Source organism: Leuciscus leuciscus (assembly GCF_965113295.1).
Source record: "Leuciscus leuciscus genome assembly, chromosome: 3".
NCBI lineage: Eukaryota > Metazoa > Chordata > Actinopteri > Cypriniformes > Leuciscidae > Leuciscus > Leuciscus leuciscus.
Window position 1 is genome coordinate 35,101,793 of NC_138727.1, and position 72,089 is coordinate 35,173,881.

The window sequence follows — 72,089 nt, forward strand, 5'->3', positions numbered from 1 at the left end:
AAAAATCTGAGACCACTAGTGAAAGTCTATTAGTTTTGCTTTCATTAGTGTTTTAATACATATTTTAAATGTTAATATCAGTTGAATATTTTAGGCTTTTTTTTCAGGCTTAAATCACAATAAATCACAGATATTCAATGCAGTCTCAAACTCTGTATAGGGAGTACATATTTTAGCGTTGTTCAGAATAGAAACCTGTAATTAGCCATAGAGAGAAAATATAAAAATAGCAGCAAAAGGACAGAAAATGCATTAAGAAACAAACAAAACAAAACATTAAAATGTATAAAGAAAATAATGGAAGTGGAGGAGTTTATGAGAATTAAATATCACAGCCAGAATTAGTAAAATAATAATAATAATAATAATATAAAAACTAAATAATGTATATGTATATATGAAGAGTTCAGATGCAAAAGCCTCTAAGTGCCATCTGAAATTTTCTTATAAAATGATCATTTTTATCAAGCTTGTATGTTAATGTTCAGTTATTTCACTTTAATGGCAATGAAAATTACCTATTATTTGTCATTAAAGTGAAATTACTGAACCTAAATATACAAGCTTGATAAAGATGCTAATTTTAGAATAAAATTTCAGATGGCACTTAGAGGCTTTTGCATCTGAACTCTTCATATATACATATATATATATATATAAACAGTGCTGTTATAGTAACTGATTACATGTAATCGGGATTATGTAATCAGATTCTAAAAATTAAGAACTTGTAATTAGTTTAGATGCCATTTTAAAATACATAATCATCCATAATAATCATACAGTCACTTTTTTTTAATGATTACATATTATTCACACAACGGCAGTAAATTATTTATTGATTCTCCCTAAATCTTCTTTTCCATGTTTAAAATTTTTCTTTCTTTCTTTCTTTCAAAAAAAAAAAACAGTCTTCTAGTTTTGTGAAATAGCACACAGAAACCAGCCACTAGTCAGGTGGCTATACATGTAAAATTGAGAGGCCACAAAGCATTAGACCACCTGAATTTACATGAATAATATCACTTTTGAGGAGTGTTTTATCAACTTTCAAATTAACTCAACACATTGATTATTATTTGATTTATCACTCAGTGAGTCATTTAACCATGTATTGCTTTCTTTGTAAAGCTTTTTTCGGTTACACTTTATTTGATAACACTTTATTTTAATGTGTCCCCGTTACAGTGTAATTATACATTAAGTATTAATAATTAACTACATGCACTTACTATTGTGTTAGGGTAGGATTAGGGCTTTGTTTAGGGTTAGTTGCATGTAATTCTGCCTAATTTATAGTTATTATAATAAATGCATGTAACAAGGACACATTAAAATAAAGTGTTACCCTTTTTTCTTTCAATCACATTTTTATTATAGTTTTTATTATTTTAAAATAATTTATTTCAATTTTAAATCATGATTTAATATTTAGCTTTTATCTAATATTTAATGCACTTCATGGTGTTGATAACAAAGAATGGAATATATTTTCTTTGTATTTTTATATCAATATCGTACAATATTATTCTATTCAAAGAAATGTGTCATGTAATTTGGAATCAGTAACGGACTGTATATACATATATATTCAAGATATATTTAATTCAAGACATATGAATTAAAGACATTACTAAAAAGGTGCATGTGATAGTATTTAGTATGAAAGTTTTTTCTTAAATATTTTTGGCAACAAAGAACAATGTTGGTCAGTTTTAACCTGTGTATTTATTTAAAAAAAAAAATTGCACACAAAAAGCTCCATTGTCTGCTCCGTACAATAGTTAGGGGAGGGGTCAAATGTGCGGTTTTGGAGTTTAATGAAATCACCCTTGTTTTCCGTCCCGATTGCTCCTGTTTTTCCGGAATCCATAAATGAACAATTCCCTCTCATTCACCTCTCAGGTTTAATTCATGTGTTTATTTTTGTTTCGGGACCTGAGGATGAAAGCCTGGCTGGGGGAGGGTGGGCCTGCTTCAATTTCCACTGATTCATTTACGCATCCGCCTTCATTCACAGACTTAAAGAGTGTTGCACAATACCAGCCAACTGTATTGTTGATGAAAACCATAAAGGAGGTATTTAATTGGGCTATTTATCCTCTACTTAAATCCTGCACTGTACCCAGTCTGTTTGGGATTGTTCACACATACACACACACTCATACACACGGCCTTCTCCTGTTGCACCGGCTGTCTCCTGCGGAAAGTGCGGGGCCAAATAATTACAGCTGCTCATGATCAAAGCTAGAACAATGTCCAAGACAAATACAATCGCGGCATCGAATAGCACCACAGCAGATGATATATGGGAAATAAAGATTGCCAACCAGGTGCTCAGCCAACAAGCCCTGGCTGAAACAGAGCCACTATGTGTTACTAATAAAAACACATGGCTAAATGCCAAGCAGATGTAACTACACACTCCTTTATCAGTTATTAATTATGCGAACAAAGCTCAAATAATCTGCAATGCCCTAGATGTGAGAGTCTGTTCACGCAGTGCTTTGGGACATCATACAAACAAACACAATGTGTTGTCAAGATGAGCACATTGCTGACGGATGTGTTTATGACCTCATAAAGCTCCCGGTCTATTTGCATGCTGTCAGGATAGTATCTTCAATTTGAATGCAAATGCCAGTTTGGTCGTATATCATCAGATTGTGTTTATTTATGGCCCAATACCGTGAGAGAGCACATAAAGCAGCAAAAATGACCTCACAACCTCTATTTTAGACAGGCTAAACCTCACAGGGCAACTGACAACACACTGTATTACAAAGTAGCATGTATATTTAGGTGTTTATTTATAGTAAGCCATATAGCTGATGCTTATTGATTTCTTAAGCGATTTTTCAATGGCAAATTATTTTTTATGTTTTTTTTCTTATTATTTGTGTCAAAATACCTCAGTTGCAGAGACGACTAACAAGTCAGTCATTCAAAGATTGATTTCTCTAAAAAGAAAACATTGTGACTCTGTGATGCAATCAAAACATTGCCCTGTCTCAACCAGCACGACTCGCAAACATTGGTTCAACCAATGGCGCACATTTGGGGCAGGACTAGGACGTTTGTTTCTCCGACAATGGGTCACATTCCCTAATAACTGCATGGATTATTCATTTTTATATGCACAGGAAACCGTCCACAATAATTTTCTGCTTAATTCACAACACATATTCATGCACATAAATAATATACATTATAAGTATACAGTATAAAAATGACAGATATGATATATGTGATACTTTTGACACAGCCACCAGATCCTTCTGTCAACCCTCATGGCGAAGGGCATCTCAGGAACCGAACTCCAATGGTTCAAGTCTTACCTCTCAGGTAGGTCCTTCAGGGTGTCAGATTTTCAGATTCCTTTATTTGTCATTTTTATGCTCCTCATAAACTCCACCGTTTATGTGGAGGAGTGGGAAGTCGCAACATCTAGCTACTGGGGTGCCTCAGGGCTCAGTGCTTGGACCACTTCTCTTCTTCATCTACATGTTATCACTAGGATCGGTCATTCAGAAACATGGTTTTTCCTATTACTGCTACGCTGATGACACACAACTCTACCTCTCATTCCAGCCTGATGATCTGACGGTAACTGCTTGCATCTCAGCCTGCCTGACAGACATTTCTGGCTGGATGAAGGACCACCAGCTTCAACTCAACCTTGCGAAGACAGAACTGCTTCTGGTTTCAGCCAACCCTCCACTTTATCACAACTTCTCCATTCAACTAGGTATATAACTCCATCCAGGAACCTTGGAGTTGTGATTAATGATCAGTTAAACTTTACAGAGCACATTACTAGAACTGCCTGGTCCTGCAGATTTGCCTTATACAACATTTGGAGAATCAGGCCCTTCCTATCAGAGCATGAACAACTCCTTGTCCAAGCTCTCGTTCTATCCAAACTGGACTATTGTAAAGCTCTCTTGGCAGGTCTTCCAGCTTGCACTGTCAAACCTCTGCAACTGATCCAGATGCTGCAGCAAGAGTCTTTAACGCAAGCGCCTGCCACACCTCTCTTCATAAACTCGCAATGGTTGCCAATTGCATCAAATTCAAGGGACTGATGTTTGGCTACAGAACAAATCACTGGCTCTGCACCCCTATACCTAAACTCAGTACTCCAGACCTATGTGCCCTCCAGAAGCTTGCGTTCTGCAAGTGAACAGCACCTTGTGGTGCCATCCCAAAGAGACACAAAATCTTTCATAGGCCTTTACCTGGACTGTTCCCTGCTGGTGAAATGACCTGCGTAACTCAACCCGAGCTGCTGAGTCTTTAGCCAGTTTTCAAGAAATGGTTGAAGATACATATTTTTTGTCAACACTTCACCCATTCATTCATTAATATAAACACATACTATTCTATCAATTTTTCAAAAAACTTGCTATGTGTACTGTGCTAGACTGGGACTAGTCATAGCACTTGCATATTTGTTGCTCTATTGTTGGTTTAACTGCTTCTATTGCTCTCCTCATTTGTAAGTCGCTTTGGATAAAAGCGTCTGCTAAGTGATTAAATGCAAATGTGATTTTTGCATAAGTTTCAGTTTTTTATACATTTTTTATTTATTTAGAATATACACACTTTGAAATTGCACACTTCAAAATGTAAACATCATTGACATGTAAACAGAAAAAAACAGATGAAGTCCATACTTATCTAACCAGAAAACTAGCCAATCAGAAATATTTTTTCTTGTGGTGAGATGGTGCTTTTAAGTCTTTCTGGGAAGTTTGTATTTATGAGTTGGGAATTCGTAATTTCAACTTCACGTGCAAATAACTTTTGCCGATGTATCATTTCTACAAAAAATAAATAAATACAGCAACATTTTGGTGCTGTAAACTGAATCGTTATACACTATATAATTTAATACTATTATATTTTGTGCATACGTGTAAATGTGTTGGGTTTATTGGGTCCACTTTTCTCAGTGACACGTCCTCATCTCGTAAACTTGGGGCTAAAAGAAAATCCTGAGTTTCACCACACTTTGTGGTGTGGTTCATGTGGGTTCAAATCTTTACTACAATCTTGATTTGAAATGACTTAAAAGCACAAAAAGGGCATGTGCTTGAAATAAGCAAAATGGCTTTAATACACTTACAGTTTAAAATTCTTATCGTTAATTTTCCAAGGTCTTTAATTTTATTCCTAAGAACTAAATTAAACATTTTGAGGAGTATAACATTCCTCGATATAAATGACCCAAGCTACCTAATGACCCTTTAGCTAAGATAAAATACATTTTAAGGCAAAACATGCTAAATCATAAGAGTGACTTAAATCTACTCAATTTATATCACTAAACTCTTAAACTGTTGCCATTTTTGCTTGCAACAATCACTAGAAAATTAGCCTGTGATTACTGGCGCTAGATACGCTTACTTTGAGAGGTAGCCCCTCAAGGGTGGTCTGTAACTAGTGACGAACAAATAAACTGAAGGATTAACGCTTGTTTCTCTTCTCGCAGATAATCTCATTCTCCTGATTGAGGAAGAAAAGATAAATAGAGCACAGTGTAGCATCAGGACTCATTCAGATGGCGCTGACGCAAGAGGCACCTCCATACAAGCCATTACATTTGAATACAGTGGCGTGTCAGTGAATGGCAATGGCTTATTAATACACCATTATGACCTGCAAAACATACAGCAGATGATAGCATCAACATTACCTTCGTCATCATCTCATTGTGGCCAAAAGGCATTAAGAAGCGCTGACAGCTTTCAATCTTCCGGACAGATTCACAGCAATTTCCCTGTCGCAAATAACGTTACTGGGTGCAGTGCATTACCTGAGAAAAACACATGCACACACACAAACACACAAAACTCAACTATCACAAGTCTGGTGGCATATTGTTGCTATTTCTGGTCATGAAACCACTTAGAAAGGCCATTTGTGTGACTTGTTATTTGACCTGACATGGGTAAAGCTGAAGTCAGTGCTATAAAAGATGCATTCACACAGTGATTTGAAGCAGAAAACCATCTGGGAAGTCAATTTCAATGAGATTTGGCAATTTGAAATGATGTGACTGAAAGTTTAAGCAAATAAATAGGTAACTCTCAATATGCATGAAGGCCTCCTGATAGAGTTGGATACTGTTGCGTAGGGGTGCTAATATAGTGGCCAATATTATAAGATAATGTGAAGCAAATTAATAACTCACTGGAAAATTAGGCAACAAGAAATTAATACTTTTCTTCAGCAAGGACAAATTAACAGTAAAGACATTTAAAATGTTACAAAATATTTATATTTCATTTAAGATTTATATAAATGCTGTTCTTTTGAACTTTTTATTCATCACAATTAGTATTGGGTGTAATGCATAACTAAATAATTAAATACTATAATTTAATTACTTTTCCCTTGAAAAAGTAAAGTAAGGGATTACTCTTAAAAAAATAAAATAAAATAAAATAAACACTACACACAACTATGCAACTCACCAGAGTCTGTGTGGCCTTGTTGAATTTGTAGCAGGTGAAATATGAAAAAAAGGACCTTCAAGATTTCAGTTTGCCAGCTTTTTAAATATATGACAGTATTGAGGTAGGGACACAGATGTGTGAAACCTTAAAAAAAGAGAGAGAAATTTAAAATAAACAACCTCTTCCTTCAGTCAGGACGTAGCTGCAATGTTTATTTAACTTAGATTAAAAAAAAAGCTTGAGTAATATATTTGACCATTTCCCAGCTCACTCCTGACTCCTGGAAACGGCAGATTTCAGAGGTTCCTGTCATTTAAACACAATATGCATCATACGGTTTGTGAACAGCCTTTAGGCGTGCCGTCTGATACTGAGACGACAGAGTTTGAATCTTTTGGAAATGACTAAGATCACTTTCGCTTACCCAGGTAGATGGCATGAGGCTGGAGCGTTGCCATAGTTTGAAGAGTTTGAGGAGTGTGAGAGGGTTGACTCAAGTCTCACGGGACCCGAATCTTCATCATGTCATGAAACAGATGCGTCTCTTTGATGTGAACATGCCAGGCTGTAGTATTTGATGTATGATACCCCTATATCCATGTGATCTCTATATCAAACCCCACACATCTGAGGTAATGCCCTATATATCAGATTTTAATATCTGTAGATACTCCAAACCGGATGAAGAAAGATTAAAAAGTAAAAGAATGTAGTCACTGAAAATCATAATGTTTGTGACTGACGTCTCAAGTATCAGACGTCGCAGGAAAAGACATGTGGAAGAAGGCAAATATTTATATAAGCCATGAAAATCACACGGGAACATCAGCATTCTCATTTAATCACACATTTAAAGAGAAGACTTAACTAACAGCTAGTTGTTATAGAATGTGTAAAGCTGCGGGAACAGAGTTTGGGTCTCCATTGTCCTTCTTTGAATGCAAGTAAAAGCAGATGCAGGGGAAATGGCAGGGAAAATGTGGCTGGGCTTCATGTAACCGTTTAATCTACCGATACAGCCGATGATGTCACATGATGGAGTGGTGACACTAATTAGTCATGGAGGACTGAAGTAATGCATGCGAGTTTTCGGGCACTTTCCACAAATGGATACAAAATAGGACTTGGAAAGGGGGGCATAATCTTCAGAAAATGTTTAACCACATCAAGAGGTCAAGGTAGATATGAGTTTTATGAGCGGTCGCCAAACATTTAAATTTTGTTTCCAAAATCTTTTACAAATAAAAATGCAGGTGTAAAAAATAAATTTAAATTAAATTTAATTTAATTTAATTAAATAATAAATACAATTAAATAAAAAATAAATAAATTGAATAAAATTAAATACTTTTGAAGCAACTCACATTACACTGAAAGTATAAAAAAAAATAAAAAAAAAATAAAAAATAAGTTCATGCATTCCCTGGGAATCGAACCCATGACCATTGCATTGCTAAAGCACCAAACAATACTATATTGTATCAAATGAAATTAAATGAAATATGAAATGAATAATAAAAATAAAAAATAAAATAAATGACAGTTGTATGGTTGAGCTTGACAACTGCAGTCAACACTAAAATTTGTGTAAAAATTGAGATTTAATGATTGTCTTTTTTAAGGGGGGAAAGTCATGTGGTTGCATGCCTTTAAAAAAAAAAAAATTTGTCATAATTATTATTTTTGTTCTCTAATGAACTTGATATCAATTCAATAGATAATGTAAAATTCATGACGTTTTAAATGGTCAGATACAGTAACGAAGGTCAAGACATATGAGCTGAAAAAAAGCCAAAAATAAACATTTTACAGTAAAGTACCCTATTTGTGGAAAGGTATCAGGTATTTAAGCTGGTCATACCTTTTCAAAGACATGAACTGTCTCAGCAAAACGGTCCAAGAGTCTAGAGTCTGTATACTTGGAAATAAACTATAATATATGTTATTTGTCAGGAGAACACATGGATTTCCTGACAAAGACGCCTGTCAAGAACAACAACAAACATTTGTACCACAATAATTCTTTCCCCATCACCTTTCAAAAACAACTGCACTAACTCATCTGTCTCTATGAGTTAAGGATATTGCAATGATTTCCACATGACTTGATGCGTTTACCTTTATGGTGGTTTGCATTTTCAGCACTGGAGGGGAGGTCAAACGGGCCGAGAGCGGCAAAGACAAGAACCATGTGCTACCGAGAGCTGCTTCCCTGTCTGTCAGTATCAATAAAGCCTGAGTTAAAAGACACAGCTGAAAGAAAAAAGCAGTTGGCACTTACAAACATCATTTATGTTACGAGACTGAATGAACGGTATAGGACAGAGATAAATTGGGTGTATATAATACTGAATTATTTCTGGCTTATTTATTCAAGGCTCATCTTGTATCTCAACTGAAATTCAATCAAGTGAGCTTATTAGAATATAGGTAAACTGATAAAGAGGGAAAAAGTAACTATGACACATTCACTTCATGTTCATGTTGAAGTGCTATTCAGTCATGTTGAAAGCCCCGCTCGACGCAGTTGAGAGATCGAACAAGATCTGGCAGAGGGAAACATGACGGCTGGCACATTTGGACATTTCATCTCTGAGCTGGAATCAAAGGACTTGCTGGATATTCCTGAAAGAGTCTGGATTAACCCTAGGTGTCCCACTTTCACAGGAGCACGACTGCATCTGGAGGCCAGCTGGGCTTGTGTGTATTTTCTGGTATATTTCATTGACCTTGTACAGCAGCTGCACACGGCACTGTTTAACTGCGGGAACTGGGGGAAAAGTACATTATGATCAGAGATGTTTTCATGTCTTTGTCTATGAATCCAGATACATTTGAAAGAGCATCTTTTTCTCTAAGGTTTGGCCTTGTGTCCACACTGAGATGGCATTTTTGTCCAGCTTTTTGAAGACGCTTTTGGTTTCATACCAAAACTTGGAGTGGCAATTGAGTGCGACACCGAACGCACCAACCAGTAAGTGGTGGGATAATTTGCTAATATAGTGATCGTGTCTGAAGAACAGCGGGAGAACTTTATTATGTCTGGTCTCTCGATCTCTGTATCAACTCAGCGAGCTTTTATTACGTTTTCCGCATGCGCAGTAAAGTTGATTTAAGCGTCTTCCGACATTTCAGTATGGATGAGAAACTTTTGGAAAACGCTTGAAATGCCAGTGTGGACGGAGAGTGTTTTTAAACGAAAACAACATTTTCAAATGTATTCGGATTATTGTAACCTTTAATGAGCATTTTGTGTGAGAGTGCAGATTTTTAATTAATAAAAACTTCAATCGCAATTACGTTTTTTTTTGTTGTTTTTTTGGTGGAATGCTTTATTAAAAACACTGAGTAAAGGACAATATTGTTAAAAAATAAACAGGACAACTATGAATTGCAAACTGAAGAATATGATCTTTTCTATTCTAATACAATAAACACACACAAAAAAAGTTTCAAAATAAATACTACAAAGAAAATGCAACTATACTAAAGAGTGCTATACCTATACTATTTTGTTTAACAAAACACTACATTCAAACAAAGAAATATCGAAACACCATGGTTAGAAATGTTGCCGACTAAACAAATTCTATTAAAGTTATGCTAGTAACTTTCAAAAGGACAGATCTCACAGATTTAAATATGTGAAATTTATGTTTGGCTGCTTTACAAACAAGAAACAATTGTCCAGATTTCAGAACAAAATGTTGCCTAAATGTACACGAAGAACATACTGTTGTCACCACAAATATTTGCAGACCATTAATTAAAAGACAGTTTTTTCTCCAAATGATATCAACTAAAAACAACGCCTAAAAGAAGACCGGGCACAACTGCATACGTCACATCCAGGCACACATTCTGGCTTAAAGGATTGTTCACTGTTCAATACTTTAAACTCTTTTGACAGAATCTGTAGCATAATGTTGATTAACACGAAATAATTTCAATTAGTTTCCTCTTTGTTTTGATATTTGTCTTTTTTTAACCGAGAACATGTGTAAAACTTATTAGCTTTACTGACTTTTCAACCTCTATTTTTGCCGTTTAAAAAAACCCATGAGGAAATGATTTTCTGCTGTACTTGACAGTATGCCATAAATGCTGTTGATAGAGTTTAATGTGCATTAAAGCCAGAATAATACTGTAAATGTAACCGTTTCAATAAAAGCTTATGATCTTTAAGGCAAGTAGGGCAATTTTCTAATTACACGTCTTTCATCCAATTGTAACAGCGATTATGAATTCTAGGGAGAGTACAAGAATATAGATGGAATAATTTACTAATAAAACATTTTAGTTTTTTTATGTTTACAGTGTTGTATACTTAAAATGTACCTTTCACAAGCTGATTCACATTCTTTCTTTTTTTTTCAAACTGAACATATAAAAATGCTGCCATAAGACTCAGAACCATGAAACCGACAGTGATTTAATGAGGAACAACATCCAAAACAGTTCAAGAAGTCCTTTGGGTGGTCCCAACGTTTGTGTTTTTTGTTGTTGTTTTTTACAAACCATGATCCAAACCTCCTCTTCCTCCTTTTCATGTAACAGAATTGCTTCCACTTCACCCGGCATGCCTGGAAAACTGCTTAGGCCTTCTCCAAAGACTGGTAGTATTCCTTGAGAACATTCCAGGCTTTGGATGCCATGAAGCCTTCCGGAGGGTTCTGGCCCTCGCGAGCCATCCTCCTCATGCGGGTTCCTGAGATGAAGTCATAGTCCTGGTGTCTGGGTAAAACGAGACGGCGGAGGGAATTTTAAGATGTGCACAGAAAAGGGACAGTGTGGTACCCAATGTGATAAGAAAATGAAAAAGAAACATAATCTCAGGGCTTGCGTCAGAGATAATAACTAGGTGTTGTACACTGCTCCTTTGTTTGGGACGTTTCGCTCTGGAGGGAACGATGTGATGTACACTGAAAAGAGCTCTATGATAAAATATGTTCTCTCAAGTGGCTCTTTAAGCCATGTAATTCCTTTCAACGGTGCAAAGACGACGAGGTAAACAAGCCGGCTTTACTTCTAGACAAAAATAAATTTGCAAGAAACAGAAATCTAAACTTCAGACCAATGTCATTAAATCCAAACTCTCTGCTACACGTTTTCATTTAAACAAATGCTTTGAAAATAAACAGTGTGCAAAATGTCTGATAAATAGAGCTAATTAGTCTCCAACAGCACGAATGCAACTCGAACGCTAGTCTAAATACAATCCTCGATGGCTCCTACGGATAGGGTTTATTTGTTACGGATTAGTTGTTCTTCAATTAAGACGCAGACCTTATGAAAACAAATTCACACAGCACGATGAATTTATAAATGTACACTGTTGCGCTGCCCATTCCCTGTCGTAATCACGTTCGCTGTCATTCAGAAAGGCTTTTTAGTCTAGACAAGTGAAGCATTTTATACGGGTTTATAACACTGAATAGTGCATTTGAACAAACCCCTGACCCTAATATTAGGTCTAACTTTCCATTCATCAAAGAATCCTGAAAAAAAGTATCACGGTTTCCAAAAAAAATATTAAGCAGCATGAACGAGAGAGAGAGAGAGAGAGAGAGAGAGAGAGAGAGAGAGATATGAGTTTAACAAGTCATGAGTGACACAATATATTCAAATAGTAAAGTTAGTTAAATTAAGTAAGGGATAAATGTACATTATCCCGCTTATTATACGGCTACTTGCCACATAAGTTAATAATTAGACACAAAATTTGACTTGAGTTGAAATATTTTATTAGCTCTTAAAGTCTGCGTGAACCGGAAGTTGCAAATGACTTTTCTCCAGTGTTGTGACGTATTTCCAAGTGAAACGGAATATTGAACAGAGGGCAGGGTTTTACTTTAGCGCTCCTCCTCTCCATCTCTGCTCATAGCAGACTAACGGTTTGAGGGGAGTGGTTAAGCGTTTTTCAACCCAAGCCGTCAAGCCTACGTCCTCAGAAAAGGAACGCCATTTCAGACCGGAAGTAACTTTTCAGACTTTGATTAAAGATTACCACGGCAAACCATTTTTTTCTGTGTATTAACTTGCACGGATTAATTGTTCACCACAAGACTAGTAATATGCGCTAACAAAGTAAATAGGGTCAATTTTGATTTCATGTCGACTTTAAACGTGGCAAGTTCAAACTAGACAGACATTTAAGGGATACGGTACAGTCATACCACATATTACACGGCATTTCACCTCATAAATAATAATGGGGATTAGAGATATTGATCTGAGATGAAATCGTTTAAAAATCTTACCTGTTTGTTATCTTATTATCCATTACAGTGTACAACAATCGTTGCAAAATCAACAATCGTCGAGTTTTGTTATTTTATTAGCTCACCGGACGCAAAACTTCCACGAGGAAAACCCGTTTCTATTAAGCGTAAAGCACTGACTTCAGTTACTCAGATGAGCCTGTGTTATCTGTTTTTAACGGTTGTTATCGTTATCGTGGATGGTGCGATTTACCAATCAGAATCAAGTATTCCACAGAATCTTGTAATATGTTAAAAATTTTACTGTGTTTTTTGGTAAAGACATCTTTGTATTTTTCTTTTTTTTTAGGGTAATGTTCTCATAGCAACATACCAGAACACCAGTAACCAACATCCTAGCAAACATCCAGAACACCCTGGCAACCTCTTAGGAACATCCTAGTAACCACCTAAAAACACCCTAGAAACTAGCTAGCAAAAACTTAGGGCCCTTTCACACCTATTTTGTTTGGTCCGCATTTTCGGATTTTTTTGTTTAATCCGAATCAAAATTACAGGTGTGAAACCTACCCTGGACCACGGTCCGGACCAAACAGACGAAATTTGGTCCGACGAAAAGAGGTAGTCTAGGTCCGGATCAAACTGAACAAAGGTTTGGTTCGTTTCTAGTGTGAAAGCATTTTCTGTATGTTTCGGACTTTCAGACCATTTACAGGAAGTTCCGGTGGTTCCCGCATAGCCTAAACAACTGAAGAATATTTATGTGCAGATCTGTCAGCTGATTCACTCGCCTGCACACACACACACACACACACACACACACATTTGTCCTGCGTCCTGCCGGCGACGATAAAATGTTCGCACACACGAGGACGTTCATTTGGCGAATTTGAACTAGCCTCAAGAATAGTTGGTGCTGCAGGGAGTAATTCCATAATAATAAAAGTATAGTGCCAATGATATGCGTCTGTTCATTCATTCTTGTCAAAGTTACTCGCCGAATTGACAACACGCTGAAGTCAGACGCACGTCCGTTTACAAACCAATCAATGTCAAGATGCAGCCCATATAGATGATGACGACAGGACGCAGGTACGTCATGTAAAGTTCTTTAGTGCGCTCACATAATTGCAATGTGAAACCAAACCAAAACTAACCGAATGTATACAATGCATCAAAACATGAACTTTGGTTCGGACCTTGGTGCGGACTTTCAGGTGTGAAAATGCCCTTAGCAAGTATTCAGAATACAAAACCACATACCAAATGCACTAATAACCACATAAAACACCCTAGCAATGCCCTAACAAGCATCCAGAACATCCTAGTGACTGGCTAGCAACACCCTAGTAACCACCCAAATTCCTGCCAAGCAATGCCCTAGCAAGCAGCCAGAACACCTAAGCAATCACCCAATAGTAAGATGCAAATATGATGCATCCTACTACTGGATGGACCCACAACTGATGGTTTATGGAATATTATCACCATTCCACCTGGTAGTCACTTCAATGGGGTGAAGGGGTGGAACACATAAACCCTGACTCCATAGAGAACCGTTAATATGCATTTAAATGAGAAACAGCTTGGACTGATTTGAGCCGTTTTAGAGGAGGACTTTAAGGGGGATGGCTGGCAATTAGGCTCAGCATCCATATTCGTCTCAAATTTGGCCAGGCCCAACACCCTGCTCAAGGAGCAGACGGAACGCCATAAATTTACTAAGGCGCCAAGCGGGGCTCTTTGAAACTCAGACGAAGTGCGAGTCTGCCACCCCAACCCCCTCCAAACGATTGCTGGGATGGAGGAGGGAAGTGATGCCAGCAACCTCCAGCCCCACTGTCACCATGACACTTGACTTTACATATCAAGGTAAGCAACAATCTCAATACTTAATCATAATGAAGGTAGTTATAATTATGGAACGTGACATAGAGGAACAGTCCAAAAAAAATTTGTCATTCCAAACACGCGTAAAACACAAAAGATGATGTTTCACAGAATATCCAATATATATATTGAATATCTCTTACGAATGTTATTCGGTATTAATGTACCCTCCGGTATTTCAATTGAATATTCAGCAACATTTGTATGGAATATTTCCTTTTTTTATTGCCCTTTATGGAGCTTGACAGATGAAAGATCAATTTAAAGCTCTATCTTTTTTGTTGCTGTTGTTTTTCCATGGAAAAAATAGCCACATATGTTTTGGAATGACCTGAGGGTGAGTAATTGATACAATTTAAAAAGAAATTTTTGGTAAGCTACTCCTTTAAACTCTGTGTGTGATGTGCATTTGCATAAAGATCATTCAACATTAAAAGTCTTCAGTTCTTCCAGTCAGTTTTGCTGCATGTTGACATGTTGCATGGTCTTCATCAGGGACGACTGAAATGCCTGTTAACTCGATAGCGGCGGGCGCAACAATTGCAAGACGAGACGCCGCGAAAATGCATGATTTTCGTTAGTCATCTTCCGCAGCATTTGCACAGCGCCAGAGGAATAATGGCAGATCTCCACTTCTAAATGACTTCAAAGAATGGAGCAAAGCCATAGAATTTGGTAAAAGCACACAACAACAAAACATTTCCTGTTATTCTTGGCAACACGGTTAGGAATCGAGGAAGCCTGACATGAAGGGAAGTTCAACTCAAGATGATAGACTGTTTGAACATGTATATAAAGTAAATTCATGTTTTCAGTTTAACGCCACGTCAATATGTCCAAGTCTCGAACTTGATAAGATTTGATCCTTAAAGACAATCGACTTACTAATTTTGTGTAGTTACTTTGTGTTTACAAAAAGGAAGACAAATTAAATGGGGAAAAATACATAAACTTACTTTTTGGGGTCATAAAAATCCATGGCCTTCTTGACTTTATTGTAGGCTGCCACTTTGAAAGGCACAATTTCCAGCGATATGAGTCCAGGGGCCATGGTGAGAACTTTAGCTCCGTGGGAGGGCTCGTAGAGGTCTTTACCTGTGTCTGGATGAGGCATTCCTGCGGGGTCACGGCCCACTATGTAAAAGTTGGCCCCGGCCACCATTCGGGCCCTGCAGTGCCACTGGACCTGTTGGAAACAGTTCAGATTTATTATATTTTCACTTTAAAGCTAATCAATTAGATTGTTAGTTCAAACAGTTCACGTTCTTTATTCTGTGGAACACAAATTAAGTGAGAATGTTTGGAAAAAAGCAGTGTGAACAATGAAAGTGAATGAGGACTAGGCTTGCTGATATCCAAAAAGACAAAACAAGCACCATAAAATATCATTAAAAGAACTCCATACAATGTGTAGTGTACACCATATTCTAAGTCTTCTGAAACCATAAAATATTTTTGTTAGGCCGAAATTTTAATTATAATTCACTTGAAATCTTCCCCTCTGCTATTAGCTCTCAAATTTCATTCACATTTGTGTCCATTTGAATATGAATAAAACGGGTTTGACGTCAATTGGTTCCCGCATGTCTTGTAACCAAATGCATGCGAATGAGATTTGAGAGTGCCCATGACAGAAAGACTTTCAGCATCCAATTTCAATTTTGGTCTTTTACTCGGACAAAACTGCTGTATGTTTTAAAAAAAAATCGAAAATTTAGAAAAGTCAAACAGATAACAACAGAAAAAAAAATTCTGTGCTAAGCTTCTTTTGTGTTGTTAATGAAAGAAAAAAGGTTTGGAACAACATGAGTAAATGATGACAGATTAAAAAAATTTTGATGAACAATCCTACACTTAAATTTGGGGGTACAATAATGATGTAAAACAAATGGAAATTTTGTTCAGTGAAACAGAGATAGGTCAATATGTCAAAACGTATCATTTTGAAATAAGTGAAAACATATTAGGATGGACACATGATTACAATTGGCCAACACTACCTAAGCTAATTCTTTTTTGTGGAGTCAGCATGTCCCTTACTTCCTTCTCATAACTCAATGAGGCGAACGACTGCTTCCTGTGGGCTGCTTTAGTCTTACAGACTCTGTCTGCTACCAATAAAATGTTTAATGTCCCTGGCCACATGATTAAAGAACAACAGACTTCAAAATAGCCATGGAACACTACACCAGAAACAATTTTTGTCAGAAGAAAGCTCCCTGTTTGTCCTTGCTATGTGTGTGTGTGTGTGTGTGTGTGTGTGTGTGTGTGTGTGTGTGTACAAATGGATCATAGAGGGACACCACTGTCCTCTAAACACTTCAGGAGAAACAAATCAATTCTTAATGGAAAGTCCAGAGATGCGTGATGCCTGCAAGAAGAGACTGTCCCTGTTGTCTTCACCCTCCAGCACAGGTTAGGTGGAACGGATCACCAATCCAGTGTACCCTCGACGATTTAAGAAGGAATGTGCCCTGCGCAAGTTTCCTCAACACTAACTTTCCATACAACAGTTCATTGACTGCAAACGCTATTTTAATAATCGTTCTTCGCAAAAAGCACATTTGATAGAGCTTCTTTCTCTAAAACACTGCATATGTCAAGCAATTCCTAAAGTATCCAAGGATGGGATACTTAAGGATTTACATATTGAGGAAGATCTCAAAGGCTACAAGGCTAAATTGAATCCGGCGTCTCAAAACGAGTAGCTACCAACTGCAGATTTTTTTTTTTTGTATATAGTAATATATATGGTGAGCATAAAATCTTCGATAGATGACTAGATGATCAAGAGTCTCCATTCAAAACAAGAAAACTGAAAAAATTATAATGACCAGCTGACCGTACATTATTATTATTTTAATGGTAAGCCTCAGGGGTCTGTTCTTAGTCCCTTTTCATGCCACACTAACCTCTGTGGGGCCGGCGTACATCATCGGTGAGGGAAAAATGGCCACTATGGTGGAGTCGGGATCAAGCAGCCCTTCCTCCAGGACAGCTGCATGCTGTTTCATGCGCCAGGCCAGTGGTACGTCATCATCTTTGGTCCAGCCTCCCAGCGGGTGCAGCAGAAGCACGGGTCGGCGGTAGCCACGTTCAATTAGACGTCGCTGTGTGTCCTGCATGAGCAGCGCGTGGCCATTATGCACTGGGTTTCGCAGTTGGAAGGCAAAGACAGCATCTAACAATGAGAGAAGAGTGTTTAATATCTCTTAACCATAAATATCATTTTATTGCAGCAAAGTTAATATACAGATCAATGCAAGTCTATGGCAATACAATTAAAATCCATAAAGACTTGTTTATTCATAATAGTGGTTTGCATTAAAACTAATGTAATATTTTTTTGAAAATGTATGTGTTTGCAGTTTGAGGGCAAGACAACTTGCAACACCCAACAGTCAAAATTGGCTCAAAAGGAGCAACTACTGAGTATTGTTCCATACCTGCGTTCATCTCTTTAAACTTCTGCTTGAGTTCGGTTGGTGTGAGCCTGTAACTATCCAGCCCGTCGTTCCAGTAGATCCGATCCAGCACCTGGACATCACCTCCGACCAGCCAATCTCCGCTCTCCATCACCATCTGCCACAGGAAAGATCATCAGGAACAACAGCAATGAACTTCCAACCTCATCTGACCTCATCACTCTCTTTCTTTCTTTGTGAGGCTTGAAGAACATAAGAATCCCTCCAGATTCTGAAAGTCATACATGCAAGAACATATAATCTTAAAATCTCAGCATGGTGGGGTAAGAAAGTGGTCTAATATAGCTAACCCTGACCCTGAAATCACAAAACTCTTGTATTCATTTCAAAGATTTGATGTCATGAACCATGCAAACGTTGAGAAACCCAAATAGGTCTTCCTCAAAAATGCTAATTGTAACAGCCTGGAAACTTAAGAAGTAAATACGACTTTGTTTCCAGGCACAAACTTGACAATCTTAGTTAGAAAGCTCTAAAAGCAAGATGTCATTCCCAAATTTGGTACTCAACAGACTCTGGTTTATTAGCTTGAATTTCTAAACATAATTTTTTTTTAAAACAAGACTACCATATCAAATCAGGCTAGAACTCTTGGCTGCTTTCACTTATATTTTACCTTCAGGAGGTCTTCGCTGGCATTGGCTGAGCCGCTAACTTGGCCAGGGTTAAGAAGCAGTAAAGTATGCTGAGGATATCACAGCTTGCAGCAGATTCGGGGCCGCTAGGATGGAGAACACCATTTCACAAGACTTAGATCTATTGATTTGACTTGACAGCAGCACTGGTGGCTCGAGAACTTTATGTGCAAGTATGTGATCATATTAAGCAATCTTGGAGAGGCCTGAAAGCAGTGAATGTTAATAAAATGCTTCATAAGTTGCATTGCGTTTGCATTTGAAGACTGAATGCATGTGCGGCTGTCATTTTCTGGCCACAGTATAGCAACAGTAGCAGCCGTTTATTTAATTTATGTTGCAGAGGCTGGCGATGGAAAAACTCTGTGAGCGATCTGTTGGCACTACATCACATCTATACAGTAAATCAACTCGATTAGCTGTCATAGAAAATAATTGAGCACTGCACCCCTTTCAATGAGGGGAAAAAACATAGATAATGCAATTAAGTTAATGCTCTCAAGTCTGGCTAACATCCCCCCCCCATACCAAATCTCACAATGTGGACTCAGCTGTCAGACTGACAACCGAAATAAACAGGAAAAGAGTATTTACCACACATAATGGAGGCCGGTTTTACAGCCCCGCTGATTGACGTGCTTCAGCAGATGGAGTTTAACATACAAACCAGACATAGTGAAGTAATGAGATGAACTATTCTGTGAACTTATAATCACATATTCCACATTCATAAGACCGAATTTTCCCATTTTGGGCACTCTGGAACAATATTAATCAAACAGATGTTCAGACTCATTTGTTTTGGGGGGTTTCAGCGTAAGTGATATTAATGATCATGTAAAATGAAAACAGGCATGACGGTAGTTCCAGCTCGAGCCTTGACAGAACTTATGGATGAAACTGAAGAACAATCACTTCAAAAAGATATGGAATTCGCAAGCTATTTTCTAGGGATGCAACAATAATACAATTCTGGATGATATATTTAAATTATATACTATAAAAAATACAAAATAAAAGTAAAATAAAGCACACTAGAAATAAAATGCTACACATGAATTTAGGCATGTCTACATCAAGTGTTATTTAATGATTAAAAGATGTAAAAGATTATTAATGTAAAAATAGATGTAAATGAGCATGCATAATTAAATATACTATTAGTCAATATTACAATAATTTTATTACAACAATTTTAAAAGTTAAACTGTAAATGTAACTTTAAAAACAGCGTATTCAAGAGGACATATGTATATAAATATTTTTGTATAATTTAATAATCAATCTTTTTTTTGTTTGGCTTGTTTATGGACTGTGATAAATCTAAACTTCATTACGAGAATGCCATTGAGCGACAGAACACTGTAAATAAAACGAAAGCTGATTGCTAGAAACTTCAATGTGTGCAATTTCTTTCTTGGGTCTGGAGATGGGTTTATTTGTGACCGTAGGCGAGCAGACAGACGGGGCCATTCCAGAGTCCGAAAGCTCTCCGTTGGCGCCCATTAGTGCGAGCTGGAGCAGAGCGGAGCCATTAAAGTCCACCTAAGCCCACAATCCCTACTTACAGATGGAAACAATTGTTCAGTATTTACTCTGCGAGATTTGTAAGAGGAAGGTGAGGGGAAAGGAGGGGAGGAGAGCGCCACTTGCCTAAACACTGTTTGGATAGAACGCAGGGCGAGAAATCCAACTAAAACACATGTGTGAAATGAAGGAGGTCAAAGAATAAAGAGATTACTAAAGCGAGGACTGAACAAAGATGAGAGAGAGAGCGAGACCCGGTTTCCACAGACCTAGTGAGAGGGCATCGTGGCTCTGTCTTCTGTCAAAGTGCAGTCCAAGGAAAGCTTGGAAACGCGACCGCACAGGGGCCTATTAAAGCATCAGGTCAGCTGTTCCTCACTAAATATCCATGACTTTACCTTCAAAAATAGGACTTAAGTGGAAAATCTCCTCTTTTAAATACAATTGCAGAGAGAAAGAAAAAAATATAGTGCAAAACTACATCGTTGTGGTCCCTTAATATCAAGTCCCTTCTGAAATGTCCTTTTTTCACTAATTCTATCCCTAATGAGGAGGATACATTGGTCTTGAACTATAACTTCTGTAGAGCAACAGTTTGGGGTGAGTTTATGATCAAATTTAGTTCTGAACCCAAGAAAAAGCAATTATGTTTGCTCATGAACATTCATAAATAGCAATGAGGCAACCTGTTGTACCATCGGACAATGTGTTCCTATAAAGGGTGCCTGGTGCCAGACAGGTGAAAAGTGATGCGTTAATGGATCATGCTGCTAAATCACTGTGATTCTGCTTTCATATTAACATGTATGTAGTCTACACAGTGCTCTCATTCACAGCAGGCTTATAATCGGGACTTTCCAGGTGGTTTGTGAGTCAGAAGAGAAAGAAAGGGAGGGAGCTGACAACAAAAATGAGATACAGGGCAATGTTAATCCTTTCCAAGTGCTTACATAAGATAAGAAATCTCATCGGTCCAAAATCAAGCTCCAGATAGTTTGTATAAATGCATTCACACCATGTCGGAATTAGCATAATTACTGGATGCACTATAAAATGCACTCACGTCCTCATAGAACTTAAAATGACATAAGAGCTTTTGTAATTTGTAACAATTACTTATAAAAAGCTTGTCTGAGAGCTCCAACTTCTGCAACATCATGCGGAAACACTCAAAATGGCAGTGGCTTCAGCAGGAAAATGTAGTAATGGAGTTATATTGTCATAATTATTTTTTTAAATTCCTATACTTAACTTTTGTTAATCTATTAATACTAAAAGATCAATTTGAGAATAAAACAACAGACATACAATACATTTTAAAGTTGCAGGCAGAGTTGGAATAACCATCTCATGTCCCGCTAAATAAACTATAAATTAATGAATAAGGCATTTGCATAATGTGTTTGTATTGTGGTTTTGTCTACTGATTAATCAAGTTACACAGATTAATTTCGGCGTTAACAGTGTTGCCATAGAAAAGCATAATTCCGAGGATGAGAACAGCTGAGGCTGATCCAGTAATTAGAGTAATTACGACAGTGTGAACAAAGAATAAATTAAAATCAATCAAATATCCTCTGATTGACTGTTACTGTGTTGGGTCACGCAGATCTTCCGCTTTCTTGCTGCCGAATACGCCGCCTAGTTAAGACACAGTGTTCATAATTTGTTCATATTTGACCTCTGACCTTGATGTATGGATGATCCTTGCAGGTGGTGCCCCACTGCCGGGAACAACGCTCTTCCTTGCGGTGCTCGTAGAACTCTGGGTTTCGCAGGATGGCGACTCTCCGTCCACCGTAGGCCAGCGCGAACGCGGTGCTGCCGTCCAGACGCTCTTTGTCGGAGCTTGAGACGGGGAGGACCACCGGCACCGACAGGTTAATAACCCCGCCTACGAACAGAGGTCAGATGCACGGCACATACATCAAACAACCCGAGACTTTGAGAAATTGACAGCTTTGAAAGGGCTAAAGGGGAACAGTTAAGGATTTATGAGGCGAGATAAGGGAAAGATCTCTGGATGTCAAAGTGGTGAGTTTTCTAAGAAAGTAAGAGGTCCTTCACCTTGATTAAAGCAATATGAGCGGGAAGCTTTTAAAATCCATTTTCAGAATAAAACACACCGACATCATAGCAGAAACAGCTGTTTTCCATAAGAAAGAGCCCTGTGAGTGTCCCATTTCAGCTCAATCCAAATTAAACCAGTATCAGGCAGTAAGATGCACAAAGCTGTCCGTTATATACGTAAAGACGCCAGTCTGGTCCAACAAGAGTCCAATTGGGCGTATTGTAAGGATCAATATAATAACACAAGGTGTGATGTACAGTAATCAAGTCTAATGACGCTGATGATGTAATGCATGAACAACTAACGACTTTCTCTGGCCGTATTTCTGTCATATCCAAAGTCAAACGTCTTTAGTGGTCAAACGACCACTTTTTATCTTAATAGGTGTGTGAGTGTCAATGCATACCATGAACACAAATTTGAATACTAGGCAAGACAACACACGGCAGAGCATTACGAGGTCGTAAAACTAAATTGACACTTTTTGGAAACTCAAGCATGATGTGGGAAATTGCTGTAATTACCCAGTTGTATAAATGCGAGGAACACGTTGCGGTTTAAAAAGCCATTCACACATTTGTTGTTCTCGTAATCAAAAGGATGCCGACTTTTTATTTCAGACGATCCTGTTTCGAAAAAGCCCAAACATCCTTGAAAGCATGTGATCAACCTAAACCAAAAGCCCTCCATTAAAATTATAATAACTCTTTTATTTCTACCACTAATTGTCATTTAAAATCCACTCGCAGAGCCTTAAGATTCCCTCGCTTAAATTCAGTTTATAGGCCACCCATTCCAAGAGGTTTGCCTGTCTTGACCCAGAAACACTGAAATATTAGATTATTAGTAATAGCTTGTTCACTACCTTATGTTGGTCCATCATAGTTCACCCACAAATGAAAATCCTGTCATTATTTACTCACCTTCATGTTGTACCAAATCCATAAGTTTTCTGAGGAGTTTTAGTAGCACTTTATTTTAATTTTACAGTCCTGTTCCCCATGTAAATACTATGTTCTTACTATAGTTATTACAATAACCAGGTATTAAACCTGAACCTACCCTTAAACCTAACCGTAACCCATGTAGTTACCTTATATTAACCAGTATTTTCAGTACACATAAGTTTCTGAGGAGTTTTAGTAGCACTTTATTTTTATTTTACAGTCCTGTTCCCCATGTAAATACTATGTTCTTATTATAGTTATTAATAAATGTGGATAGGAGCAGGCTTCACTCAATGTGTACACTTGTCAATTTTAAGAGTGCTGGCCTAGATAATTATAATACATAAAGTGGGAGAGAGGCCGCACTATGATTAAATATGTTTTTATTTGTATTTGCACAGACGCGTTTCGGCGCGTGCCTTCCTCAGTGTGCTTATTATAGTTATTACAATAACCAGGTATTAAACCTGAACCTATGCTTAAACCTAACCGTAACCCATGTAGTTACCTTATGTTAACCAGTATTTTCAGTACACATAAGTGCACATACTGTAAAATAAAGTACAACTGTTTCTGTCTTTCCGCTGAAAGTCCAGGTAACCAAAACTTTAAAGATCCAAAAATGTGTTGTAAAACAAATCCATAGGAATCGTGGTTTCATTAAAAATATTAAAAAAAAATTGTTTCAAAGATTAACCAAAGTCTTATTGGTTGGGAACGCCATGAGGGTGAGTAGCCTAAATGACCATTTTTTTTATTTTGGAGTGAACTATGCCTTTATGAGCTTGAAGAAGTACTGTACCTATAAGATCTTTATTTTTCATTAATGTACAAAATATTTCTAAAAATGTTAAATTAAATCTGTATTACAGAAAAAAAGTAGAAAAATGAAGGAAATGATTTCTAAAATCACTTCTGAATGTAATAGCGGCCAGTAGGAAAAAAGTGCATTGCACTGTCTAATGTCGCCATCTGGTGTTGCATTCAGAAAACACAGCACATAAAAAAGAAATCCAAGCCTAAAAGTATGCCACGAGAAGACGGTGTTAGTGTTAAATTACGCGTTTACCATCGAGCAGACAGTTGAAGTGAAGACACTGTAGGAACTCTCTCTCCCTCATGAAGCCGTTCAGAGGAGTGGCCCAGCCCTCAGCCAGCACCTGAACCCACTGCATGTCCACCTAACCCACCAACAGACAACAGATGTTAGCTTTCAAACTGCACAAGCACTGAAAAAACATGTTTTAGATTGTTTAAAACCGATGTTTCAAGTTCAAAACAGCCGAGTCGAGGAGCGATACCTTGGTGATCTCCACTGCTGGAAGAGTCTCTGCATCAGCCTTGGCCAAGTCCAGCTTGTTCTCAGGCACGTAGAGCTCCTTGACCTCATAGGACGCGTCCACAGGCACGATGTCCTACAGAAGGTGAAGACATTATCACAGAGACATCAATGTCATTTATATCAAAGTATGATGAATGCATCTAGATAAGATGTTAAAGGGGTCATCGGATGCTAAATTCACTTTTATATGGGGTTTGCATATACAGTGAGGAAAATAAGTATTTGAACACCCTGCTATTTTGCAAGTTCTCCCACTTAGAAATCATGGAGGGCTCTGAAATTGTCATCGTAGGTGCATGTCCACTGTGAGAGACATAATCTAAAAAAGAAATCCAGAAATCAAAATATATGATTTTTTAACTATTTATTTGTATGATACAGCTGCAAATAAGTATTTGAACACCTGAGAAAATCAATGTTAATATTTGGTACAGTAGCCTTTGTTTGCAATAACAGAGGTCAAACGTTTCCTGTAGTTTTTCACCAGGTTTGCACACACTGCAGGAGGGATTTTGGCCCACTCCTCCACACAGATCTTCTCTAGATCAGTCAGGTTTCTGGGCTTTCGCTGAGAAACACGGAGTTTGAGCTCCCTCCAAATATTCTCTATTGGGTTTAGGTCTGGAGACTGGCTAGGCCACGCCAGAACCTTGATATGCTTCTTACAGAGCCACTCCTTGGTTATCCTGGCTGTGTGCTTCGGGTCATTGTCATGTTGGAAGACCCAGCCTCGACCCATCTTCAATGCTCTAACTGAGGGAAGGAGGTTGTTCCCCAAAATCTCGCAATACATGGCCCCGGTCATCCTCTCCTTAATACAATGCAGTCGCCCTGTCCCATGTGCAGAAAAACACCCCCAAAGCATGATGCTACCACCCCCATGCTTCACAGTAGGGATGGTGTTCTTGGGATGGTACTCATCATTCTTCTTCCTCCAAACACGTTTAGTGGAATTATGACCCAAAAGTTCTATTTTGGTCTCATCTGACCACATGACTTTCTCCCATGACTCCTCTGGATCATCCAAATGGTCATTGGCAAACTTAAGACAGGCCTTGACATGTGCTGGTTTAAGCAGGGGAACCTTCCGTGCCATGCATGATTTCAAACCATGACGTCTTAGTGTATTACCAACAGTAACCTTGGAAACGGTGGTCCCAGCTCTTTTCAGGTCATTGACCAGCTCCTCCCGTGTAGTTCTGGGCTGATTTCTCACCTTTCTTAGGATCATTGAGACCCCACGAGGTGAGATCTTGCATGGAGCCCCAGTCCGAGGGAGATTGACAGTCATGTTTAGCTTCTTCCATTTTCTAATGATTGCTCCAACAGTGGACCTTTTTTCACCAAGCTGCTTGGCAATTTCCCCGTAGCCCTTTCCAGCCTTGTGGAGGTGTACAATTTTGTCTCTAGTGTCTTTGGACAGCTCTTTGGTCTTGGCCATGTTAGTAGTTGGATTCTTACTGATTGTATGGGGTGGACAGGTGTCTTTATGCAGCTAACGACCTCAAACAGGTGCATCTAATTTAGGATAATAAATGGAGTGGAGGTGGACATTTTAAAGGCAGACTAACAGGTCTTTGAGGGTCAGAATTCTAGCTGATAGACAGGTGTTCAAATACTTATTTGCAGCTGTATCATACAAATAAATAGTTAAAAAAATCATATATTGTGATTTTTTTAGATTATGTCTCTCACAGTGGACATGCACCTACGATGACAAGTGGGAGAACTTGCAAAATAGCAGGGTGTTCAAATACTTATTTTCCTCACTGTAAATGTGTCTTTGCAGTGTGTAGACACAACCACCATACAATGAAAAAAATCCGTTCACTCCTTTTTTTTATCCTCAAAAAGTCTAAACACTCGCAATAATAAAGCCGTTTGAATTTTCTGAGCAATATGATGTCATATTGCTCATGCTCAGCCCACGACCAATATGATGTCATATTGCTCATGCTCAGCCCACGACCACTGACGGACCGTCCCGTATTAGCATATTTCCTCCCACAGCCATTTGTATACTGTCCGCCAAGGCAGCACTTTACGTGTCTTGTGTCGACACCCCCCCCATGGAAGAGAGTGGTGGGGTGAGCAGTTGCTCATTATCATTTAAAGAGACATGCACCGAAACGGGTCGCTGTGATCTGCGATAAAAAGTGTGTTGTTTTACACAACCATTGAGGAATTTTAACCAAATTGTGTTACAAACTTTACATGAAGACCCTAAAGAATCACACCAACTTGTGGAAAATGGGCATCCGATTTTCTGTGTTAAAAAACTGGCCTTAAATCATGAAATAAGGCTGCCAAAGTTTAACAAGGGTGCAAATGAATGACCCCCTCATCTAATGTGACAATGACTCTATCAGACAAACTCTATTTTGGTTTGTAGCCATATTCAGAATACAAGTTTTACAAGTGTTCAGGCATCGGAATATTCCTGTTTATATGGATGTTGTAAATATGATGATCTACACATGCTTGTTTTCTATTCCCACTGTTATTTCCTGGGAGTTTCAAGATGCTGCCATTGGTTATACCGTATGCTCAGTTTTATTACTAGTTTTTCACAAACAACGCTATGGAATGGAAACACTTTTGTTTTATCGGTCTCATTTTCATTCCAGAAATTAAAATATTTATTCATCAAAGAATCCTAAAAAAAGTATCATGGTTTCCACAAAAATATTGAGCACAACAACTTTTTTCAAGACTGATAATAATCAGAAATGTTTCTTGAGCTCCAAATCATCATATTGGAATGATTTCTGAAGGAAAGCAGCTTTGCATCACATGAAATACAAAACAGTTAACATCTTCTTTCAGAGGATTTTGTACAAGGAATTTACATGCAACAGATTTCCAAATAAAACAGGCATATTCCAGGGGTAGCAAAAACTGAATCAGGCAATCAGACTGTGGCAGTTACATGACTTGATAATAATCATAATATTGCCATATTCCAATTGATATCAGTATATACATGTGCATGTAAATGAGAAAAACTTCTGTAGCAAGAGATGTTTTACCGCTTGCAACAATCAGACATTTAGATTACAAACCCTCAAATAGAGTTTGAAACAGAATGCAGTTTAACATGAATGAATGGAGAGAACTTACCCTCTCCTGCAGGAGGTCCAGGAGCTGCTGGATGCACTCGTTCACACTGCAAGAATCGGTCTTTAGTACCAGTTCAGGGGCCTCTGGCTTCTCATACTCAGAGTCTATTCCTGTGAACCCTGAGGACAACAGGAGTCACCGGTTATATTACAACGCCAATCCAATCATCAGCAGAAACAGACATGCTTGGGATGCACTTCTTAAACAGTTTTTCATTCAATGGGACTGAAAACAGTGAAGTCCTTAGTAATGCTGGAAGGATAAGACACTTCCTGCTATAAACATCACTCATTCTCATCACAAGATGTTAGCAACTTTCATATTAATGTGAGCAACTTTCAACTTTCACAGCAGTGTTCCCTGTGTCACTCTTCATCTGATTGGCCGTTACTGAATTTGCAGGTCCACAGCAATAAAAATTTAATTGAACAAAAACAACAGGAAACACTGAGTCACAGAGTTACAGTCAAGAGCGAGTCAAGTGTCTCCTTGTGCATTTCCTACCAGAAACCTGCTTTCCAAGAATCATAGGAAGCTGATTTCCAGATTCTTCAGGAAACCAAGAGGGTTGTGATGAATCACCTCTCGTTTGCTCAAAAAGTTTTGTGTAACCTCAAAAACATTTAACTTACTCTCAAAAGTACACACTGCTGATATCACAATTGTGTTTCCCGAGATGAAGTGCTATGCGCACCAAAAAGGCCACAAGCTCCGCTCTTTCATCATTCTGCAAAAATCCAGTAAACGCTTTTCTGGTGTTTTTCTTCTCAGACAAAACGTTTCATCCTCCTTCAGAACATCCCAGGGCCCATATTTAGCCATTTTTAGCTCGGCTCATTTTTTTAAGTGAGTGAAAATGTATTTGGACACATATTTTCCATTACGTCTTCATATGTCCAAATAGATACAAATAAAATAAAAAATTACATTCAATACAATCTGACAGCAACTGAGATGGAAGTCCAAACAAAATGTAAATGTGTGTAGTTTGAATCGGAATGGGAATGGGAATCATTGTATTTCATGTGGACATTTGCAGCAGACTACAAAAAAACTAAAATGATTTGAGTTGGATATGCAAAAAAAAAACATGATTGTCTTACCTCTGATTTCTCCAGCTCTAGCCCTCTTATAGAGTCCCTTCACATCTCTCTGCTCACACACATCCAGAGGAGCATCTACAAACACCTCAAAGAACGGAAGACCAGCAGCTTCATGGATCTTCCTGGCATTCAGCCGGTCCTGGGGCCAAAACAATATTAATCAAATGTTTTGACCCTAAAATTACCAAAATGATCAAAACTTTGCTGAAAAACCTGTTGTTTTAGATTGCAATCCACAACATGCCTTCTGTCTGATTAATAGTTTATACATTTTATCTTTAATCATTTTATAGAGTAAACATAAGAATAACTTTCCTATCAAGAATAACATTCACTGGATTAAAGCAACTTAGGTTTACTTGATCATCCATACATATTTTTTTTTTTGAAAACTCATGTTAAAATGTATACAACAGGCTATTGAGGAATTTGTTTGTTGATTTTTTTGTTTGTTTCAAAATGTATTCATCTCTCAATCATCATTATATTGCATTACATTATACATTTCACCACCTGCAATGAAAACTACAGAGTTTTGATCTTAAAACTAAGAATTTAAATATAATCCTCCTGAGATACACTGGAAGATAGAGAGTGACAACTGATATTTATATGCATTTTATGTTGTCATGTTGATATCAAAATCTCATTTATTTACATTACAAGCTATGTAAATAACAACATTTGCACCAAATTGTATATTTTTGCTCTGTTTGCAAAGTTGATGTATTTTTTCCTCCTCATGCATGAGCACCATATTCTCACTATATCAAATGATATGGTTCATAAAAGCCTGTATCAAATATGACATAAAACAGGTTCAATAAACACATTTTTCTATTATTTGATATGTCAGGCTTTACATGGTTAATAAGTCTTATACACGCAGCTCTCTATGTTTCTCACCCTGCTGTATGGGGAAATGAAGCTGGCAATACACACGAGCCCCGCGTCAGCAAACAGTTTTGCCACTTCCGCGATACGGCGAATGTTCTCCTCGCGGTCCTCAGGGCTGAAGCCCAGGTTCTTATTGAGGCCCTGTCTGATGTTATCTCCATCCATTGTGTAGCAGGGGATGCCATGACACACCACATACTCCTCCAGAGCCATGCTGACCGTAGTTTTACCTGCACCAGAGAAACCTGAGGATGCACAACAGAGCTCATATTTACTGAACATTTTGGACACACACACAACCATGAAGATTAAATCCCGACGTCATTCATGTTCTACCTGTAAGCCACACCGTGCATCCTCGAAATCCTCCTCTAGTTCCGACTACTTGTCCACGCTTGTTTCTGCTCACATGATGGGCTTGGTATGTCACATTGGTGGCTCTTTGCATCCCCTGCACAAATTGCAGATTCATTTAATCTGTCTCGTCTTTAACAAAGGCCTCCTGTTTGATTGACTGAAGTGAAACACTTCAAGAAAGACATTGGCTGTATCAGATGGTAATTACATGGTATGTTGGTTTATACCATAGTACTGGAGCACTTATATTTTTCTTATACAGTTTTTTTTGTGTGTATATGTGTGTGTGTGTGTGTGTGTGTGTGTGTGTGTGTGTGTGTGTGTGTGTGTGTGTGTGTGTGTGTGTGTGTGTGTGTGTATATGTGTGTGTGTGTGTGTGTGTGTGTGTGTAATATATATATATATAATTTGTAGTTGTCCAACAATCAGGGTAATTTTTTTATTAATGATTGATTGATATATTTATAAATAGTCTATCGCACAATATTGCATAAATATTGCACATATGCCTATGATGCAAAATATGCAAAAAAAATATACAAAATTCTAAAATACTATTTTATATATATATATATATATATCGTGGTACTGAGTTATTACCGTATCTATGTACCATGGTATTTACATTATACTCCAAAGACTACCATGGTAAATTTCCAGGAAGCCATGCTAGTATTATAGTTACGTTACATGTCCAAAAAGTGATGATACCCGTGCTTGTGATGCCAGAAATGCTGTAGAAGCTCACTAGGTTTTGAGACAGACAATTTGCACAAATAAAAGGATTATGCATTCATCCTTTTCATAGACGTTTCATACAACGATTATTCTAGATTTCGTTTATATTATGAATTAAAATAGTGTGGGTCAGATGCATCATAATCAAAAACACCATTATTCATAGCACGAGGTGTGGTACTGTAACTGTACTATATTATTAGCAATGCAATATATCCCTTAATTTACAGCCGCTAACGTTACTCACCCAGCTCTCAGGCGCGTTGCTCAGTTTCTGCTTCTTACTCGAGTTCCCAGATGTCTCCATTCTGAGCTGCTGAATTCACACTTGGTAAACAAATAAATAGTGTGATATATATATTCGCAGAAGTTGCTTTAATGAAGAGCCGGGTCGACCCCACTGTGCGCTGAACTCCAGAAGGAAGCGTAGAGCTTTACAGGATGCGGCACAGGAAGTGATGGAATCTCAGACAAGTCCCGCCTCTAACGTGTCAAGACTCCACCCACTTACCAATCGGATTGGTCGGAATGGCATCCAAGTCGATCGTGATTAGACAGTCAAGAAGTCGTTCATATAGCCGTGGCAACGAAAGCAAACAAGTATCAGGTCAAGGGCGGGACTTGTCAGAATCATAGGTCAGAAGAATGCCAATCATGTTCTGTTTTATATTTCCCTGAGTAAAGTTATTATGTGTTAGCTCCATTGACCAATATCGATATATGCATATATGGATTAGTAGAAAAATATATATATGAATGAGCATCTTTTGGTGTTATGCTAATACTATATAAACATGAGTAACAGTTATGAATACAAAACAAGTAACATTTTAGGTCAAAGTGATAATTCACCCAAAAATTGAAAATCTGTCATAATTTACTAACCCTCAAGTTGTTCCAAACTTTCAAAGATATTTTGAAGAATGTCAGTAACCAAACAGTTGTTGGGCCCCATTGACTGTATGAAAGAAAAATACTATGGGGCCCATCAACTGTTTGGTTACTGACATTCTTCAAAATATCTTCTTCTGTGTTTAGCAGAAATTCATACAGGTTTGGAACAACTTGAGGTTGAGTAGAGATGAATTTTCATTTTTGGGTGAACTATGTTTATATATGTGAACATGAGGAAAAATTCTTTAGATCTTCTTTTATTAGAGACATGCTGCAAGTTGGTACAAAACAATTATATACCAAATAAAGAAAATGTTTAAGAAAACAATGATAATTTGTGTACACACTGTAAGAATCATCAATGCCAATAGCACAGGATTTATCAAATAAATTGAATGGAGCCCATGTTAAACATGCTGTAAGGAGCCTGTTACCTATATAGACATGAACATTTAATCGATTTTACTTGGAGACGAACGTCAATCTAGTTCTCTGCCCTGAACCCTAAACACAGCGAGAAGAAACTGAACTTCCCCTGCAGGGCCTCTGAACGGCTGACACTCTCTGATAAGATCTGAGTAAGTTGTAAAAAGAGGAACTTCCAGCTGCTAGACACCTGAATGGCCATCACTGACCACTATTGGCTTAACTGATCCTGATCCTTTAATATCTTGTTTTCCGCCATTAGTGTAATCCTGAAGTACTTTAGGTAAACTTCTCATAAGCATTTGCAGTTTCCCACACCCTACCCAGCAAGTGTTTTTTTTTTTGGGGGGGGGGGGGGGGGGGTGTAGGGACTGGCGTATCCATATCTGACACTTTATTCCTTGTGGTTGTTTGTCCAGTAGGGGTGGGAAAGGGACTGGCTGCTTCATATTGCACACAGTCACTGTCCCGTTCCTCAGCCTTCGGTGTAACTTCATAACCTTCTATAGAAGAACTGTAAAAAGTGAACAGTTGGATCAACTTAAAAAAAATTACTTCAATTGGTAACACCTAAAGAAATTAAGTTTTCTCAACTTAAATTATCACCTTTTACGTGATAATTTAAGTTGAGAAAACTTAATTTCTTCCTTCCGCTAGAAAAAAATAGTCCCTGACCGTGAACAACAACATTCCAATGTGTAATATGCATGAAAGCTCAAATAAAAACAACAAACCGTTCTCAAACTTTGTCTCATTCTTTTTATTTTTTACAACACAATATTTGTGAAATTTACTCACACAAATAGGCATTGCTCATTTATTCCGTTATTTTCTCTCTGCACTAAACTAAATATTTACATTTACATTTTTACATTTATGCATTTGGCAGACGCTTTTATCCAAAGCGACTTACAGTGCACTTATTACAGGGACAATCCCCCTGGCGCAACGTGGAGTAAAGTGTCTTGCTCAAGGACACACTGGTGGTGACTGCTGGGATCGAACCAGCAACCTTCGATTTACATAGCCTAAATAAAAACACAAGGGCACATATTTTGATAGATAACAGTTGGGTCTTTAATCTATTTTATTAATGTTATTAATTTATTTGCTTAAATGCTGCCTAACAAGAGATACTTTTTTTTATTGTTGTTTATTTAAATTTATTTGAACATTAAATATTTGTCTCATTTCAATCGGCTTTAGTTGGGGCTCAGCACTGTCAGCAGTGTTTTCTGTTGCAGCAAACTTCACATTTCACTGCCCATTGGGTTTGCTGCACGGTATTTTTTTCATTACGAGTCTTCTCGAATGTATCAATGTTACATTTCAGCACTTCAGCATGACGGTTCATATTTGTAGAAGTCTCTCCAAATTGTTCCTCAAACCACTCATCCATCGTCATGCCACCTAGTAAATCGAAATTTACTTTAAACATTTTAGCCTTTTTAATTCTTATGTTTTTTTCTATGTTTATGTTGATACGTGTGGTTGCTAAGGGTGTTGCTAAGGGCGCAGTGATAAATAGAACCGTTGGGTGAAGCGGTCATAGCCGTGTTTTATCGTGAACAAAGCACAGCTATTGACCAATCAGAATCAAGGATTGGAACTAACCGTTTTATAAATTTCTTTTATTAATATTAAATGCTTGAATGTGGAATCATAAAACAATAGTTTTCAGAAACATACCTTCTGTATTATATGGCTGTGAATTGAGAACAACCAGTGCAGCAAGCAGTCCGACAGCAATGCTAACATCCATGGCTGCAGTGCAAATGATAAGATCCTGCCAACATGACTTTTATTTATTTTAAACCAGCCCTTGTGGAGACCTATTTTTTACAGTCTATGGTGGAGACCCACAAATTGCACCTAGCCAGTCCTTTTCCCACCCCTGCTGCACAAACAATCACAAGGAATATATGGATACGCCAGTCCCTACCCCCAAAAAACACTTAAGGCACTGACTAAATGACTTTGTTAGTCAGAGAAACGTTTTACTTCTGAACAACACCTTCTGAGGCTTCATTTGTATGTGGCTGGAGTGTTCGCTGTTCTAACAGGTTCCACCACTGAGGAACAAAGATAAATAAGTTGGTGATCTGGATCTGGAGAAGCAAGGATGCTTTTATGGGCCGGATCTGGGCCGACACTATGTTGCTGTCTGGGTAGTGTATAAGCAGTGGTGGACAGTAACAAAGTACATTTACTTTACTGTACTGTATTTAAGTACACTTTTTGAGTATCTGTACTTTACTTGAGTATTTTTTTTTTCTGGAAACTTTTTACTTTAACTTAACTACATTTGAAAGACAAATATCATTCCTTTGACTCCACTACATTTCTGTCAAGGTCCTTGAGTAGTTAACGTCAGTCAGTGGATGATTTTGGTTGCAGGGGTTGCATTTTGGTTGGGAAATTAAAGTCGGGTTGACGTCAGAACCATAGGTCAGAACCCGATGTCGGATTGACATCAAAGATTTTGGTTGGAAATGAAAGTCGGTTTGACGTCAGAACCCGACGTTGGATTGACGTCAACATCCGACGTCGGATAGACGTTGGATTTTGGTTGGAAATGAAAGTCAGGTTGACGTCAGAACCTTTTTACTTTTGATACTTAAGTACTTTTAAAAACGAGTACTTCTGTACTTTAGTAAAAATCGGTCTTTACAACTTTTACTTGTAACAGAGTAATATTTGACCAGTAGTATCTGTACTTTCACTCAAGGAAGTTGTGTACTTTGTCCACCTCTGTGTATAAGTGTAAGTGAATAGTGTGTAGGCCTAATGCGTAATTTGGGATGCAACTAGAATTTACATTTTTGGGTGACCTGCCACTTTAAAGGTTCTTCATAGAACCATCAATGCCTAGCAGGGTTTCCCCTAAAGCACTAGTCTGGCTATCACAGATTAATGAATTAAATGGATTAAACCCAGCGCGCCAGGTGGATAAGCCAGTTTGTGATTGGTTCCCGCAAATTTGTAACGGAAGCAGGATAGAAGAATGTACAGATTTCCAGCCTGAGCTGCAGGGCGAAATCAAATCGCCGGCAGATCAGGCTGGGTTTACCCGGTCTACTAAAGCACTGCTTTGATAGTCATTATTTTAAACTGAATTATTGAGGTTATTTACTAATAGCCAGTAGAACTTCTCATACATGAAGCGATCACACAGAGAGTGTTTTGGTTTGATCTCTTGATTGGTTCATCAAACGGTGACTCATCCTTCCACATCCAATCCTGGAGGGGGGCGGCATCTTGTTGCCTGGCAACTTATTTGCAAACAATAACAACAACGGAGTGTGAAATGCAGACTGTCTGTGAATTCAAGTAGTTTTAAACCAATTGAAACAAATGAAGTCACTTTTTTTGGACTGAATATGCATGGTTAATATTTTAAAACTTTTTTTTTTTTTACCACTTTATAAATTAATGTTAAGAATTGTAAACCACTTACAATTGTTTTATCTTTTTATTAAACGAACGTTTTAAAATGATTGTGTGAGTGTCAGTGAAAGTGAGGTGGACAGAAAGGGAGGAGTTGGGAAATGTTGAAGTTTCCAGAGGTTGATGTCAGTGTGTAACTGGATTCCTCTAGTCTGGGAACAACTGGGAACAAAGATGGCTGAGTGTGGACTGGAAAACTGCTTTCCCCCACTCTCACAAAATCTGGACTGAAGCCACTCAAAATTATTTCAGAGTGAAACATGCAAGTAAACTATTACTATTTTACAAAGCGTCCGTTCTTTCAGACAAAAACCTTTGTTGTTGTATGAAGTTTTCAGTCGAATTTTCTTACGTAACTTATTTCTGTTGCATACCATCGTAATAGTGAATTTAGAGTTTTTAAAAAGCTTAAACAATAACTCGTCAATAACTTCGACTTGAAGAACTTTAAATCCGAGATTTTCTGAATACGAGTTCGTGGCGTCCCGTTGCGTTCATAACCAGCGTCGCAATCATCCAGAGTTACTGAAATGAAGACGTTTGTTTATATTCGGTTACTGTAAATGACACAATGAGCTCCAGTCGCGTCCGTCCTCAAGCACCGCATACCCAGGCGGCATCTCCCGCAACATCCCCGCGTCATGAAGGGATCGAGATGGAAAAAATGCATCATGAAGAACTTGAAGTGGGCCTCGGAGTGCCCGATGAGACCCCTTCTCCACCCGCCTCCAGCTCCAGACAGGCGTGGAGCCGGGATAACCCAGGCTTCGAACCGGAGGAGGGGATGATGGAAGCGGACTGGCCTCCGGCGAGCCCGGGTCGGAGGTCCGTGTCCACGGCGTCCAGCAGAAGCAGCAGCAGCAGCGGCAGACCCGGGAGCTTCTCCGGCATCAGTGCGCGGATCAACAGAGGACTGTATCCAACTCCACCAGCACAAGAACACCGCAGCTGTGGGAAGAGGATACTCGAGAAAATGAGAGGTGAAACTTTAGCTTGAACTTACTTATACGTTGCAATATAATGAAAATATAATAAAACTTAAGTCACACTTTAGTTTAGGGTCCAGTTCTCACTATTATCTAACTATTCACTTCGACTTTTGCCTCAGTAAACTCTTAATTACTGCTATTAAATACCTAGAACGGTAGTAGTTAAGTTTAGGTTAGATTAATGGATGTAGAATATGGTCATGCAGAATAAGGCATTAATATGTGCTTTATAAACAGCAAATATCCTAGTAATATGCGTGCTTGCTAATAAACAACTAGTAAATAGTGAGAATTGAACCCTAAACTAAAGTGTTACCAAATATTCTAATAGCCTTAACTTACTGGGCTGGGTCATACTTTTTTATAAAGTTCATAAATGGGCCAAAATAATGTCTCAAGTAAAATCTAAATATGACAAGGTGCCTGTAAGGACCGGGGTTTGTTAATGTGCAGTATTTGTAATTTGCTAACTTTATATATAATATTTTTACATAAATGAGTCCCTTTTATTAAGCAAGGGTGCATTGAATTGATAAAACGTGACAGTAACATTTATAATGTAATTTATTTGATTTTATTTTATTCCTAAAAATGTTGTTCCTTTCAACTTTCTATTCAGGGTATCATGGTTGGAAGTATCACAACTGTTTTCAACATTGATAATAATAAGAAATGTTTCTTGAGCATCAAATCAGTATATTAGGATGATTTCTGAAGGATCATGTGACTGAAGACTGGAGTAATAATGCTGAAATAATAATTATATTTGATAAAAAATAATAATTGTTATAATATTTCACAGTATTATTGATGGAATAAAAGGAGACTTGGTGAGCAAAAAAAAAAAAAAAGAAAAAAAAGAAAAAAAAAGAAAAGACAAGACAAGAAAAAACATTCAAATTCAAAGTAGTACATACTATACTACATTTTCAAAAAGTACCTCATTATAAGTCAAGGGTAAAAATCATTAAAAAAAGAAAGAAATAGCTAAAACAAATAATTGAAAATAATTAAGAAAGAAAATAAGTGAGAATTCACTACCTTGACTGGAATATGCTCAATTTGCACTGCCGACTGTTTATTTACAGTACCGACTGTTTACATATACATTTGCAATACCGTACTTTAACTGTAATATGCAATTACTTTCCACTGCACTTTCACTCGGATAGCTTCTGTCCAAACTTTATTTGCACTACTTTAAATCCATTGTTATACTGCTCATTTTAGCCTAACTTATACATATATCTATTTGTAAAATTCTGTTTATAGTAATAGCCATCTGTATATTATGCTCACATTCTGTTTATAGTAACAGCCATCTGTATATATATTCATAGTACATATCAATCTGTAAAATTCTGTTTATAGTAACAGTCATCTGTATATTATATTCAGTACATATCTATCTGTAAAAATTCTGTTTATAGTAATAGCCATCTGTATATTATATTCAGTACATATCTAGCTGTAAATTCTGTTCACAGTAATAGTTATCTGTATATTATATTCATAGGACAAATCTATCTGTAAATTTTTGTTTATAATAGTATTCAACTCTATATTTATTCAGTACATATCCATGTTCTGCACTTATGGAACCACTGTATATCCTGCACTTGCTGCTATTGCACTTCTGGTTAGACCTAAACTGCATTTCGTTGCCTTGTACCCGTACTTGTGTAATGACAATAAAGTTGAATCTAATCTAATCTAATCTAATTAACTTGGTAAAGGTATTTGTGCATTGATGGAAAATTGATATTTCTTCATTTCATTCTCTATTTCAGTGCTGTGGGACACTCGTCTTTTGGGCGAGAGCAACAGTAACAGAGAGATGTATCTGAAAACCGTCCTACGAGAAATGATCACCTACATCCTCTTTCTGGTCACCCTCTGCATATGTAGGTTGAATTCTGGACAGTTTCATGCTTAAATATGTCAATACACACCTTGTTACATTAATGCTTATAATGTTTATAATGCTTATAATGCTTTTACATTGCCTTTTCTTATATGCTAGAGTAACAGGCCTTGGAAATATTTCTCAGATGAAGAGTCAGTTTAATCGAGCATAAAAGTTAATGATACTTAAAAAGTATAAAGATTTATTTTCTTTTGAACGGAACAAAATGAATTGCCATTTAGCATAGAGAATCAGATGTCATAATGGAAAAATATTTCTAAAATTGTCCGTTTCCCTGGTCTGCTCCAGCTTTGGCAGTCTTTCCTTCTGGAATAACAGGCACTTTAATTCCTCAAAATGACCACAGCAGCAATTCCCCTTTTGACTATGTATAGTCAGCTCAAATGCATTTACATTTTACGTGTATCACGGTGTCCCTTTAGGGGCTCCATTGTTTTAAAGATTACGTTTAAAGGTGAAGTATGTAAGATTTTTTAAGTCAATATAAATTCTCTTAACCCAGTGTATTGTTCATTGACTACTATGAGTATGCCTTTCATGGGTTTATCTCCCCCAAAAGCCAATCTCTTTCCAGATCCATCAATCTCTTTCCAGATCTGTCAATCACTTTTCAGATCCATCAATCTCTTTCCAGATCCATCAGTCTCTTTCCAGATCTGTCAATCTCTTTCCAGATCCATCAATCTCTTTCCAGATCCATCAATCTCTTTCCAGATCTGTCAATCTCTTTCCAGATCCATCAATCTCTTTCCAGATCCATCAATCTCTTTCCAGATCCATCAATCTCTTTCCAGATCTGTCAATCTCTTTTCAGATCCGTCAATCTCTTTCCAGATCTGTCAATCTCTTTCCAGATCCATCAATCTCTTTCCAGATCCATCAATCTCTTTCCAGATCTGTCAATCTCTTTCCAGATCCATCAATCTCTTTCCAGATCCATCAATCTCTTTCCAGATCCGTCAATCTCTTTCCAGATCCATCAATCTCTTTCCAGATCCATCAATCTCTTTCCAGATCTGTCAATCTCTTCCATCAATCTCTTTCCAGATCTGTCAATCTCTTTTCAGATCCACCAATCTCTTTCCAGATCCATCAATCTCTTTCCAGATCTGTCAATCTCTTTCCAGATCCATCAATCTCTTTCCAGATCCATCAATCTCTTTCCAGATCCGTCAATCTCTTTTCAGATCCATCAATCTCTTTCCAGATCTGTCAATCTCTTTCCAGATACGTCAATCTCTTTCCAGATCCATCAATCTCTTTTCAGATCCATCAATCTCTTTCCAGATCCATCAATCTCTTTCCAGATCTGTCAATCTCTTTCCAGATCCATCAATCTCTTTCCAGATCTGTCAATCTCTTTCCAGATCCATCAATCTCTTTCCAGATCTGTCAATCTCTTTTCAGATCCATCAATCTCTTTCCAGATCCGTCAATCTCTTTCCAGATCCATCAATCTCTTTCCAGATCTGTCAATCTCTTTCCAGATACGTCAATCTCTTTCCAGATCCGTCAATCTCTTTCCAGCTCAACTTGCTGTAGCAGGAAGAGGACATGGAAAAATAAATTCACCTTCAAATAAACACACTATCGATATGTCTTTATATTTGTTTTAGTAACCTACGGAATGGTGAGCACCAACATGTACTACTACACCAAAGTCATGTCCCAACTTTTTGTGGATACACCGCTGACCAGTGGAGAACCAACGACCTTCAAGACTCTTTCTACCATGGAAGACTTCTGGAAAGTAATTATTCCTCTGACTTTAATGCTCTTTTATAGAAACAGAAATGCAGATTAGTTCCAACTGCATCACAGACCTTAATGAAAACATTATCTGTAGTTCACAGAAGGCCCTTTTCTTAATGGCATGTACTGGGAGGTCTGGTACAACAACAAGAGCCTCCCAGAAAACCAGAGTCTGATCTACTACGAGAACCTCCTGTTGGGCGTCCCACGTCTCCGGCAACTCAAAGTGCGCAATGAGTCCTGTTCTGTCCACGAAGACCTGCGGGATGAGGTTTACGACTGCTACAATGTCTATTCTCCTGCCAATGAGGACAAGGCACCATTCGGACCGAAGAATGGCACAGCGTATGTAAAAATACACAAATAGCTCATTTTGAATATTTTTTTGATCTTTGGTCTTGAACAGGTTTCTCATGCTGTTTATCTGTCAGGTGGAGGTACTCAGAGGAGAGCAGTCTGGGTGAGAGCGGCTACTGGGGTCAGGTGTCGACTTATGACGGTGGAGGTTACTACCAGGACCTTTCACGCACTCGAGAGAAGTCAGCCAATCAGCTGCAAGAGTTAAAAAACAACCTCTGGTTGGACCGTGGCACTAGAGCTGTGTTCCTGGACTTCTCCGTCTACAATGGCAACGTTAACCTGTTTTGTATTGTCAGGTAATGGACTGAAGCTGTGTTGTAAGTGCATGGGATTTAACGCTCATTTTGTTTTATTCTAATTTTTGCTATTTATTTTTCCCAAACCAGTAACATACTGTACATACTCTATTTAAACTATTAAGTTTTTTGTTAACTTGTACTTTATAAAAAAAAAAAAAGAGGAAATTTTGAAAATCATCTATTGACTCATTTGCCTACCGACTTGTGATTGGTCTTCTAGCATGCATCTACTTAACTTATATATACAATTTAAATGACTATTTATTTAAAAAAAAAATTTAAATAGTTATTTTATAATAAAATATTGCATAGGCCTATATATTAATAAAATATAGCAAATACATTTTACTTAATAAAATAATGTTTTTTATCTAAATGAAAAACTCAATTTAAATAGTAATTTTATGCATTAAAATATTGCATATATATTAATAAAATATGACAAATATGTTTTATTTAAGAAAATATAACATAGCTTTAGCATTCTTGCTCTACATTTAACTTGTAGACTCCATTTAAACTATAAAAAAAAAATTTAAGATTAAAGTTTAGCATTCGCAATGGTGTGATTTGCTTACTTAACTGTCTTCTGTCTTGCATGTTTTTAAACATTTAATCTAAATGACTTGAAGAATTTGTTCATAAGACTCGTTTTTGGTAAATTGTGGCCTCAAACTACTTTATTCAGTTTAATCCTGGTCATGGTTTAACTAAAATGAGGAAACAAATTAATAAACCGTGGTAATGAACTCAATATACATACCACCTTGCCTCAAAGATCTGTCACCTGCTACTTTACTGTAGGTTGCTAGCAGAGTTTCCAGCCACAGGGGGCGCCGTGACCTCCTGGCAGTTCCAGACGGTACGTCTAATCCGCTACGTGTCCAGCTGGGACTACTTTGTGGCCATGTGTGAAGTGGCCTTCTGCCTCTTTGTGCTGTATTACCTGGTGGAAGAAGTTCTAGAGATCCGCCTGCATCGTTTGCGTTACTTCAAGAGCCTGTGGAACTGCTTGGATGTTCTCATTGTTACAGTAGGCCACATATTTTAGTCGCTGAATATGTATATCTTACTCTAGCAAGTGTATTTTGTGCTTTTGAGTATGAAACTGTGGTTATCTTCTTCATCACCATCACAGCTCAGTGTTCCAGCCATCATTATGAACATCTGTAGAACATCAGCGGTCAGTCACAGACTTCACTTCCTGCTGGAGAACCACAGCACGTACCCCAACTTTGAGCCGCTCGCTCGCCTTCAGGTTCACTTCAACAACCTGGCTGCTGTCATTGTCTTCCTCTCATGGGTGAAGGTGAGGTTTCACCTCAACATTTCTTGTGCCGAAACGATTTTTTAGTGTTATTGTTTCCTCAAAATACAACCATCTTGATTCTCCCACAGCTTTTTAAGTTTATTAATTTCAACAAGACCATGAATCAGCTGTCCACCACCATGTCACGCTGCGCCAAAGACCTGATGGGCTTCGCCATCATGTTTTTCATCGTGTTCCTGGCCTACGCGCAGCTGGCGTATTTAGTTTTTGGAACTCAAGTCAACGACTTCAGCACCTTTCAGGCCTGCATGTGAGTTTTGGATGCATCTAAATAACCTATACTCAGAATATATTATTATATAAAACAATAAAATGCAATAATTCACAAAAACATGTCAGCTATTTAGAAAAATGTCATACACGTTTAGCTAAAGTTGGCATGAAATGAAAATTCACACTATTTTCTAAATGCATGTTATAGATCTTATTGTGTGTATATATATATATAATTTAAAAACTAATATTCATTTAATAATAAATGTATTTGTTTAGGTTTACTTTTTTTTTTTTAAATAGATTGTGATACATTATGAATATTGTTAATGTTGGTGGTTTCTGTTGTTCACAGTTTCACGCAGTTCCGGATCATTCTGGGTGATTTTGACTTCTCGGAAATCGAGGAGGCCGACAGCGTGTTGGGACCCATTTACTTTACCACCTTCGTGTTCTTCATCTTCATGATTTTGCTGGTAAACACAGCCAGAGGAACTTGACATAAATGACATGAAATACACCTTGAATTAAAATAGGATTCAAATCATTTAAATAAGTCTCGTCTTGATGTCCTTTGCCGGTCCAATTCCCCTCTCTCCTCTCACATGATTGAAGGTTTAAAGCGATAGTTCACACAAAAATGAAAATGTTGTCATCACTTTTGTCAACACAATACAAAATGTTTTAAAGAATGTTGTTAATCAAACAGTTGATGATACCCATTGACTTCCATAGTAGGAAAAAAATACAGTGTGGTTTCCAACATTCTTTAAAATATCTTCTTCTGTGTTCAACAGAACAAAGAAACTCATACAGGTTTGGAACAACATGAGAGTGAGTAAATTATGACAGAATATTTATTTTGGGGTGAACTATCCCTTTAAGGCCCCAATATACTCAGTGAAGTTCTTTTTCTTTCTTCGTTGTTCTTTGTATCAAACTCCCGAGAATAACTCCAAACAAACTTTGTTTTGAAACAAACCTGATTTTGTCGGAAATGACATCACACCAGTTCGTTCTTCAATTTCGCTTGAACTATATCGAGGCCTTTACATTTTATAAGCTTTTGCTTTCCCTGGAAATCAAACCCATGACCTTGACATTTCAAGTCCCATGCTCTACTGTTTGAGCTAAAAGAAATAGCTTGAAAATAAAATAAATCAAATATATAAAAGGAATGCTTATGTTTGACTGGTGCATTTTGCTTTGTTTCAGAATATGTTCTTAGCCATCATCAATGACACGTACTCTGAGGTGAAAGCTGACATGGCCCAGCAGAGGTCAGAGATGGAGATCACAGACCTTATCAAGAAGGGCTATAACAGGGCAATGGTAAAACTCAAGCTGAAGAAGACTTCCATCAATGACATCCCAGACAGCTTACACCAGGCTACTGGCAAACTCAGCTTCGATGAGCTCCGGCAAGACCTCAGAGGGTGAGAAACATTAATCTACACTAAATTATACAAATGCAAGATGGACAATGCGAATTGTTTTATGTGTGTTTGTACACAGAAAGGGCCATTCAGATGCTGAGATTGAAGCCATTTTTGCCAAGTACGACCTTGACGGAGATCAGGAACTGACCGAACACGAGCACCAGCAGATGAGAGATGACCTGGAGAAAGAGAGAGTGAGTGAAAAACTAATGCTGAAGGATGTTGCACAATTAGTTTTGTTTTTGTAACATCACTTCATTTAAGGGTGTGTTCACACTTGGCATGTTTGGTTGGATTAAAACGAACCCTGGTGCGATTGCTCTGTTAGTGCGGTTCATTTGAATAAGTGTGATCGCTGCCATCTGAACCCTGGCGCATCAAACAAGCAGAGCGAGACGCTGAAAAGATGAGTCTCAATTAGTGCTGGGCGGTGTACGGGTTCATACCGAATTCCGGTGTTTATTTTTTTATGATATAAATTTTTTAAATACTGCAATACCGGTGTATGTCGCTTTAATAACGATCGGAACGCTGCGCGTTTTCACTGTTGCACTGGTGATGCACGTGTTACTAAGTGTGACTTTGAAGATGGATAGGGTAAACTATAATTGATAGCTGTCAAATTATATTACAGTGTTTCCCATACATTGGTTCACAATATCAACACAGCCTTTTGGAAAATCTATTTGTGGTTGGCATTGACATCGTTGAATAAACATGAGCACTGCACGTTTCAAAATCAAAACGCGGCGCGGGTGTTTTTATATGAATGTATCTGAAGTGAACTGACGGTCTTTAGAAAAGTTTCGATTCAATTACGATTGAATCTTTCTTTATCTTTCAGCGTTTATGAGCGTTGCTGCTTTGTGTACAGCCGTTACCGGGGAAACCGCTATTTCTGCCGCTCCTAAAGCGCCTCCTGCTGGCACCTCTTGTAAACAGCCTTGCAAACCTGTATAAATACCTGATAAATACTAGTGTGGATTTTTTTTCTACAATATTCACTCATGACAGTAAAATAGGGCATTCTAAGTCAATCTACTGCAGTATTTCCTCTCTCACTCAGTGAAAAATGGGTTTTACACCCAGTCGTTGCTTAAAAAAAAAAAAAACGTCATATACCGTGAAACCGGTGTAATTTAGAAAAATACCGTGATGTGGATTTTTGGTCATAACGCCCAGCACTAGTCTCAATCTGCCTCCAAACCAACTCTGGTGCGGTTCAAATGAAATATGAACGCAACACGGACCAAAGACATGTAAACGAACCAAGAACGGGACATGATGTCACAAGATGTGACTCTAAAAAGGACAGAATGCTCCTGCACACCTGTTTTTTCTCGTCATAGTCGCAATGTGTCGCCCATCACAGTTCGTTACAGGCCTCAGAACCGCGTCTCCTCGCAGTAGATCTGTGTTTGTGTGTGTGACGGAGGGATTCCTGCCGCTGTTTTAACTCCTTTACACATTTTATAAGCTCTTCACTTGTTCTCAGCTGGCCAAAATATCTACGCACATACAACGAGTGCGTTTATCCCAGCACACAGCATTGTTTTGAATGTTCGGTAAGTTCTGTCACGAAATATACATAATAAAAGCCGACCAATCAGGTTGTGAATGCATCCCTATGCCTTTAGGTTTGTTTCATTTTTTTTTTTTTTTGGACCAAACGAACTGAACTACTAGTTTGAACACACCCTAAATGGACTAAAGAAAACAATTTATAATTATGCATGACCTTGGCGTTGTTAGTGCCATGCTCTACTGTTTGAGCCACAGAAATCCTTTTTTTTTTTTTATAACATTTTATACAAAGAACCAAATCATTAAGGGTGTGTTCACACTTGTAGTTTGGTCCGCTTGGTCTGGACCAAAGAGAGAGAAAAAGCATTTATTACTGGTCCGTTTAGCGTTCACATTGGCATTTCAACACCGAATCTAAAGATACCGAACCTAAAGGCATAGGGAGATGTTCACAACCTGATTGGTCACCTTTTATTACGTATATATCATGATGGAACTTACCGAACATCAAAAACAATGCTGTGTTCTGGGATAAATGCGCTCACTGTATGTGCGTAGATACATATGATGGCATTTTGACCAGCTGAGAACTTCTGAAGAGCTTATAAAATGTGTAAAGGAGTCAAAACAGCGTCAGGAATCCCTCCGTCACACACACACACACACACACACAGATCTGCTGTGAGGAGACGCAGTTCTGACGCCTATACCGAACTGTGATGAGCAACATCGCGACTATGACGAGAAAAAAACAGGTATTCTTGAGCATTCTGTCCTTTTTAAAGTCTCATCTTTTTACATCATGTCCCGTTTTTGGTTCATTTACATGTCTTTGGTCCGTGTTGCGTTCATATTTCAGTTAAACCTCACCAGAGTTGGTTTGGAAGCGGACAGAGACTCATCTTTTCAGCGTTTTCGGTCCGCTTGTTTGATGCGCCAGGGTTCAGATGGCAGCGTTCACACTTCAGTGATTCAAATGAACCGCACTAACAGAGCAATCGCATCTGAGTTTGTTTTAATCCAACCAAACACGCCAAGTGTGAACACACTAAACGACACTGGAGCAGATGTTTAGTATCTGTTGAACACTCGCCAGGAGGACTTGGATCTGGAGCACAGTTCGCTGCCCAGGCCAGTGAGTGGGCGGAGCTTCTCTCGTAGCCATGACGACTCCGAGGAGGACGATGATGAGGACAGTGGACACAGCTCTCGTCGCCGTGGCAGCAGCTCAGGAGGCGTGTCATACGAGGAGTTCCAAGTGTAAACATCACCTGTCACTGGTATTACGCTTTCACAATATCCAATGTTTGACCTCTAATTAAAAGTATTTTGTGCTTGGTGTGGCCCATCAGGCTTGTGCGTCGAGTGGACCGCATGGAGCACTCAATCGGCAGCATCGTGTCAAAGATTGACGCCGTTATCGTGAAGTTAGAGGCCATGGAGAGAGCCAAGATGAAGAGGAGAGATGTGCTTGGACGGATTCTGGATGGAGTCATGGAGGTGATGATAAAAATGGTTTAAAACCTTTCAAAAATGTTTGCACATTAGTATTATAACATTAAAGGTGCAGTCTGTAAGAAGGACAGCTAGTGGTGGAAATAGGTACTGCAGTCCAAATTCAAAATATCAGAGATCGTTGTTTCCCCCGCTCCCGCTCCCGCCCCCTCCTCCGCACACTCGATGCTCACACGGGTTGCCAGATTGAGGATGCACATTACATAGATGCACCTTTGACACTGCGATAGCATTATGATAAAATCTACCAATGGTTTTGCTGTGTCTGAAAACCTAGTGAAAACCACACACAAGTATAAAACATATATATTTAATAAACAGTGCATTTTTTATATTTATTATAATAAATAATAATAATAAATAAATATAAATAATAATAACAAATAAATATATATATATATATATATATACCGTAAATCCTCTAATATTGGCCTGTATTCCATTAGCGGCCGGGTCTCTAACATTGGCCGGTCTCGCTGTCGGCGGAGGTAAATAAAGGCCGGTCTCTAATAGTGGCCGGGGCTATTATTAGAACCAACGTTTTACTGGGCAGGCCACAACATTATGCTTGTGATAGTAACATTTTATTAACAATTTATTCTCTTAATGTATATATTCTAATAATTAGGGCTGTAACAATATGCAATATGAATCCGAAATCACTACACTCAGACCTATGAACCTGTGTCGCGGTGTGAGAAGGCAGAATCGCGACACACCCCTTTTTTGAAGTTAACATTATACAATACGTAGACCTACACCACAAAACTAGTTGAGGATAAATTTAATATTGGCCAATTCCAGCGTTATAAACGGGACATTTGCAGTAAAAACTTGAAATATAAATTCTCAGAAAATGCATTTAATACATATTGAAAAATATCAGTCTACACATGCATTTTATATTTAATATGAGGGAAATAGCCTAGGCTACACATGCGTTACAGGACACAAAAAATCTTTAACTTTTAGGCAGCAAAATATTTTTTAGTAATTCTGTGAATTACACTGCGCAAACCAAAAGTAATACTAACCGGATGAAGAAGGGTTGGCTCTCCACAGAGCACAAAATATTAATTTTAATTTATTTTTCGTGTTTCCATTTATGAGGAAAAAACAATGTTACGGACGTGAGCGCACTGAAAGTGGCACTAAAAGACAGCTTTAAAACTTTCACAGACACCTCAAACAGAAAGCACAAAGCCTTTTTTTAAAGTGAATTTCGTTTTGTATTAATTGTATCTTAATTTTAATCAACGTTTCATCAACCAATTGCCAGGCTTTAATAAATAAGAAGTAAATATAGTAGAAAATAGATAATCACGACACGGAGGCGCCAGCGTGTGAACTGAAGCGCGTCTCATAAATTAACCGAAACTCAGCGTATTCAAGGGCGTAGGTTTGGCCTCAGCTTTGGTGGGGACATCCCCCTCCCCCTCCCCTGGAATGAGTTTTCTATATGTAATTAAATAATGAACAAATGAATAAAATACACACGTATCATAGTATGCATTCAACACAACAAATCCATTATTATTATCTATTATTATTATTATTATCCATGATTACAGTATTCCATTAATACTAAAATTGTATCTACTATTCTATATCAAATTCTATTGATATATTCTATTCTTAAATATTAAATTCTTAGGCTACACTCACTCACAAATACATTACATAAATAGAATGTAGAAACGAAAAATGTCTCAGATCCACTGTTTATGTTGACTGCAAGATTCTAAGTTAAGGTCAGCTAATTAACATTCAGTGACTTGCTAACGTAGCATTCTATCATGATAGCATGACTTCTATGAGTCTATCAGTGCTGCACAGCCTAATCAATACTCTTAACCTTAGTTGAAAGATTGCTGCTGCTAGGTTTAACTGTAACAACATGGTAACACATACTATCACCAATCAATACTATTTTCCACAGTAGAATCTGCATTTGAAAGCCTGGTCAGTCACTACTACTGCTAGTTTATTTGTGTGGCTAGTTATTTTGCCTACTTACACTCTGCTTTATGAAAAAGCTTCGTATGTCCCCTTTCTTCTTCTTGGGTGGCATAGCTGATCTATCTACAAAGTACAAAAAGTGGCAAAAAACGGAATATTAAAATGTTTTACTCTGGCCTTTGTATGTGGCAGAGAGACAGCCCTGGTAACTTACCGTCGGCGTCGTCGACGCGCGCGCGCACACACACACACACACACACACACACACACACACACACCACCCGCTCGCTGCCAGTGCAAGCACAAAAGTAGTCCCGGCCCGCGCGTGTAGCCTGTCAGATACACCGCCGCCAATCAAATTACGGCGTTTCTTGTACTGTCGTTGTTTTGGCCTTTGGAATCGATCCAAATAGCAGCGCAAAGATCCAAATAGCAGTTCAAAGGAGCTTGCTAAATATTGGTGGGGACAAATTTGTCATCTCAAAATATTGATTGGGACTAGTACCTAGCGTCCCCCCCTAAACCTACGCCCATGAGCGTATATATGGCAAGCCTCACAGACCTGATAAATATATCTTTAGACAGCTTTAAATGTGTACTTTTAAACAGAACAATTCAATCCGTATGAAATGCGCATTTCTCTCTGGCGCGTTCACTACTGCGAAGATCACGAGTCAGCATCGTCTTCATCAACTTCATCTTTGCAGCCGACACAGAAAACGCTTGTTTATTAATAAACAATTGAAATGTCTCCTTGCTATATTTTACATATTCATTACTTTTGCCGGTTCTTTGTGACAGCTTAAGTGCTTTATTGGCAGCGCCACCATGAATGCGTCAGCACTGAAAACATGGAGATTTTTTTTCAATCCCTGTTTTGGCAGGGGGAAAAACTGATCAGAAAATGTAACGAAAATGTAACGAAGCGTTGTAGAAATGTAGTGGAGTAGAAAGTATAATAATTGCTGCAAAAAGTAACGAAGTAAAAGTCAAAAGTATGCACTATTGATTCTACTTAAGTAAAGTACAGATACGTGAAAAATTTGCTTTAAGTAAAGTAACGAAGTATTTGTACTTCATTACATTCCACCACTGGTCACCGGTAGGCTAACGTTGTTTACCATTTATTTTCAATAAATGAACCTAGTATTTTATAGGTTCAAATAGACAAAAAATCTCGTTTTTATTCATTCTACCGGTAGTCCGTTTTGCTCAAATAGAAATAAAGGCCTGTCTCTAATTCTGGCCTCCTTCCAATAAAGGCCTGGGACGCAATGCGCTTGAGTAAAATAAAGGCCCGGGCCTATATTAGAGGATTTACGGTATATATATATATTATATATTACACACTACTGGTCAAAAGTTTGGAATAATTATGATTTTGTAATGTTTTTGAAAGAAGTAAAACAGTGAGAACAGTGTGAAATAGAAATAGTATTACAATTTAAGATAACCATTTTCTTCAGTGTCACATGATCCTTCAGAAATCATTCTAATATGTTGATTTGCTGCTCAATTATTATTGTTGCTCAAATATTAATAATGTTTCTTATAATTAATGTAGAAAACAGTTTTTGCTGCAATTTCTTTTGTGGAAATCGTGATACATTTTTTCAGGATTATTTCATGAATTGAAAGTAAAATTAACAGCATGTTTTTGAAATATAAATCTGTCTTTACTGTCCATTTTGATCGATTGAATACGTCCCTGCTAATCAAAAGTATTAATAAAAATAAAAAAATAAAAAAACTGGAATTCAGAAAATTCAACTCTACCACCACAGGAATAAATTACATTTTAAAATATATTACAACAGAAAAAATATATTTTTAATTGTAATTATAGTTCACAATATTAGTTTTTACTGTACTTTTGATCAAATAAATGCATTAAAAAAAACGAATTATTCCATACTTTAATTATTAAATTACTTAATAGCTAAAAAAATATTTAGAAACTATTTCTTATACTTTTCAACATCATTAAGTACTAAATATAACTACTAATACATTATAATATATGTGTGATGTTGGGCAGCACTTTTTGCTTTTAAACAAATTATTTGTTGCTGAAAACTTGTTAGGACATGGAGACAACTTTTTTATCTGGAGCGTGCTCATGACTCCCAAAAATGCCTTTGGGCTGGTCCACACAGAACACGCTTTTTTCAAAAGTTTTTTTGAAAACGCGCTAGACTCGCTTTTTTCAAAGCAAAAACGCATTTTGTGTGAATGGCCCCTTTGTCATTTTTTTTGTCAATTGGATCGGTGCAAATAATTTTTGTGTACATTCTGACACATAAACTTGTGCCCTCAGGACGAAAGAATGGGGCGAGATCCAGAGCTGCACCGAGAGCAAATGGGCCGGCTGGTGAGAGACGAACTGGAGCGCTGGGAGTCTGATGACACGATGTCACAGGTGAGCCACCATCAGGGCACTCCCATCATCCCATCCGCTCAGCTCCGCCCACGCAGTTCCCGCTCACCCTCCTCGCTGTCCAATGAGGGCCCGGATGGTGCGGCCAGTGCTGCCGCCCACATTTGAAGGGGTTTGGTTGTAAAAAAAACATTCCTACAGATCATGAATTTCATTGTTTCACAATTTGGTGCAGTGCACTGGGCAAAATCTACTTAAAAAGTATTAAAGCCACAGCTGTTAAATAGTCCTGCACAAAGCTATTTATTTGTGTTTCTTTATATTAAAGTTAATTGGGGCTTTACAGTGCTTTATAATGCAAAAAAATAAGATAAATTTGAAGTTCTAAAACACAGTTTCACTATTACTTATTGAAAAGAGATTTTTGTGGATGTTCTAATAAAGCAAATTCGATTTTAAGGTCAGTCAGTGGCAGCTTAGCTTTAGTTTACTCATATTAACATGTATTAATATGTATTTGGAATTGTATGTGCATTTTGCTTTCCCGTATTTTCAGGCAATCCTAGCTATAATTATACCATCTACCCAAAAAGTCCTTGAACCATTTTCATAACATTAGAAACCACATCCATGAAAGTAGCAAGTATCAAATGATAAAACGTTCATAATACAATATATTAGTGGATATTAGTGGATTGTGTTCAAGACACTAGTGGGGCACCTAGAAGTCATTGTAGAAATGGCTCAGAAAAACATAAGTATATTGTAAATCACATTTTTTTTGTACTGTATCCTGCTATGATTGAATGCGCTGCTTACAAATAAATGCAGTATATACTTAGTTATTCATTAAGCTTTCACTAACCTACAGTATTTAAGTCCAGTTTCAACAGTAATGAAGAAGCTAGTTGGAAAGCTTACAATGATGAATGTAATGAAGGAAATAATGTTCAGCAAGGACCAATATCATTCCATAATCAGAAGAAATGTGTGAAAATAGCCATTCATAAACACAAAAATGTGTGAAAAGTAAACATTCACATTTTTCAAAAAATGAAGGTGGTCACCACATGGCTTTATACAGTATATATCAACTCTGGTGCAATTTCACTCAAGTTTAAGGTTTGCTTTGCATATTTTATAGTTCTTGATTTAATACAAGTGTGGCATGTTCTGTTAATCATTTATACATTTATTTTTAATAATTATGAAACTTAAATCATTTTGATACTTTTTGTAATTTGAAACAAACTTCGATTTTGGAGTGCATCTGATTTCATGGGAAACCCATGCGTATTTGTCTTAAGATAGGATTTACAAAGCTTTTCCTAAAGGTATAAAGTATATAGTTTCTGCACAACTAGCAGTTTTCAAACACGTTGTATGAATATACAGCCAAATTTGTTATGTTGGGGCCTAGTTGGGCTGCTCAAGCTATTCACCGTTTGGTGCCGCTAGAGAAGCAGAAATTACACACTTCTCCTTTAAGCCTAATAAAAACATCAGAGATCTCAAAGCTGCAGTCCGTAACTTTTGGCGCTCTAGCGGATAATAAACAGAACTGTATGCGTCTTGTGGATGAACAGATCAGAATATAAACACACTTATTATAGTTTGGAAAATGGATTCATGATGTACTCGCTCATTATTATAAATTTTGAACACACAAAAAAAAGATACGGACTGCAGCTTTAATGAAATGTTTTTTTTGTTTTTTTTTTCATTTTTCAGTTTGTGCAATAACCTCTAACTATGGTACTCTCAGATTTTTACATATACATTATTTACAGTTCAATACGACAGTCACTTGAAATAAAAACCATTGAAACTCATCATGTGCTCATTATTTGTTCACGAAGCATGTGTAGCTTGATCCCAGTCATAATGCCCTCGACTGTAAGACCTGTACAATAAAGGGATATTGTGTAGTTGTCAATGAAAGAGTTTGCTAGCTTTCGTCTGTGGTTTTAGCGCTTCAGTAATCTCACTGATGTCTGCTTGCGGTGGATTACAACTCATTAAAACCAATTATTATGAAGGAGCGAGCCGTACCAGGCCTGTGCACAACCCTAGTCCTGTTTGTAACATAGGGGTTCAAATTATTCATTATTCAAAGGATGTGGGGGGGGGGGGATATGACAAAATATTTAAGTTTAAGTTGATTAGCGCGAATCATTAAACTAAGTATAGGTTTACAAAAGATTCTCATTAAGATCTCTTACTAATTTTACTATAATAATAATAATGATGATGTTTAGATTTATTACAGGCCATTTTACTATAACAATAATGGCACAGCGAAACGATATTGTTGGAAATGGAATCATGTTTTTTTTCCAGCTGATAAACTATAAAAAACACTGACAGCCAATCAGAATCCATCCTGCTTTTAAGAGCTTTAGCATTTAAAGTGGCAGGCTACAAATCTGAAGTGCATGCTTATCATAAACTGAACGATATCATGCATTGGTGTGGACGCTAATATAGTTATCGTTCTTGGTGTGAGATGTCTGATACGAAAGAAAGAAAGAAGGGGACACGTTGATCAGACAGGAAAAATATATCCATTACAATTGTTCATAGTAAAACCAGTCATGTGTATTTGGGAGAGTAAATAGGGCCAGTTTTGATCTCATGTTGCCTATCAAACCCTGATGACCTTTACGATCTTGAACTTGGGATGAAATCAGCATTGAAAGAATCACATCTACGTACATCCTTACTGTAAAAAAGGATGAAATGATATTATACGATAAAGCTGACATTTAACACAAATCAGAACATTTATGAGAACTTATGAATGAATCTGAGCTTGATGTAAGCGATGATGAGAAAGAGCAAAGTCATGACTGTAAGTGCGACGTGGTTCTGCCATAAACCCCAGGATGAGTAATCGATTCCCTGGAACGTCAGGTGCTGTTCTCCTGTGCAGCTGTAAAATATAATGCACAGAATATGTAGTTTAACATTACAAAAAAATCTGATACACATATACACTACCATTCAAAAGTTGGGAATATTTTTTTATTTTTTTAATGTTTTTGATAAAAGTCTTTTATATTTACCAAGGCTGCAATTATTTGACCAGTAAAAACAGTAATATTGTGAAATATTATTACAATTTTAAATAACTGTTTTCTATTGTAATATATATTAAAATGTAATTTATTCCTGTGATGTAAAGCTGAATTTTCAGTGTCACATGATCCTTCAGAAATCTAATATGCTGATTTGATGGTCAAGAAACATTTCTGATTATTAGCAATGTTGAAAAGAGTTGTGCTGCTTAATATTTTTGTGGAAACCATGATATTTTTTTTTACTGAATAGAAAGTAAAAAAAAATACAATTAAATTAACATTATAAATGTCTAATTAGCCTTTCGCCGAGCCCCGCCCCCCTTAGTTACTGTTGCTACGTGCGACAAACAAATCGTCAAACACGACCAGCGCGACAGATTGCCAATGCCATGACGGGTCACGGGAAGAGGTATACCCGTGCGTGTCAGTGACCTTTTTTGGAGCAATACCTCCACGATATCCTCCCGATCGAGGCAAAAGTGGTTACAGTACTGTGTGGAGGGATATAATCAAAATATAAAAATACGCAATGAACGAGACACGACTACTATCGAGGCTTACCGGTCTCAAGCGAAATCTGAGAAACCCCATGACAATCGCAAAAAAAATCTAATATCCACGCAATCGACATAAACACACTTGCAGACGGCATCTTGGAAGTTTGTGATCAACCAGCATCCCCACTTCCCCAGGCATCGTAGACCTCTTCTTCTGTCTTGATTTTCTCCGATTTGTTGCAGACAATCGCAGTTATCTGAGCTGTTAGCTATATTTTGCTCATTTTTATTAGCAAATTAGATTTTAATTTTTTTGTTCCAGTTCAGCCCTGCTAACGTTATGTGCTTTGTTCTTGGGGAAGGGAAAAAACTAACGTTAGGGTTGCCAAATAAATGTCCCGTATTTTGGGCATAATTTATTTGTCATAATTAATAATGCATAATTTATATCTCCCTTGTCCTGTTTTTTTTACTGCAAAGCTGATCTAACCACTGACTGATACAGCAGCAGTGCTGATCACGACACCTGCTATCATCCTATCAATAATAATAATAATATAATATATTATGATATAATATATCATTATTTAGGGACAAATCATTGTTTGATTTACCGCTCCGAGTGGGACTTTCAATGTCAGCATTTTGATTTCGGCAAAATCAGTTTAGGCGAATGCAAACAACGTTTGCGACCTAAGTTACCTGAGGGAATTATACGCTGATTTACTGCTCAATAAAAAAATTTTTTTTAAATTTATTTAAAAACATTTTTTTTCAGGATTCTTTGATGAAGTTTTCTGAAATAGAAAGCTTTTCTAACGTTATAAATGTCTATACTGTCACTTTTAATCAATTGAACGCATCCTTGCCTATTACTTTTCTTAATTTCTTAAAAAATTTTACTGACCCCAAATTACTTTAACGGTTCTTTGTGGCAAGCTTTATGCGTGCGGCTATATTACGTAAACACTCATTATCCTGTATTTAAGTAATTCAATTAATATAAAGGGGCGATTTGTCCACTAATGGCTTAAATGAATAACTAAAATGTTTTTTTGTCGGAGGCAGCCCTTATTCCACATATTTACAAACGCCGTGGGCGCACCGCTTCACCATCTTGCTTGGTGAATGTTTGTCGGACCTGCTCACATGGTAACGGTTGCTATGATGTGTGATTGGACAATGGCCGTTTTGGGGGAGGGGCCGGCGAGAGGTCAATTCAGGAACCTATTTGCATTTACTTGCGGTTTAGCATTTAACAATATTGTTTTATATAAGATAAACTGGCACAATATACTCAATTCTACACCTGTAGAGACTAATTACCACACATATCAAAATATATATAAGATATATTTGTACATACATGATGCTGTCTGTTGCAGGGCCGCTCATCACAGCAGAGACATTTCCACAAAAATTCAGCCCCAAAAACTCATTTATCTCCAATGCCTGTTCAAATGATTAGACCAACCATCATAAAAATATCAGCACCTCAACAGCAAATCTTTCGGTCGCTCAGATGTAGAGAGTGAAAGTTCATACCTCAAGCCCATAGCGAGGGATGCTGAGATACTTCAACCAGGACAGCCAGCCCATGATGCTCTTCAGGTTAACCAGCAGACCAGAGAAGATCTGGACACACATTCAGTTACAGAAAAAAGAACAGGCCTTCTCTGCAGTTAAAGCACTTGTTCTGCAATACGTACTTACCATCATGAAGATGAAGCTGATGGTCATGAAGATGTTGGCCACCGCCACCACTGATTGGTCGGCTGAGATGGCCATGGCCATGGCCGCCGCCGTACAAGCCACCAGAATCACTGTCAGCATGAAGATGAAGAACGCTGGCGCTGTGGGTTTTAGCCCTGCAAAACAAAGACATTTTCAACATGTTAAAACAATTTGATGCTGTATGATTTTCCCTAATTTGTAGGCTAAATGTAGATACTGTGGGCTATACGTTTACAGAAAACACTAAGCAATCGTCTGCTGGATCTTTAGGGTTTAAATGTATACTATGTTTACCGATCATGAAGTAAATAACGCAGGTGAAGAGTATGGTAGGGATTGTGCGCTGAGTGATGATGTCAGACAGGATCTTAGACAGGAAGTAGACGGACACTCTGTAATATCCACTTGTGTATTCATGACTGCAAAAAGAGAAACACAACATGCTACTTTACAGAGCGGAGGAGTCACAGAAGACGCACCTGAGCCTGCATATACACCACATAAAGCTGCATTTACACGGAATGAGCACAGAGGTTCAGTACAGAAATAATGTTCATTATAAAAAATACAATTGGAAAATACATAATAATAATTTTTAATGATACTTTTTAAAATATATATTTTTCATTTTTTTATTATATTTTAATTATCATAAAATACATAAATTACAATATAAATGATTAATAATAAATATAGAAAACTGAAATGATGAATGAAGTCTTAAAATATATACTTAAAATATTAATTTAATGATTCTTTTTTTCTAATTATATTATTTTAATTGTCATAAAATAAATGACAATAATACTAATATAAAATAATTAATAATACATATAGAAACATGAAAACAATGTATCAAATCTTAAAACATAACTTATAAATATAAATGTTTAATTATGTTTTTATCATTTTTTAAATTATATTATTTTAATTATCATGAAATAAATAAATGACAATTATAATATAAAATAGTTGACAAAACGGCTGAAGTACATACATAAACAGTTTGCGCTCCGCGATGAAGAGCTCGGCTGCGGAGAGTGTGCTGAAACACTGATTCGTTGTGATGAAGAACAAAACACCGAACCTGAAAAGGAAATTGTGACATTTGCATGGAGCTACAAAAAACTAAATAAAGTGAGTACATGTATTTTACTCAGTGGAAAGCTGCGTGCCTTTTCTATTTTTATAAACTTAGTACTTTATGATTCATTTTAACTAATTACTTTTTTGACGAATTGGAGAAAATTGGCTAATCTGTCTAATTTGCATATAACTAAATTCATATCATGCGTTTATATTGTTTGCTGTGCGAAATTTGTTGGTTTCAATGTCACATTAAAGGTGGAACATTTTTACATCTTTCATTTTACATCTTAAAAACCTGCCATTTTAATAAGGCTAGACTTTTTATAGCCACTTTAAATTAGTAGATTTATTCAAAGCTTTTAATGAATTTTTCACAAAATAATCACTTCACATTTACTTCTAATTAATTGTATGTAAAATAATCAAGTTAGATTTACTTAAATGATTAAGTTAGATCTACTCTAGTGCAATCAGTATGATTAATCACATCTAACATAAAAGTTTGTAAATATATAATATATGTGTGTGTGTGTATATATATATATATATATACATACACACACACACACACACACACACACACACACACACACACACACACACACAAATATGTATTTACCAACTTTTATGTTAGATGCAATTAACTGATTTGACAGCTTAGTTTAACAGATGTATACTTTTAAAAAAACCTGCAAAACCTTTCAAAATAAAAAATAAGCAAATTTAATATTTGTCATTTTTTCAGTGGTCAAAGTATTGTGCGCAAGTATTTGTTCTTTAGAGTATTTCATTTTGCGGAATTGTATCAATCATCTGACTCCATTCTAAAGCATAATATCACACGTTTTATTCTAAGCTCGTGATGTGTGAACTCTGCCCACCCCGAACAAGAGTGAAAGCTTTATATACATGCACAATGCTTTCTAGAAAGGCATTAAAATAAAGGTGTTTAATGCCACACAGGAGAGAAGTTAAACTCGCCTGTTCTGTACGCCACTCTGGTCGTCTTTGACTCCGTAGAAGATCGCACCAACGATCGCAGCCATGAGGGTCGTCACTGCCAACTGCGAAAAATAATAACCTTCATAACTCAAGCAGTGATCTCTCTAAAACTGGCACGAATGATTTCAGTATTGATGACACATGAACATGCATTCATTACGATATTAGGTAACACTTTACAATAAGGTTCATTAGTATGTATATTAACTAAAATGAACTAACAATGAACAACACATTTATTGCAGTATTTATTCATCTTTGTTAATGTTACTTAATAAAAATCCAGCTGTTCATTGTAGTTCACGGTGCATTAACTAATGTTAACAAATACAACCTTTGATTTTGATCATATATTAGTAAATGTTGAAAGAAATATTAACTAAGATTAATTAATGCTGTAGAAATATTGTTCATTCTTAGTTCATGTTAACGAATGAATCTTATTGTAAAATGTTACCAGATATTATTTTGAATGTAATTGGAGAAATCTGTGAACAAAAGTTGTACTAGCGGCAAATCAAATTCCGCTTGATGGCTTTTGACTTGAACAACCCTAAACATCCTAGAAACCATTTATCAACAATGCATCAACCACCCAGAATATAGCAAGCGCAAGGCAACATGCTAATTAGCGCCGCTCAAAACATCTTAGCATAATTTACTGGATAAAGGTAATAGGCAGAAAGAGTGAGTTTGACAATAATCTCTTGACAGCTTTTGAGTGTCTGCAGTGTGAAGGTCGTTCCCAGGGTAAAAGGCTAAGCAAATACAGCAGAGCCTTCAGTCTTTATGTTAACTCCAGTCAGGTGATGGTCTGGTAGACACTATTCTGTTATGCTTGTCAAAAATTATCCGCACTGCATTGCCAGAAATGATATCACTTCAGATCTACGAGGAGGGCGAGACCAGGGTCACAACAGTCACCAAATCCGCTTAGCTCTGACCTCGAGGAATAAGCCGAAAGCCTCTGGGAGCAATCAGCTGTTAATAATGACTAGATCGAAGGCCTCCTCTGATGGCATTTGGTGGATAATGAGCATCTAAAGTCTCCATAAATTCTCTTTTGAGGAAAATCTGGATCTAAACTGTTGGGGCAACAAATCTCTGTTTAGTGTAATCTGAATGCTCCGATCTCATGAAAACATGCTCAGGTTACATAGAAGAAATGAGATTATGTTTTGCATAAAAAAATTAAGCCTATTTTAGAACCATTAAAAAGATTTCGCATTATGACCCTTTTGTATAATTAAATTCTCATGCCTCCAGAGAGTTACATTTTCAATAGTAATACTTATAAGATTCACTTTACTTTAATATTCTCTCTTTCTCTCTCTCTCTATATATATACATTATTTTAATATTAATATTATTTTATTCCTTATCTTATTCTTTGGTTTGGGGGTGATACATTTAATATATTTATAAATAAAAAAAATTATTTGATTTTGGTTTGATTTATGTAAATAATAACATGCATAATATAAACACGCACACACTAATTAATACATATTTTAATATTTCTTTATATTTTAATATACATTATAATTTTTAAATAAAGTTATTTTACTACATTATTTATGTACATTTTTATTTATAATTATTATTTTGTATTTGTAGAATTTCTTATTTATTTTTGGGTTTTGGGGTGATACATTTAATATAATTATTATAAATAAAACATTTAAATAGTTTAGAAAACAGCAAGAGATTAACAGACAGACAGACAGACATCATATCTGTAAATCCACAAGATCACAGCGGTACCTGCGCTACTGAAGTCTGTGGGTTCAGCATTAGATTCCAGAAGGTTCTCCATAACACCCAGTGGAGCTGCTGGAAGAAAGAGCTGTTGTAGGTGATGGTGTGACATTTGGCTCTGATGTTGCTGTCTTTGGCCCGGGTGATGCGTTCCAGCTCGGCTTTGATGACCCGTGCGTAACTGCAGTTTCTGTACTTGTCCACCAGCTGATCCTCAATGCACTGCTGGCTACCGGCAGCCACTTCAAACTCGAAATCTGTCAATGATATTACACATGGTGTATAATGCAAGTTCATGTAAGTGATCACAATGCACCACTAATACAAAAGTGGTAGTTGAGTGTAAATGACTATTAACTTGAAAGAAAAACAAGGAAAACCTCATATTGGCATTTTTTATATGATATATCACTCAACAAGCGAATCTGACTCCATTTAAATAGAAGTATAACCAAAGTACCTCCATTATTATGAATCTTTGTCACGTTGACCGCTGCGGAGCTCCCATTAATGACGTCCAAGAAGAAATCAGCTGGGTTATTATGAGCTTCACATGCATATCCTAAGATATCATTGAAAAAACAAAACACTGTTAAGTTCCATTCAAGTAGAGATGTTAGTATTGTGCTCCGGATATTCACATCTTAGAAGAACTTTCAACCCTAGTTTTTTAAGCATATTTAAAAGCGTTTTAGGTTTCCGTATCGGTAAATAATGCGTACCGATGTTGGCGAAGTAGTCTAGAGCGTCTTGAGCGGGTCCGTGATAGACTTGTTTGCCGTTGGCCAGCAGGGTGAGACTGTCGAAAAGCCGGTAGATGGTGTACCTCGGCTGATGAATGGACATGATGATGGTGCGTCCCTGACCGGCCATTCTGAAAACAAACACACAACAGTGTTGAGACAGTAAAACAACATCCCTAAGATCATATCTACACTCCTGCTCAAAAGTTTGGGGTCAGTAAGATTTTTTTTTATCAAGAAATGGATACTTTTATTCAGCAAAGACACATTAAATTAATCAAAAGTGACTGTAAAGACATTAATAATCTATTTCAAATGCATGTTCTTTTGAACTTCATAATATGCATCAAAGAATCACTGAATAAAATGCGTTACGGTTTCCACAAAAAATGTAAAACAACATTTAAAAGAAATATATTCAAATAGAAAAAGGTTATTTTAAATTGTAATAATATTTCACATTATTACTGTTTCTGTATTTTTGATCAAATAAGGGACTCTTTCAAAAACATTACAAAATCTTACTGACCCCAAACTTTTGAATGGTAGTGTATGTGATAACTTGCATATCTCAAAAATGGGCACTGAAAGCACAGAAGCTCAGCCAGAGGATTCTTTTCACCGAATACTCTTTATTTTACATCCCCAGAGATGAGAATGAATGGATGTTTTGAATATACAGGCCTCTTCAGCAGCAGAAGCACAGAATGAGCTGTACTAGCATCCAAGCCGGTGGTGGGCTCGTCCAGAAACAGCACAGAGGGGTCTATGATCAGCTCCATCCCAATGCTGGTCCTCTTCCTCTCCCCACCTGAGATCCCTCGGATAAGCTGCGTGCCCACCTATACAGACATATACGTGCACACTTATGGTCTAGATCTTTTGTAGAGACTACATAGACTATTAGTTAGAATGCAGAAGTCATTAAAGTTGCATTTTCAGTTGAATTTGGGGAAACTGCTTAAAACATTTGTTGTGTTGAGCTATTTCAATAACTTTTGTTTGATTTTTCCATTGCAAACAGCTGAAAGTCTTTACATTTTGCCAATAAACATGATTTGCAATGGGGGTGGAATAATTTTGATTACAACTGTATATCAATTTTAACCAAAAATATTTATGTTGGATAAAATTTGTTTACCTTATATTAGTTCATTTTTATCTTTTAAAGAAGTAACAGCTTTCTGATAGTATTTGCATATTTGTATCTAATTAACCCTCATCCTTCCCACGGGTCATTTTGATCCGGATTTGTTTTTTCTTCAAATTGAGTGTTCATCCCATGACTTTTGTCACACTTGAACCATGAATACACACACACACAAAAAAAGTTGCAATTTAAAAAAGTAGCAAATCCTTCCCTCGCGGGTCAATTTGACCCCCATAGGAATCAATGGAATGGGAGGAATGCTTCAGTACATATTTAAAAACCTAAAAAGGCTAAAACTTACCAAAAAATTATTTTATAATGTCTACATGTGTATCTGAATGTATACTGAAGTAATTGACTTTAGGACCCACTGGAACAGCTCATGTTCTCCAAATAGTGCTATAAGGCCATCTAGTGGCTAGAGTCATGAAATATCATGTTATATAAATTTTTTCCCACAAGAGGTCAGCAAAGACACCCAATGTAAGATATTTTGTAAGAAATGCTATTTCACCTTTGCATCTGCGACTTTGTTGAGGCCCAGCTCTGAGATGAGGTGGTTAACTCTCGCCTCCTTCTCCCTCGGACTGACTCGGGAAGACAAACGCAGTGCAGCCGAGAAACGGAGGTTCTCTCTCACCGTTAGAGTGCCCATCACAATGTCATCCTTAACATATACACACATAATGTATTGCTAGGAAACTCTATGCTGAATCCCAATACCCCATTCCTACACCTTATAAGCATTTAAGCATAAAAAGGCTTTTAAGAGACTCATTTTAGTCTCATATATAGAGCTCATCTCATGCATGCATTGTACCTGGACAACATAACCAGAAAGACATTTGAAATTAGGAGGCTGTAGGGCTCCATTGATGAGCACTTCTCCAGAAAGACCTGCGGGATCCTTCCTGGCTGCAAGTACATCCAAAAACCTGAGAGATAGAGAAAAAAAGGATGTTAACGTTGCATTGGCATTGATTTGATTCCGTATTCCTGGAGGAAACTGTCAGGAAAGATACTCCAAAAGCTTGTTAAACCAAAAATAATCTCCCCTTCAATCCGGAATCCATTTGGCACTGATATCTTATTAAGATGTGAATTCGTCAAATATGTACTCACGAAGATTTGCCACTTCCCGTAGGACCCAAAATAGCATTTAAACCAGGTCTCATGATCCCACTGAAAAGGGAGATAAAAATGAGATTATGTTCATGTCACTTGCTATTGAATTCATCAGGTCCGGTGGAAAAACTTATTGCACAGATGTTGTTGTGCTAGTCTAAAAGAAGTAGAGCGCCATCATGGCTAAATGCTGGTCATCTAAGCAAAGAATCTAATTGTCATTAAATTCCTGACATTTAAGAGATCTTAAATGGTTATCAAACTATAACAGTTAAAACTAGGTCATCTAGGTGATGCCGAGACCCGCAGTTAAACTGGGGTTTTTCATTTGGTCAAGATCACACTTGACTGCATTTAACCCTGGTGGGTTTGCAAGCCAAGAGATCAAGAGATTAGACTCACAAACCCATTCATAATATCATATAATTGACACTAACTCTATAGAGAGAATGTCCAAAGGAACTATGCACTTGGTTCTGGGAAATGTCAAGCTCATTTAATGCTTTAAGGAAAAGCATTCTGGTTTTCTGCTATCCATTGTTCTGGTGAACACACATGTAATGCAGCACATGTAAAGGTGAAAAGGTTTTGTAAAGCCTCATGCCATTGGATAATCTACTGAAGTTCTTATGAAGCCAGAGAGAAAACCGTTTAAAGTTCCTTCAATGTCGTAAGAGAACAATTGTTAAGATCCATATGATGCCACTAAAAAAAATAAAAAATTTCAACCATTTTGATGCTAAGGCCTCCCAAATATGATGATCACCTTGTGAAGCAAATATATATATATGCATTTATTCATTCATTTATATACAACCTGTTCTTGAATGCCTGTACATGGCAAGGAAAGATTTAATTTCTTATGGCTATAAACTAGGCTGTCATAAAAAAGTCACAATGCATTTCTAACCAGTGTTTCAAAAACAGAACAATGGAAATAATACAACTACTTCTAATACCTTAAGTTATCTTTTTTTTTCAAATGCCCTAGCACTCCAGTTTGAAAACTCCTGCCATAAGAGAAACCTTTTTAAAATTCCTATATTATCACAGATGTTTAGGTTCTCATGATGTCACAGGAGAACCTTTTAAAATTCCTATATTATCACAGATGTTTAGGTTCTCATGATGTCATAGGAGAACCTTTTAAAATTCCTATATTATCACAGATGTTTAGGTTCTCATGATGTCACAGGAGAACCTTTTAAAATTCCTATATTATCACAGATGTTTAGGTTCTCATGATGTCATAGGAGAACCTTTTAAAATTCCTATATTATCACAGATGTTTAGGTTCTCATGATGTCATAGGAGAACCTTTTAAAATTCCTATATTATCACAGATGTTTAGGTTCTCATGATGTCATAGGAGAACCTTTTAAAATTCCTATATTATCACAGATGTTTAGGTTCTCATGATGTCATAGGAGAACCTTTTAAAATTCCTATATTATCACAGATGTTTAGGTTCTCATGATGTCATAGGAGAACCTTTTAAAATTCCTATATTATCACAGATGTTTAGGTTCTCATGATGTCATAGGAGAACCTTTTAAAATTCCTATATTATCACAGATGTTTAGGTTCTCATGATGTCATAGGAGAACCTTTTAAAATTCCTATATTATCACAGATGTTTAGGTTCTCATGATGTCACAGGAGAACTTTTTAAAATTCCTATATTATCACAGATGTTTAGGTTCTCATGATGTCACAGGAGAACCTTTTAAAATTCCTATATTATCACAGATGTTTAGGTTCTCATGATGTCATAGGAGAACCTTTTAAAATTCCTGAATTATCACAGATGTTTAAGTTCTCATGATGTCACAGGAGAACCTTTTAAAATTCCTGTATTATCACAGATGTTTAAGTTCTTATGATGTCACAGGAGAACCTTTTAAAATTCCTGTATTATCATAGATGTTTAAGTTCTTATGATGTCATAGGAGAACCTTTTAAAATTCCTATATTATCACAGATGTTTAAGTGCTCATGATGTCACAGGAGAACCTTTTAAAATTCCTATATTATCACAGATGTTTAAGTGCTCATGATGTCACAGGAGAACCTTTTAAAATTCCTATATTATCACAGATGTTTAAGTTCTCATGATGTCACAGGAGAACCTTTTAAAATTCCTGAATTATCACAGATGTTTAAGTTCTCATGATGTCACAGGAGAACCTTTTAAAATTCCTGTATTATCACAGATGTTTAGGTTCTCATGATGTCACAGGAGAACCTTTTAAAATTCCTATATTATCACAGATGTTTAAGTTCTCATGATGTCACAAGAGAACCTTTTAAAATTCCTATATTATGATAGAAGTTGTTTGAGTTCTTTTGCCATAAAATCTTTTTAAACTCCTATGATGCAATAACCACAATAAATGCAATAAAAGCTTAACCTGAAAAAGATGTTGCCAAAACTCAATAGAGGACGATCTTTTAACAGATTAAAGAGACTAAATGAGCCCTGATCTGAATTATTATGACCTCTCTCTCTCTGTGCATGAGATCGACTCACTTGAGGTCTACCAGAATCTCTTTCTGGACTGTTGTCCTCTTGCAGATGGGTCCGCTCTTCTGATCTACTCTATAACAGATGCTATGGAAGCTGACAGTGGCTCCATGCTGCTTTTTCACGGGCCCCATGGCAATGATCTTTGACAAAGACATCCCATTTCTGCCCGTCTCTTCAGTGATTTGATCATGCTCAAAGACAACATTGTCAGTCATGTTCTGCCAGATTTTCTCCCTAAAAAGACAAACACAATATGAATAAGAGAAGAAGTGTACTTATCTTGCATCAGGACTATAAATTATCCCTCAGAAATTCGTAACATAATTTAGTGAGTTTAAGAGTTGCTGTTATGCTATTTTCAGAATAATAATGCTTAAATGTTCAATACATTTTTTGTAGCCTAGACTTTAAGGCATGTCTATAGAGAAACTTTCAGAAATAAATATCTCCATATCTTTAATTTTTTATATTCCAATGTATCATGTATGAAATTAAAATGGCAATATCATTTATATGAATATGCGATTTTATATATCTTATCTTTTTATTAAATTAGCCATTATTTAAAAGCATACATACTTGATTAATACAACGTGGCCGTAACACTTTATCAGCATAATTTTTCATTTGTCAGTTACAGATTATATGCACAAACAGGTTACAGTAGCATAAACATCCGCAACCTTCAATCTACAGTATTAATATAACATCAGTGAAACATTAGAGAAAGATGCTTACCCTCCTCTCGCTGCTGCAGTGACCGCTGGATGTCTGGAAGGGTTTAAGCTGTTTAAGTATCCGATGGGAAAAATCCAAATCTGACTTGAGGCGGTGAAGCAGAGATCTTATATAGATGGAGCAGAGGGTGGGATTCAGTCACGGGCATCACCAGCGTTTAAACCTGAACATTTTCCTGTATGGCATTTACTGAGTCTGGGACACAATAATATAACATGTTAAATGATTCACATTGCAGCAGGACATTTGTTCAAACTTAAGTTTACAGGCCTACTAAAATATATGCTTTTAGTAGCAAGTCAATTAGAAAAAAGAAGAAGCAAGAATCAATAATTGTGGTGCCTAATACCATGAGAAATGTGACACACAACAACACTACTTCTAATGGATCCAATTAGATTTGACAGCAGAATGCATCAGTATTTAAACAGGTAAAAAAAAAACACAAATTGTTTAACCAAAGGAGATGTTTCTGGTGAAACTTTATTCACAGCTGCATTGTATTTTACAATAAACTGCATATCAATAATAGCAAAGTTAGGTCCATATATATATATAGAGCAGGAAACACTTGTAGTTGTTTTACAGATTGTTCTAGGCAAAATCCAAGCACAGTTGTGTTAACACCCAATGTAATACATTCTGACAGAAACATAATAACTGAAGAACAGCACATATGAAAAGAAACAAGACGTCTATCGTACTGGAAGCGCTTTTGGACCTTACAGAGGAAGACATAAAAAAATAAAAAAAATGAGAGGAAATTCTGAATGAGAATGAAATGAGTGTTAATGCCGAAATCAATACATGAAGAAACAGCACTAGAATACGAAGCCTGAACCGAGATGCCGACTTGCTGAGGTCACGTGTGTATGGCTCTACAAATAAAATTCACTGGACATCAGAGATCATGACAGAAGATTTTTCAGCAGAATGTCTGCAATTACAACAATCATGTCAGAGGATGAATGAATGAATGAATGAATGAATGTTCACTTCTCTCCTGTAACTAGGAGACTTTAGAAGAAAATATGTATTTAGGTATAACATCTATACATTCACATATACCATTAAGTTAAATGTCCATATACATTATATAAATAAAATAAAATCACCATCTGCACTTTGATCTATGCACTGTAGGGAAACCACTGAAGTGTACAATCTGAGTAAAAATAGTTTGTCTGGTAACACTAAACAAGCACACGTCACAGTTTAAAACTTTAGTTATCAACCTAAAGTTGAGTTCCTCACCAGAATAACTCAAGCATGTGAAATAAGAACAGACGTTTATGGACAAGGCACAGAAAAATCATCTATTTGTTCACACAATGGTCCTCAAGTTGGGTTGCGGATTCCATTTGGTAGTAATATTTCTTAGTGTAGCTTTAAAATTGCTGGTTGTTAAGCTGGAAGAAGTATATTCACACTAATAATAGGAGACAGAGTTATAGAAACGTGTGCTTGCACAAGGAATAGGAGTTCATATTTCAGTACACACAGTAGTCTAACTGTGAATATGGGCTTATTAATACGCACAGCCGTCAGACAAAGACTGTAGACCACAGAAATGTGCTTATGCGTGTCACTCAACACTACAAAGAGTCATGAAGGTTAAAAAAAACAATGGAACCTCCCAAAATCTGAAAGTGCTTGACATTCCTGTTGTGACATTAACATGTGACAGGTGTTGATTACACTATGGCAAGGCAAACTATTCTTAAGTATTGTATCTGTGAAAGTGAAAACCAGAACGGAGGTAACCAAATAACTGTTAGCAGAACAATTTTTAAAACAAAGAAAACCTCAAAGCTCAGGAAAATTTAACACCGTTTTAGACATTAATTAAATGCTTCTTTTGCTTCTCTAGGCTAAATAGCTTAGAATAATTCTGATGAGAGAAATCAACTCCAAAACCACATTAAATGTGGGTTCTGGCTTTAACTGTCTTTTTTGAGGTGATCCTCACAGGATGGATAAGGAGAATATTGCACATTGTTCAGCTCAGATTATTGAGTCAATTTTGTGTATCACTTATACCATCAGTGTCTTGAGTTATTTTTTGCTTAGGCCCAGCGGCCACTGGAGACGAAACTGCGACTGAAGGAGAAGCTCACGTCAGAGCTTTTGTGTTTGCCCCAGGCACCGAACGGCACCACAATGATAGTGCTGTTGTCTTCAGATCCATACTGAAGAGCCTGAGAGAGACAAAAGAACCAATGAATTTACTACGAATCGTACGCATGTTTAAACCTGCTGCATTCACAACAGAGACAAGAATAAATGAGAAGAATACTGGGACATTACAGGGACGATCGATCATGAAAACGATAATCGTCGTGACTTAAAAAAACATAGTTGTGTTATGAAGCGACAAGAATACTTTTTGTGTGCAAAAAAACAAAAATAACAACTTTATTCAACAATTTCTTCTCTTCAGTCTCTGACACACAAAAAGTTTTCTCGTCGCTAGGGGTGAGCCGGTTGCGACGTTCGTCTGTTATAGGACAACTTAGTTTGAATAAACGAGCAGACACTGATTAGCTACTTGATCATCTAAATAAAAGTAATAAAAATGTATATTTGTGTAGTGTTCAATGTTGTCATCGATAGAGATACGCACGCGGATGGGGTATTAGCCCATTTCATCCGCAAACGCATCCCAAAACTCATCATCCGCACCAACGTTTTTTTTCCCCAAATTTCAAAGCCGCACCCGCCCGCCATCCGCTGATTGTTTTGCGGTCTATGGACGATGCAATGCTCTGCTGATGCGAGCCGCAAGAAAGCCCTTGTCTGTTATAGAAAGGATGCAGCAAAGATATTTAATGTATGAGGCATAGGCCTGCGGTGAGATGAGCTCTAGTTCACAATGCAATGCAAGTGAACGCGGCGCACCGGCGCCTCCATGTCACGGTTATTATATTGTCTGCTATATTTGCTTTTTATTTATTAAATACATGTAATTGGTTAATGAAACATTTATTTAAATTAAGATACAATATGTTCAAAATGAAATTCGATTTAAAGAAAGGCTTTTAAAAATGCAATGCAAGTGAACGCGTTTATTATATTGTCTGCTATATTTGCTTTTTATTTATTAAATACATGCAATTGGTTAATTAAACATTTATTAAAATTAAGATACAATTTGTACAAAACGAAATTCGTCAGAAAGCTCATGGTTTTCATAAAAAATATCTTTTGTGTTCCAAAGATGAACAAAGGGCTTACAGGTTTGGAACGACATGAAATACATTTTTTTAATGAACTAACCCTTTAATGCTGGATGCTGGATTATTTGACTCACTTGTTCAGAAATGCGTTGTGCTGCCTCTTTAGGGTCGTTACATTGGTTAATGACGTCACAGATCTCCTGACTGTTCATGATGAAGTTGATGCCATCAGTAGTGAGTGCCAGGAAAGCATCATGGACGTGATGCAACTGACAACACAGGTACACTTAAATCAATACAACTTTAACAAGTATTTATATTATTTTAAAATAATTTATATAAAAAATTTTTTTTAATTATATAAAATTTGAGAGAAAGAGAACACATTTTCAGGATATTTAAAGTGAATTTTAAAAAAAGCTCTCACTGAAACTCTCTTAGTCTCTGGTTCTGCGATGACACCTGACGTTTTGAGGTCGAAATCTCCAATGCTGCGTGTCATGGCCAGTCTGCCGTTGACATTAGGCTGACCCAAACTATTCCACGTAATAAAACCTCCAGTACTCCGTATCCTTCAGAAACAAACATGTCGATCAAAAGAAGTGCTCTCACAGTGCCTCAATCTGCTTGGAGAAACTAGTGCTCCCAGGCAAACTGTACCTCTCTTTTTCATCCTTTCTCTCAGGTGTGTGATCCACAGTGAGTTTGAGGGCCTTGCCTTTGCGGCACAGCATGGCACGGCTGTCCCCCACACTGCCCACCACCAGCTCGATCCCATCTCTCAGCAGAGCCACTGTGGCTGTGCTCCCTGCACTCAACAGAGAGGCTGTAACACACCAGAGAGCAAGGCAGAATGGTTAGTTGTGATGCGTTTAAAGTCACTGATACAGAATAATACGCAATAGTGAGTTTTTGTACAATTTTTTTAAATCACACACACAGAAAGAAATTAAAAGGCTTTAATTCTTAGTCCTGTTCTGAGAATTGCACATAATTCTAGTGTACTGTACTACACAATACTGTGCATATTTAATAAATATGTATGCAATGCTTTGGTACACAAGCTTTTGATAAAAACGTAAACCGAAACAAAAAAGAGGGAGATTCCAAAACAGATGATGCACTGGATTGGTCAAGGCAAACAGGTAGCATTGTGTCTTTTTGACTAGCAATGGCACATAATGACAGTAAACACAATTGTTTAAGCAAAACATCTTGCTTGGTTTACAAAAATTCATTAATAGCATAAAAGCAAACAGCTTTTCTTCACTGAAAATTACTTTGTTCTCCCACAGTAAATATCTTGTGCTTTTTTTTCTACAACATCAAATAAAACTAGAGTTATCCATACACAGAACACAACAACTAACCAATCATTTCGCAGCAACCAACACATGTGAAGAAGACAGAGCACAGTAAAGGAGAGATAAGAGAGAAAGGCAGAAAGGAAAAGAGAGAGAGAAAGGTCAGGAACCTTCCAGAAGTCCACGCACGGACCCGCTGGAGCAATCTAGCCCTCCGGCCTCCATAAAGGTAGTGCAGAGCTGCAGCTCTTATAGGGGGTAAGCTGGGTCCGCGGCTGTTGTAGATATAATACGCACACACAAAGGGCAAGATTGGACATGTCACGCAGCAGGCCACACTCGTGGGCCGCACACTACATGAATAAGATGGGCCTGGCATAATCGTACAGCATTTAATATCCTTATCAACACACATGAATCTAACAAAGACTACTTTAAAGAAAAATGGCAAAACCTATTTTTAAATATGTATTAATATTATATACTGGGGGTGGGAATCGAATGTAATATTTGATACTATTTCAGTTCAAGGAGTCATGATGCTGTTCGAAATAATTCCTGATGCATTTTGGTTTTTCACTGGATGCAAATCTTTATCAAGTTAAGGTACCTTGTAGGCAACAGTAATAAAATAAATGAGTAGGGCTGTCGCTAACGATTATTTTGGTAACCGAGTATTCGGTCGATTATTTTGACGAATATTCGAGTAATCTGATATTTTTTCGTGGTAATAAAAATAGACCTAAGCGAAGACCTAAGCCTTTAAAGACTTATAATACATATATAATAACAATGAGGCAATAATATATGGTTCAAATAAAGTATCAAAAGCAAGTAATCATATGGTTTTACAGAATAACACTGTTAAAATACATAATATAAACAATAATTTTCTGTACATTATGTATTATAACAAAAGCC

The 72,089-nt window shown here is 37.1% G+C and overlaps 4 protein-coding genes across 8 annotated transcripts in view; 1 reads left to right on the forward strand and 3 right to left on the reverse strand.

Moving 5' to 3' along the window:
* Positions 1–4,400: 4,400 nt before the first annotated feature.
* On the reverse strand, positions 4,401–31,235 carry papss1 (3'-phosphoadenosine 5'-phosphosulfate synthase 1). Its single transcript, XM_082163593.1, has 13 exons — positions 31,042–31,235; positions 30,036–30,150; positions 29,709–29,944; positions 28,803–28,941; positions 27,700–27,818; positions 24,539–24,652; positions 24,307–24,418; positions 21,908–22,113; positions 18,019–18,154; positions 17,485–17,753; positions 15,529–15,758; positions 6,480–11,195; positions 4,401–5,818 (listed from the first exon to the last, which is right to left on the reverse strand). The coding sequence occupies exons 1-12, from the start codon at positions 31,099–31,101 to the stop codon at positions 11,057–11,059; spliced, it is 1,875 nt and encodes a 624-aa protein (XP_082019719.1). The 5' UTR covers positions 31,102–31,235; the 3' UTR covers positions 4,401–5,818; positions 6,480–11,056.
* Positions 31,236–35,689: 4,454 nt separating this feature from the next.
* pkd2 (polycystic kidney disease 2) lies at positions 35,690–53,077 on the forward strand. 2 transcript variants are annotated; one of them, XM_082163367.1, is made up of 14 exons: positions 35,690–36,541; positions 38,341–38,454; positions 40,094–40,227; positions 40,324–40,574; positions 40,661–40,885; positions 41,693–41,921; positions 42,027–42,197; positions 42,287–42,468; positions 42,787–42,907; positions 43,647–43,867; positions 43,947–44,064; positions 46,494–46,654; positions 46,747–46,894; positions 51,186–53,077. In XM_082163367.1, the coding sequence occupies exons 1-14, from the start codon at positions 36,133–36,135 to the stop codon at positions 51,411–51,413; spliced, it is 2,712 nt and encodes a 903-aa protein (XP_082019493.1). In that variant the 5' UTR covers positions 35,690–36,132; the 3' UTR covers positions 51,414–53,077. The 2 variants fall into 2 exon arrangements, with proteins under 2 accessions (XP_082019493.1, XP_082019492.1); XM_082163366.1 differs by having other exon boundaries at positions 35,691–36,541; positions 46,491–46,654.
* On the reverse strand, positions 52,437–67,019 carry abcg2d (ATP binding cassette subfamily G member 2 (JR blood group)). The gene is made up of 16 exons (XM_082163371.1): positions 66,689–67,019; positions 65,954–66,184; positions 63,421–63,480; positions 63,119–63,233; positions 62,813–62,965; positions 61,833–61,990; positions 61,128–61,279; positions 60,866–60,967; positions 60,412–60,662; positions 58,627–58,709; positions 57,554–57,643; positions 56,851–56,975; positions 56,536–56,690; positions 56,368–56,457; positions 56,189–56,274; positions 52,437–54,177 (listed from the first exon to the last, which is right to left on the reverse strand). The coding sequence occupies exons 2-16, from the start codon at positions 66,163–66,165 to the stop codon at positions 54,030–54,032; spliced, it is 1,980 nt and encodes a 659-aa protein (XP_082019497.1). The 5' UTR covers positions 66,166–66,184; positions 66,689–67,019; the 3' UTR covers positions 52,437–54,029.
* A 134-nt stretch (positions 67,020–67,153) lies between these two features.
* ppm1kb (protein phosphatase, Mg2+/Mn2+ dependent 1Kb) overlaps positions 67,154–72,089 on the reverse strand; it is a 7,893-nt gene continuing 2,957 nt past the window's right edge. For all 4 annotated transcript variants that reach the window (XM_082163388.1, XM_082163387.1, XM_082163385.1 and 1 more), the window contains 4 exons: positions 70,525–70,690; positions 70,292–70,436; positions 69,999–70,133; positions 67,154–68,886 (listed from right to left, as the gene is read on the reverse strand). In XM_082163388.1, coding sequence (XP_082019514.1) covers positions 68,755–68,886; positions 69,999–70,133; positions 70,292–70,436; positions 70,525–70,690 — 578 coding nt within the window. In that variant the 3' untranslated portion in view covers positions 67,154–68,754. The remainder of the gene's footprint in view (positions 68,887–69,998; positions 70,134–70,291; positions 70,437–70,524; positions 70,691–72,089) is intronic.

Bases quoted from the DNA above. Each gene is read 5' to 3' on its own strand.
- abcg2d (XM_082163371.1), bottom strand. From the start codon at position 66,165: ATGACTGACAATGTTGTCTTTGAGCATGATCAAATCACTGAAGAGACG. The intron at 61,280-61,832 runs GCCTGTATATTC...GTTTGTTTTCAG, and splicing joins GTGCTTCTGCTGCTGAAGAG to AATGGCCGGTCAGGGACGCA. The intron at 60,663-60,865 runs GTACTTTGGTTA...TATCATTGACAG, and splicing joins AAAGATTCATAATAATGGAG to ATTTCGAGTTTGAAGTGGCT.
- pkd2 (XM_082163366.1), top strand. From the start codon at position 36,133: ATGAGCTCCAGTCGCGTCCGTCCTCAAGCACCGCATACCCAGGCGGCA. The intron at 43,868-43,946 runs GTGAGAAACATT...GTTTGTACACAG, and splicing joins CTCCGGCAAGACCTCAGAGG to AAAGGGCCATTCAGATGCTG. The intron at 44,065-46,490 runs GTGAGTGAAAAA...AACACTCGCCAG, and splicing joins ATGACCTGGAGAAAGAGAGA to GAGGACTTGGATCTGGAGCA.
- papss1 (XM_082163593.1), bottom strand. From the start codon at position 31,101: ATGGAGACATCTGGGAACTCGAGTAAGAAGCAGAAACTGAGCAACGCG. The intron at 24,653-27,699 runs GTAAGTTCTCTC...CACCTTCTGTAG, and splicing joins TGGACCTCCTGCAGGAGAGG to GACATCGTGCCTGTGGACGC. The intron at 17,754-18,018 runs GTATGGAACAAT...TCTCATTGTTAG, and splicing joins GTTTAAAGAGATGAACGCAG to ATGCTGTCTTTGCCTTCCAA.